The 72,089-nt window shown below is 32.7% G+C and overlaps 1 protein-coding gene and 3 long non-coding RNA genes across 4 annotated transcripts; 1 reads left to right on the top strand and 3 right to left on the bottom strand.

Moving 5' to 3' along the window:
* Positions 1-39,870: 39,870 nt before the first annotated feature.
* Positions 39,871-41,064, bottom strand: LOC148767969 (uncharacterized). Its single transcript, XR_016033573.1, has 3 exons — positions 40,945-41,064; positions 40,382-40,850; positions 39,871-40,303 (listed from the first exon to the last, which is right to left on the bottom strand). It is a non-coding gene; the product is annotated as an uncharacterized LOC148767969 (long non-coding RNA).
* A 116-nt stretch (positions 41,065-41,180) lies between these two features.
* On the bottom strand, positions 41,181-44,678 carry LOC105970191 (uncharacterized). The gene is made up of 3 exons (XM_088822819.1): positions 44,410-44,678; positions 43,424-43,510; positions 41,181-42,896 (listed from the first exon to the last, which is right to left on the bottom strand). Exon 3 carries the CDS (start codon positions 42,801-42,803, stop codon positions 41,688-41,690), a length of 1,116 nt encoding a protein of 371 aa, XP_088678945.1. The 5' UTR covers positions 42,804-42,896; positions 43,424-43,510; positions 44,410-44,678; the 3' UTR covers positions 41,181-41,687.
* Positions 44,679-53,214: 8,536 nt separating this feature from the next.
* Positions 53,215-54,298, top strand: LOC148767968 (uncharacterized). Its single transcript, XR_016033572.1, has 2 exons — positions 53,215-53,561; positions 54,166-54,298. It is a non-coding gene; the product is annotated as an uncharacterized LOC148767968 (long non-coding RNA).
* Positions 54,299-59,504: 5,206 nt separating this feature from the next.
* On the bottom strand, positions 59,505-63,679 carry LOC148767967 (uncharacterized). The gene is made up of 2 exons (XR_016033388.1): positions 63,477-63,679; positions 59,505-62,011 (listed from the first exon to the last, which is right to left on the bottom strand). It is a non-coding gene; the product is annotated as an uncharacterized LOC148767967 (long non-coding RNA).
* Between the last annotated feature and the right edge of the window lie 8,410 nt (positions 63,680-72,089).

The following is a 72,089-nucleotide window of genomic DNA, read 5'->3' as shown; positions in this document are numbered from 1 at the left end:
AAATAACTGCTGGAGACAGTAATTTAGCAACGAATACAGTAATATTAATTAAAAATATTTTTTTAAGAATAAATAAGTCAATTAACAGTTAAATTACTGTCTCCGACAGTAAAATAACTACTAGAGACAGTAATTTAGCAACAAATACAGTAACATTAATCAAAATATTTTTTAAAAAAGTCAATTAACAGTTAAATTAATCTCTCCGACAGTTAAATAACTGCGGGAGACAATAATTTAGTAGCAAAGACAGTAATATTAATTAAAATATTTTTGAAGAAAAAAAAAAGTCAATTAATTGTTAAATCCAATGTGTCTTCAACTTTTGATCGATTTAAAACAAAATAGTAATATTAATTAAAATATTATTTTTAAGAAAAAACAAAATTATAAAAAAAGAAATAAAAAATAGTCAACAACAGTTGACCGGCCGGAAAAAAATTTCAGGGAAAAAAAGGTTTTTCAAAAAAAAAAAAAAAAGAAAAAGTCAACGCCGGTCAATGGTGGTGACCGGCGGTCTCGGCTGGTGGCGGGTCAAAATTGGGGTCAAATTGAAATTAGGGTTAAAATTGGTTAATTGATGAAATTGGGCTAAATTGGGGTGTAAATCATGAAATTGGAATTGAAATGGATTTCAATGAATTGAGGGTAATTTTGGTATATATAAAGGGATTTTCCTTATTTGCAAATAAGGTTGAATGGACTGGATTTATTTGAAAGACAAAAAAGTTGGATGTCCCTCTTTTAATTAAGTGCATTTGTCATGGGCCTATTTGCCATTTGCCCTATAATTGGGTCTATTAGATATAACCCCCTTAAACATTCAAATAATAGGGGTTTACCCAAATTTAAATTTGCCATTTTGATAAAAACCCAAACTTTTCTAAATTACATAATTACCCTCAATCAAATCCCACAAATCCCGTTACTTTACCTTTTAAAATAATATCAAATATCTCCCTATTTTCCCGTTAAAACACTATCACCACAAACCCACTATCAAAAAAAACTGCAAAACCTCCCAAAACCAGAAATTTGCACGGCCGTGGATCGGCGATTTTTCTGCACTCCGACCAAGCCTCCGCAGGTACGTCGTCGCCACTCGCTGAATCGCTATCATCCATCGATTTTTTGATATGTTTTGGCTTAATCGACTATCACGTTTGTGTAATTGCAGATCTGTTATAATCGCATACCGAATTCGAGCACTAAATCAGTGATATTGCAACAATTGATGGGCAGAACATCCACCAGAAGTGATATCGTCGTTGGCCGCCGTCGCAGTCGCCGTCACTGCTCCAATCTAGGGTTACTCAAATCTATGATTACTCAAATTTAGGGTTTTGATAATTCTTCGGCCCATAGTTGATTAACGAGATGCATAGTCGAATTACATCTGTATTAATATACTATCCCATATCATTTAATAGACTATCCCACTGGTATAATTTTACTATGGATCTCGTTAATCGACTATGGGCCGAAGAATCTTCAAAACCCTAGATTTGAGAAGTGACGGCGGCGGATTTGTGTTTTAAAATTAATAGACTATCTCATATCTTTGAATAGACTATCCCATGTATCTAATTCGACTATGGGTTTAATTAATTGACTATTGGAAAAATAATAATATATATGGAAACTGATTAACATGTTTGTTTGAAATACTAATCAATTAGGGTAATTTTCCTTATTATATGAAAACGATTAGGGTAAATAATAATATATATGAAAAAATAATAATATATATGGAAACTGAATAATATATTTGTTTAACTAATCAATTAGGGTAATTTTCCTTATATCGTGTAATAGACTATCTTATTGATCTAATTCGACTATGGATCTCGTTAATCGACTATGGATCTCGTTAATCAACTATGAATAGCCTTATGCCGCCTGCTATTTCCTGTTGAAGCCCTGCCATAAACGCATCCATGAGTGCCTCTTCCGACCAATACGGTAGACAATTCATCAAACGCTCAAAATTCGCCATGTATTCTCGAAAACCTCTTATTTGCCTCAACCGACACATCGATTATTTTGGGTCTTCGTAGTCTCCGTGGCCAAAGTGCAGTAGAATACCCTTCTTGAATTGCCCCCATGAGATCCAATGACCCCGATTCGCTCGTTTGAACCATTCCCACCACTGGTTGGCGTCCCCCTCCAGATGATATGATGCAAGCATCACTTTCTTGTGACCGTGCAGATTATTGTCCAGAAAAAATTGCTTCGCATGGTTGAGTCACACTCGAGGCTCTTCACCACTGAAATTTGGAAAATCCATCTTTACATGGGTACCCCACCTCTCACGTTCGACACATCCTGATCCCGGACTCCTAATCGAAGCATTATATTAGATCCACGCCTGCCCTCACTTTCGTTGCAAGATGAATCGCCTGATGATGGAGACGGACGGTTCCTTCTCCCTCATGGGTTTTGCCGATCATGACCTTGTTCGAGAAACCGGTGCATCTGCTGCATCAAAGCCTGGATCTCTTGTACAGAGTTTTCCAGCCTATCAAATATTTTTTATGTTTGTTGCCATGATTGTAACGAAGCTTTTGATGTTAGATGTTATTTAAACCTCGCTCTTGATACCAAATCTCTTGGGTATCATAATAATTCTTTACGAAACGTAAGAAAACTACTATTCTTTGTTATTTCTCTGCATTCTCAAACTAGCACAAGGTAACTATTTAAATATAAGAAAAACCCTAGAATCTTAACGCAACTAGGAAAGGCAATTACATACACACTAATTAAATACTTAATAATCATCCTAACCACTAAACACACGTGTGTGTGTATATATATAAATTACAACCACTCCTGAGGTATGGTCAATTTACGGAAAAACCCCTCTCGTTTGGATAAGTACATCTACCCCTCACCTGTGATTTTTTCTTACACCTCCACCCTTATGGTTTCAAATTCAACATAATCATCTAGATTTCGTAGATGTGCTCTAGTACTCGTTTTGTATAAAAATACAGTTTTTAATGCACCACAATCTGATATATACAAGCCAAAAAACACATATTATGATCATCTTGCTTCAAAATGTGGAGTTCGAATGGGATAAAACCGGTAAAAAAGTGATAATATTTTATATAATCTCGAAGATTCCTCTAAATTTGTAACCGTAAGGGTGGATGTGTAAAGAATTTTATAGTTGAGGGGTGGTTGTAATTACCCAAACAAGAGGGGAATTTTCGTAATTTGACCATAACTCAGGGGTGGTTGTAATTTACCCATATATATATATACATATATATATATATATATATATATATATATATATATATATATATATATATATATATATATCCTAAATATACTGTTCCATTTAATTAGGAATTAAATACTAACTAAACCAATCATTCAATAATAAACTAATTATTATATCGTAACATATCGTTAATGATCGACAAGTGGGTTTTATCAGGGGAAGATCGATGTTGGAACAGGAAATGATAAGAGGCGTAGACATAAAAGTCTATGGAAGCAATATTATATTCAAGTTTGATATGTCGAAACCTTATGACCCTGTGGAGTGGAGATTTCTGTTAAGGACTAAGAAGGCCATGGGTTTCTCAGATCAGGTAAGAGATCTAGTAAATCAATTTTTTTCCAATGTTTAGTATACTATTAACGTGAATGGTGAGATGGTGGGTTATTTTATGTTATCCAGAGGAGTTAAGCAAGGCGATCCTTTATCTCTCTTATTTTCATCATTTCACAACATGTGCTAGCCTTTAATTTAATTAAGTTGGAGAAATAAGGCAAGCTCAGAGAGTATAAATGGGAAGGAATGTCCAATCATGTTCCCATCTATTCTACGCGGACGACATGCTCATTTTCACAAATGCAAACTCCTCTTCGCTGAATTAGCTGAAAAAACTGCTCCATCATTATGAGTTATCCTCAGATCAACAACTTAACCTTAAAAAAACCAAGTTTTATGCTTCCAAATGTTTAAGGCAGGCGAGAATCTTTCAAATAGAAAGCATAACTGGCTGCTCGGGAGAACCATTTCCATTTACATATTTGGGAGCTCCTCTACTTCGTGGTTAAAGGGAACGCCGTTTATTTTGATGCATTGGTTCAAAAACTTATTGGAGAGATTGAGGGGTGGAAGGAAATATTTTTATCTTTTAGAAGTCCATTATGCTCTTAAGTCGGTGCTTTCTAATTTGCTAATTCATACGTTCGCATGCTTAGATGTACTAAAACGTACAATCAACCACATTGAAAAGATTTTTAAGGCTTTCTAATGGGATCAAAATGGAAATCATCGCATGCATTGGGTTTCTTCGAAGAATATTTGTAAACCTATCTATGAAGGAGGCTTAGGTATTCGGTCATTAGAGTAAACTATGTTGTTGTGCTTGCTTGAAAGTGGATGGTTCATGGTCGAAGCTTGTGGTGGTGTGAAGGTTAAGTATTTCTTTAGGTTTAGTAATGTTGTGCTTGAGTCTAGTGTTGTAGGGGAAGAGTGGCCTAAATCGAGGGTTCACTCATTTGTAAAGATAATGGAACATCCTGGACAGGAGTATATCATAGTCGTTTAGGTCACCCATCTTCAAAATTCTTACAAAATATTATTAAGGGCGAATGGCAAAAAGGCCCATCACATGGGACTTAAATGTATTTTGGTCCATAAAAAAAACAGTCTCTCAATTAAACCCATCCCCATGTCTTTAGTCTAAAATACCCTCCATAATATAATTCTTATCAATTTCATCCATTATGCTCTAACTTCCTTAAAATTACACATTAACCCCGGATTTAAACAAATATATCACATTAACCCCCAAAATATTTTTTTTTTCAGAAAATAATTTTTTTTCTGAATTTTCTTTTCCTGAAACTTTTTTCCGGCCAGTCAACCATCGTTGACCGGTGGTTGACCGCCGGTCTCCGGAGTTAACTTTTTTTTTTCTTTTTCTTAGGAAAGAATATTGTAATTAATAATAATGTCTTGACTTCTAAATTACTGTCTCAGACAGTATATTACTGTTTGGGACTGTAATATTATGAATATTATTTTCCCGAACAGTAATATTATTAATATTATTGTCTAAGACAGTTAAATTAATGTTGGTGACAGTAATTTAGCAGCCAAAGCAGTAATATTAATTCAAATAATTTTTTTTAAGAAAAAATATTTCAAAAAAAAAAAAAAGTCAATTAACAGTTAAATTACTGTCTCGGACAGTTAAATAACTGCTGGAGACAGTAATTTAGCAACGAATACAGTAATATTAATTAAAAATATTTTTTTAAGAATAAATAAGTCAATTAACAGTTAAATTACTGTCTCCGACAGTAAAATAACTACTAGAGACAGTAATTTAGCAACAAATACAGTAACATTAATCAAAATATTTTTTAAAAAAGTCAATTAACAGTTAAATTAATCTCTCCGACAGTTAAATAACTGCGGGAGACAATAATTTAGTAGCAAAGACAGTAATATTAATTAAAATATTTTTGAAGAAAAAAAAAAGTCAATTAATTGTTAAATCCAATGTGTCTTCAACTTTTGATCGATTTAAAACAAAATAGTAATATTAATTAAAATATTATTTTTAAGAAAAAACAAAATTATAAAAAAAGAAATAAAAAATAGTCAACAACAGTTGACCGGCCGGAAAAAAATTTCAGGGAAAAAAAGGTTTTTCAAAAAAAAAGAAAAAGAAAAAGTCAACGCCGGTCAATGGTGGTGACCGGCGGTCTCGGCTGGTGGCGGGTCAAAATTGGGGTCAAATTGAAATTAGGGTTAAAATTGGTTAATTGATGAAATTGGGCTAAATTGGGGTGTAAATCATGAAATTGGAATTGAAATGGATTACAATGAATTGAGGGTAATTTTGGTATATATAAAGGGATTTTCCTTATTTGCAAATAAGGTTGAATGGACTGGATTTATTTGAAAGACAAAAAAGTTGGATGCCCCTCTTTTAATTAAGTGCATTTGTCATGGGCCTATTTGCCATTTGCCCTATAATTGGGTCTATTAGATATAACCCCCTTAAACATTCAAATAATAGGGGTTTACCCAAATTTAAATTTGCCATTTTGATAAAAACCCAAACTTTTCTAAATTACATAATTACCCTCAATCAAATCCCACAAATCCCATTACTTTACCTTTTAAAATAATATCAAATATCTCCCTATTTTCCCGTTAAAACACTATCACCACAAACCCACTATAAAAAAAAACTGCAAAACCTCCCAAAACCAGAAATTTGCACGGCCGTGGATCGGCGATTTTTCTGCACTCCGACCAAGCCTCCGCAGGTACGTCGTCGCCACTCGCTGAATCGCTATCATCCATCGATTTTTTGATATGTTTTGGCTTAATCGACTATCACGTTTGTGTAATTGCAGATCTGTTATAATCGCATACCGAATTCGAGCACTAAATCAGTGATATTGCAACAATTGATGGGCAGAACATCCACCAGAAGTGATATCGTCGTTGGCCGCCGTCGCAGTCGCCGTCACTGCTCCAATCTAGGGTTACTCAAATCTAGGATTACTCAAATTTAGGGTTTTGATAATTCTTCGGCCCATAGTTGATTAACGAGATGCATAGTCGAATTACATCTGTATTAATATACTATCCCATATCATTTAATAGACTATCCCACTGGTATAATTTTACTATGGATCTCGTTAATCGACTATGGGCCGAAGAATCTTCAAAACCCTAGATTTGAGAAGTGACGGCGGCGGATTTGTGTTTTAAAATTAATAGACTATCTCATATCTTTTAATAGACTATCCCATGTATCTAATTCGACTATGGGTTTAATTAATTGACTATTGGAAAAATAATAATATATATGGAAACTGAATAATATGTTTGTTTGAAATACTAATCAATTAGGGTAATTTTCCTTATTATATGAAAACGATTAGGGTAAATAATAATATATATGAAAAAATAATAATATATATGGAAACTGAATAATATATTTGTTTAACTAATCAATTAGGGTAATTTTCCTTATATCGTGTAATAGACTATCTTATTGATCTAATTCGACTATGGATCTCGTTAATCGACTATGGATCTCGTTAATCGACTATGAATAGCCGTATGCCGCCTGCTATTTCCTGTTGAAGCCCTGCCATAAACGCATCCATGAGTGCCTCTTCCGACCAATACGGTAGACAATTCATCAAACGCTCAAAATTCGCCATGTATTCTCGAAAACCTCTTATTTGCCTCAACCGACACATCGATTATTTTGGGTCTTCGTAGTCTCCGTGGCCAAAGTGCAGTAGAATACCCTTCTTGAATTGCCCCCATGAGATCCAATGACCCCGATTCGATCGTTTGAACCATTCCCACCACTGGTTGGCGTCCCCCTCCAGATGATATGATGCAAGCATCACTTTCTTGTGACCGTGCAGATTATTGTCCAGAAAAAATTGCTTCGCATGGTTGAGTCACACTCGAGGCTCTTCACCACTGAAATTTGGAAAATCCATCTTTACATGGGTACCCCACCTCTCACGTTCGACACATCCTGATCCCGGACTCCTAATTGAAGCATTATATTAGATCCACGCCTGCCCTCACTTTCGTTGCAAGATGAATCGCCTGATGATGGAGACGGACGGTTCCTTCTCCCTCATGGGTTTTGCCGATCATGACCTTGTTCGAGAAACCGGTGCATCTGCTGCATCAAAGCCTGGATCTCTTGTACAGAGTTTTCCAGCCTATCAAATATTTTTTATGTTTGTTGCCATGATTGTAACGAAGCTTTTGATGTTAGATGTTATCCAAACCTCGCTCTTGATACCAAATCTCTTGGGTATCATAATAATTCTTTACGAAACGTAAGAAAACTACTATTCTTTGTTATTTCTCTGCATTCTCAAACTAGCACAAGGTAACTATTTAAATATAAGAAAAACCCTAGAATCTTAACGCAACTAGGAAAGGCAATTACATACACACTAATTAAATACTTAATAATCATCCTAACCACTAAACACACGTGTGTGTGTGTATATATATAAATTACAACCACTCCTGAGGTATGGTCAATTTACGGAAAAACCCCTCTCGTTTGGATAAGTACATCTACCCCTCACCTGTGATTTTTTCTTACACCTCCACCCTTATGGTTTCAAATTCAACATAATCATCTAGATTTCGTAGATGTGCTCTAGTACTCGTTTTGTATAAAAATACAGTTTTTAATGCACCACAATCTGATATATACAAGCCAAAAAACACATATTATGATCATCTTGCTTCAAAATGTGGAGTTCGAATGGGATAAAACCGGTAAAAAAGTGATAATATTTTATATAATCTCGAAGATTCCTCTAAATTTGTAACCGTAAGGGTGGATGTGTAAAGAATTTTATAGTTGAGGGGTGGTTGTAATTACCCAAAGAAGAGGGGAATTTTCGTAATTTGACCATAACTCAGGGGTGGTTGTAATTTACCCATATATATATACATATATATATATATATATATATATATATATATATATATATATATATATATATATATATATCCTAAATATACTGTTCCATTTAATTAGGAATTAAATACTAACTAAACCAATCATTCAATAATAAACTAATTATTATATCGTAACATATCGTTAATGATCGACAAGTGGGTTTTATCAGGGGAAGATCGATGTTGGAACAGGAAATGATAAGAGGCGTAGACATAAAAGTCTATGGAAGCAATATTATATTCAAGTTTGATATGTCGAAACCTTATGACCCTGTGGAGTGGAGATTTCTGTTAAGGACTAAGAAGGCCATGGGTTTCTCAGATCAAGTAAGAGATCTAGTAAATCAATTTTTTTCCAATGTTTAGTATACTATTAACGTGAATGGTGAGATGGTGGGTTATTTTATGTTATCCAGAGGAGTTAAGCAAGGCGATCCTTTATCTCTCTTATTTTCATCATTTCACAACATGTGCTAGCCTTTAATTTAATTAAGTTGGAGAAATAAGGCAAGCTCAGAGAGTATAAATGGGAAGGAATGTCCAATCATGTTCCCATCTATTCTACGCGGACGACATGCTCATTTTCACAAATGCAAACTCCTCTTCGCTGAATTAGCTGAGAAAACTGCTCCATCATTATGAGTTATCCTCAGATCAACAACTTAACCTTAAAAAAACCAAGTTTTATGCTTCCAAATGTTTAAGGCAGGCGAGAATCTTTCAAATAGAAAGCATAACTGGCTGCTCGGGAGAACCATTTCCATTTACATATTTGGGAGCTCCTCTACTTCGTGGTTAAAGGGAACGCCGTTTATTTTGATGCATTGGTTCAAAAACTTATTGGAGAGATTGAGGGGTGGAAGGAAATATTTTTATCTTTTAGAAGTCCATTATGCTCTTAAGTCGGTGCTTTCTAATTTGCTAATTCATACGTTCGCATGCTTAGATGTACTAAAACGTACAATCAACCACATTGAAAAGATTTTTAAGGCTTTCTAATGGGATCAAAATGGAAATCATCGCATGCATTGGGTTTCTTCGAAGAATATTTGTAAACCTATCTATGAAGGAGGCTTAGGTATTCGGTCATTAGAGTAAACTATGTTGTTATGCTTGCTTGAAAGTGGATGGTTCATGGTCGAAGCTTGTGGTGGTGTGAAGGTTAAGTATTTCTTTAGGTTTAGTAATGTTGTGCTTGAGTCTAGTGTTGTAGGGGAAGAGTGGCCTAAATCGAGGGTTCACTCATTTGTAAAGATAATGGAACATCCTGGACAGGAGTATATCATAGTCGTTTAGGTCACCCATCTTCAAAATTCTTACAAAATATTATTAAGGGCGAATGGCAAAAAGGCCCATCACATGGGACTTAAATGTATTTTGGTCCATAAAAAAAACAGTCTCTCAATTAAACCCATCCCCATGTCTTTAGTCTAAAATACCCTCCATAATATAATTCTTATCAATTTCATCCATTATGCTCTAACTTCCTTAAAATTACACATTAACCCCGGATTTAAACAAATATATCACATTAACCCCCAAAATATTTTTTTTTACAGAAAATAATTTTTTTTCTGAATTTTCTTTTCCTGAAACTTTTTTCCGGCCAGTCAACCATCGTTGACCGGTGGTTGACCGCCGGTCTCCGGAGTTAACTTTTTTTTTTATTTTTCTTAGGAAAGAATATTGTAATTAATAATAATGTCTTGACTTCTAAATTACTGTCTCAGACAGTATATTACTGTTTGGGACTGTAATATTATGAATATTATTTTCCCGAACAGTAATATTATTAATATTATTGTCTAAGACAGTTAAATTAATGTTGGTGACAGTAATTTAGCAGCCAAAGCAGTAATATTAATTCAAATATTTTTTTTTAAGAAAAAATATTTAAAAAAAAAAAAAGTCAATTAACAGTTAAATTACTGTCTCGGACAGTTAAATAACTGCTGGAGACAGTAATTTAGCAACGAATACAGTAATATTAATTAAAAATATTTTTTTAAGAATAAATAAGTCAATTAACAGTTAAATTACTGTCTCCGACAGTAAAATAACTACTAGAGACAGTAATTTAGCAACAAATACAGTAACATTAATCAAAATATTTTTTAAAAAAGTCAATTAACAGTTAAATTAATCTCTCCGACAGTTAAATAACTGCGGGAGACAATAATTTAGTAGCAAAGACAGTAATATTAATTAAAATATTTTTGAAGAAAAAAAAAAGTCAATTAATTGTTAAATCCAATGTGTCTTCAACTTTTGATCGATTTAAAACAAAATAGTAATATTAATTAAAATATTATTTTTAAGAAAAAACAAAATTATAAAAAAAGAAATAAAAAATAGTCAACAACAGTTGACCGGCCGGAAAAAAATTTCAGGGAAAAAAAGGTTTTTCAAAAAAAAAAAAAAAAAAAAAGTCAACGCCGGTCAATGGTGGTGACCGGCGGTCTCGGCTGGTGGCGGGTCAAAATTGGGGTCAAATTGAAATTAGGGTTAAAATTGGTTAATTGATGAAATTGGGCTAAATTGGGGTGTAAATCATGAAATTGGAATTGAAATGGATTTCAATGAATTGAGGGTAATTTTGGTATATATAAAGGGATTTTCCTTATTTGCAAATAAGGTTGAATGGACTGGATTTATTTGAAAGACAAAAAAGTTGGATGTCCCTCTTTTAATTAAGTGCATTTGTCATGGGCCTATTTGCCATTTGCCCTATAATTGGGTCTATTAGATATAACCCCCTTAAACATTCAAATAATAGGGGTTTACCCAAATTTAAATTTGCCATTTTGATAAAAACCCAAACTTTTCTAAATGACATAATTACCCTCAATCAAATCCCACAAATCCCGTTACTTTACCTTTTAAAATAATATCAAATATCTCCCTATTTTCCCGTTAAAACACTATCACCACAAACCCACTATCAAAAAAAAACTGCAAAACCTCCCAAAACCAGAAATTTGCACGGCCGTGGATCGGCGATTTTTCTGCACTCCGACCAAGCCTCCGCAGGTACGTCGTCGCCACTTGCTGAATCGCTATCATCCATCGATTTTTTGATATGTTTTGGCTTAATCGACTATCACGTTTGTGTAATTGCAGATCTGTTATAATCGCATACCGAATTCGAGCACTAAATCAGTGATATTGCAACAATTGATGGGCAGAACATCCACCAGAAGTGATATCGTCGTTGGCCGCCGTCGCAGTCGCCGTCACTGCTCCAATCTAGGGTTACTCAAATCTAGGATTACTCAAATTTAGGGTTTTGATAATTCTTCGGCCCATAGTTGATTAACGAGATGCATAGTCGAATTACATCTGTATTAATATACTATCCCATATCATTTAATAGACTATCCCACTGGTATAATTTTACTATGGATCTCGTTAATCGACTATGGGCCGAAGAATCTTCAAAACCCTAGATTTGAGAAGTGACGGCGGCGGATTTGTGTTTTAAAATTAATAGACTATCTCATATCTTTTAATAGACTATCCCATGTATCTAATTCGACTATGGGTTTAATTAATTGACTATTGGAAAAATAATAATATATATGGAAACTGAATAATATGTTTGATTGAAATACTAATCAATTAGGGTAATTTTCCTTATTATATGAAAACGATTAGGGTAAATAATAATATATATGAAAAAATAATAATATATATGGAAACTGAATAATATATTTGTTTAACTAATCAATTAGGGTAATTTTCCTTATATCGTGTAATAGACTATCTTATTGATCTAATTCGACTATGGATCTCGTTAATCGACTATGGATCTCGTTAATCGACTATGAATAGCCATATGCCGCCTGCTATTTCCTGTTGAAGCCCTGCCATAAACGCATCCATGAGTGCCTCTTCCGACCAATACGGTAGACAATTCATCAAACGCTCAAAATTCGCCATGTATTCTCGAAAACCTCTTATTTGCCTCAACCGACACATCGATTATTTTGGGTCTTCGTAGTCTCCGTGGCCAAAGTGCAGTAGAATACCCTTCTTGAATTGCCCCCATGAGATCCAATGACCCCGATTCGCTCGTTTGAACCATTCCCACCACTGGTTGGCGTCCCCCTCCAGATGATATGATGCAAGCATCACTTTCTTGTGACCGTGCAGATTATTGTCCAGAAAAAATTGCTTCGCATGGTTGAGTCACACTCGAGGCTCTTCACCACTGAAATTTGGAAAATCCATCTTTACATGGGTACCCCACCTCTCACGTTCGACACATCCTGATCCCGGACTCCTAATCGAAGCATTATATTAGATCCACGCCTGCCCTCACTTTCGTTGCAAGATGAATCGCCTGATGATGGAGACGGACGGTTCCTTCTCCCTCATGGGTTTTGCCGATCATGACCTTGTTCGAGAAACCGGTGCATCTGCTGCATCAAAGCCTGGATCTCTTGTACAGAGTTTTCCAGCCTATCAAATATTTTTTATGTTTGTTGCCATGATTGTAACGAAGCTTTTGATGTTAGATGTTATCCAAACCTCGCTCTTGATACCAAATCTCTTGGGTATCATAATAATTCTTTACGAAACGTAAGAAAACTACTATTCTTTGTTATTTCTCTGCATTCTCAAACTAGCACAAGGTAACTATTTAAATATAAGAAAAACCCTAGAATCTTAACGCAACTAGGAAAGGCAATTACATACACACTAATTAAATACTTAATAATCATCCTAACCACTAAACACACGTGTGTGTGTGTATATATATAAATTACAACCACTCCTGAGGTATGGTCAATTTACGGAAAAACCCCTCTCGTTTGGATAAGTACATCTACCCCTCACCTGTGATTTTTTCTTACACCTCCACCCTTATGGTTTCAAATTCAACATAATCATCTAGATTTCGTAGATGTGCTCTAGTACTCGTTTTGTATAAAAATACAGTTTTTAATGCACCACAATCTGATATATACAAGCCAAAAAACACATATTATGATCATCTTGCTTCAAAATGTGGAGTTCGAATGGGATAAAACCGGTAAAAAAGTGATAATATTTTATATAATCTCGAAGATTCCTCTAAATTTGTAACCGTAAGGGTGGATGTGTAAAGAATTTTATAGTTGAGGGGTGGTTGTAATTTACCCATATATATATACATATATATATATATATATATATATATATATATATATATATATATATATATATATATATATATATATATCCTAAATATACTGTTCCATTTAATTAGGAATTAAATACTAACTAAACCAATCATTCAATAATAAACTAATTATTATATCGTAACATATCGTTAATGATCGACAAGTGGGTTTTATCAGGGGAAGATCGATGTTGGAACATGAAATGATAAGAGGCGTAGACATAAAAGTCTATGGAAGCAATATTATATTCAAGTTTGATATGTCGAAACCTTATGACCCTGTGGAGTGGAGATTTCTGTTAAGGACTAAGAAGGCCATGGGTTTCTCAGATCAAGTAAGAGATCTAGTAAATCAATTTTTTTCCAATGTTTAGTATACTATTAACGTGAATGGTGAGATGGTGGGTTATTTTATGTTATCCAGAGGAGTTAAGCAAGGCGATCCTTTATCTCTCTTATTTTCATCATTTCACAACATGTGCTAGCCTTTAATTTAATTAAGTTGGAGAAATAAGGCAAGCTCAGAGAGTATAAATGGGAAGGAATGTCCAATCATGTTCCCATCTATTCTACGCGGACGACATGCTCATTTTCACAAATGCAAACTCCTCTTCGCTGAATTAGCTGAAAAAACTGCTCCATCATTATGAGTTATCCTCAGATCAACAACTTAACCTTAAAAAAACCAAGTTTTATGCTTCCAAATGTTTAAGGCAGGCGAGAATCTTTCAAATAGAAAGCATAACTGGCTGCTCGGGAGAACCATTTCCATTTACATATTTGGGAGCTCCTCTACTTCGTGGTTAAAGGGAACGCCGTTTATTTTGATGCATTGGTTCAAAAACTTATTGGAGAGATTGAGGGGTGGAAGGAAATATTTTTATCTTTTAGAAGTCCATTATGCTCTTAAGTCGGTGCTTTCTAATTTGCTAATTCATACGTTCGCATGCTTAGATGTACTAAAACGTACAATCAACCACATTGAAAAGATTTTTAAGGCTTTCTAATGGGATCAAAATGGAAATCATCGCATGCATTGGGTTTCTTCGAAGAATATTTGTAAACCTATCTATGAAGGAGGCTTAGGTATTCGGTCATTAGAGTAAACTATGTTGTTGTGCTTGCTTGAAAGTGGATGGTTCATGGTCGAAGCTTGTGGTGGTGTGAAGGTTAAGTATTTCTTTAGGTTTAGTAATGTTGTGCTTGAGTCTAGTGTTGTAGGGGAAGAGTGGCCTAAATCGAGGGTTCACTCATTTGTAAAGATAATGGAACATCCTGGACAGGAGTATATCATAGTCGTTTAGGTCACCCATCTTCAAAATTCTTACAAAATATTATTAAGGGCGAATGGCAAAAAGGCCCATCACATGGGACTTAAATGTATTTTGGTCCATAAAAAAAACAGTCTCTCAATTAAACCCATCCCCATGTCTTTAGTCTAAAATACCCTCCATAATATAATTCTTATCAATTTCATCCATTATGCTCTAACTTCCTTAAAATTACACATTAACCCCGGATTTAAACAAATATATCACATTAACCCCCAAAATATTTTTTTTTTCAGAAAATAATTTTTTTTCTGAATTTTCTTTTCCTGAAACTTTTTTCCGGCCAGTCAACCATCGTTGACCGGTGGTTGACCGCCGGTCTCCGGAGTTAACTTTTTTTTTTCTTTTTCTTAGGAAAGAATATTGTAATTAATAATAATGTCTTGACTTCTAAATTACTGTCTCAGACAGTATATTACTGTTTGGGACTGTAATATTATGAATATTATTTTCCCGAACAGTAATATTATTAATATTATTGTCTAAGACAGTTAAATTAATGTTGGTGACAGTAATTTAGCAGCCAAAGCAGTAATATTAATTCAAATAATTTTTTTTAAGAAAAAATATTTAAAAAAAAAAAAAAGTCAATTAACAGTTAAATTACTGTCTCGGACAGTTAAATAACTGCTGGAGACAGTAATTTAGCAACGAATACAGTAATATTAATTAAAAATATTTTTTTAAGAATAAATAAGTCAATTAACAGTTAAATTACTGTCTCCGACAGTAAAATAACTACTAGAGACAGTAATTTAGCAACAAATACAGTAACATTAATCAAAATATTTTTTAAAAAAGTCAATTAACAGTTAAATTAATCTCTCCGACAGTTAAATAACTGCGGGAGACAATAATTTAGTAGCAAAGACAGTAATATTAATTAAAATATTTTTGAAGAAAAAAAAAAGTCAATTAATTGTTAAATCCAATGTGTCTTCAACTTTTGATCGATTTAAAACAAAATAGTAATATTAATTAAAATATTCTTTTTAAGAAAAAACAAAATTATAAAAAAAGAAATAAAAAATAGTCAACAACAGTTGACCGGCCGGAAAAAAATTTCAGGGAAAAAAAGGTTTTTCAAAAAAAAAAAAAAAAAAAAAGTCAACGCCGGTCAATGGTGGTGACCGGCGGTCTCGGCTGGTGGCGGGTCAAAATTGGGGTCAAATTGAAATTAGGGTTAAAATTGGTTAATTGATGAAATTGGGCTAAATTGGGGTGTAAATCATGAAATTGGAATTGAAATGGATTTCAATGAATTGAGGGTAATTTTGGTATATATAAAGGGATTTTCCTTATTTGCAAATAAGGTTGAATGGACTGGATTTATTTGAAAGACAAAAAAGTTGGATGTCCCTCTTTTAATTAAGTGCATTTGTCATGGGCCTATTTGCCATTTGCCCTATAATTGGGTCTATTAGATATAACCCCCTTAAACATTCAAATAATAGGGGTTTACCCAAATTTAAATTTGCCATTTTGATAAAAACCCAAACTTTTCTAAATGACATAATTACCCTCAATCAAATCCCACAAATCCCGTTACTTTACCTTTTAAAATAATATCAAATATCTCCCTATTTTCCCGTTAAAACACTATCACCACAAACCCACTATCAAAAAAAACTGCAAAACCTCCCAAAACCAGAAATTTGCACGGCCGTGGATCGGCGATTTTTCTGCACTCCGACCAAGCCTCCGCAGGTACGTCGTCGCCACTCGCTGAATCGCTATCATCCATCGATTTTTTGATATGTTTTGGCTTAATCGACTATCACGTTTGTGTAATTGCAGATCTGTTATAATCGCATACCGAATTCGAGCACTAAATCAGTGATATTGCAACAATTGATGGGCAGAACATCCACCAGAAGTGATATCGTCGTTGGCCGCCGTCGCAGTCGCCGTCACTGCTCCAATCTAGGGTTACTCAAATCTAGGATTACTCAAATTTAGGGTTTTGATAATTCTTCGGCCCATAGTTGATTAACGAGATGCATAGTCGAATTACATCTGTATTAATATACTATCCCATATCATTTAATAGACTATCCCACTGGTATAATTTTACTATGGATCTCGTTAATCGACTATGGGCCGAAGAATCTTCAAAACCCTAGATTTGAGAAGTGACGGCGGCGGATTTGTGTTTTAAAATTAATAGACTATCTCATATCTTTTAATAGACTATCCCATGTATCTAATTCGACTATGGGTTTAATTAATTGACTATTGGAAAAATAATAATATATATGGAAACTGAATAATATGTTTGTTTGAAATACTAATCAATTAGGGTAATTTTCCTTATTATATGAAAACGATTAGGGTAAATAATAATATATATGAAAAAATAATAATATATATGGAAACTGAATAATATATTTGTTTAACTAATCAATTAGGGTAATTTTCCTTATATCGTGTAATAGACTATCTTATTGATCTAATTCGACTATGGATCTCGTTAATCGACTATGGATCCCGTATTATTCAACCACATAGTATATTAATAATTTCAATATAGTACATTAATCTGCTATGATAGTATATTACGGTTATAATAGTGATATGAAATTGTGTTACAAACAATATACCACTGATATGACAAGAACATTGAGAACAACACCAACGTAAAGTATTCCAACATAACCAATAAAATAGTACATTAATAATCTCATAATTTCAATCTAGGGTTTTGATAAAATACATAAAACACATCATAACACAATCAAACCAATATGTCGAGTTAAAAAACTCTAGTACATTAATAATCTCATAATAGTATAATAAAATGATAATGGTAGTATCATACGGTATTCATAATAGTATACTACTGTATTACAACGGTTTAACACTTAACCGAAGTTACCGAGCCATTACATCGTAAACACCTCTTTACAGCAACCAACCCACCAAACCTCAACAAAATCCGTACGAAATTCGCCATCGAAAAAACCTAAAATCATGAAACAAAATAAAAAATGCATAATACTAAAAAATGATTAAGTAGACTGCAAATACATTTGAATGACAATACATTAATATCATAAAAAATAACCTTAAAATGCAAAATCCATACGCTAAATTAAAAAAGACTACGAACTATATTTTAATGTACTACCCAGCACACTTAAATCGGTTGTTATAAACAAATAAACCAACTATTGATCGGAATCAAAAACATGAACTCAACCACTGCGGACAATTTTTCCGATTATTGCATAAACCAACTACGAAGCTCATATAAAACAACTCTGGTCCGATCTGCGTGAACCATCCTCTTCTAACTCTGTCAATCCTCTTCCAAACAAACATCATCCGCCAAAAATAACGATGTATATATATGACGACGTAATTTTGTTAAAAAACGTTCTACTTAATAGAATCAAGTATCAACACAACTCTTAAAAATGTATAACCACCGTACACGACAATCCTGTACATACAGCGAAAATAAAAGCGAAAAAAGACGCATTCATACCCGCTTGACGGTGAAGAAATCTTCAAAGGCGATTAAAACGATGGAACGCTGGATAAATCTTCAAAAAAAAATTGTACACGATTTGATAGACACGATTTGATAGAACGGCCAATGATCTCACGTAAATTTATTCCGTGATTTTAGAATCACGTCTCAGCAAATCTCATAGCAGGTAGTTAAGGAAATAAATGCCGTTCAAAAATAAAACAGGGGTATTAAAGAGAAATTATATAATATATTTTGCCGAGTTGGCAAATTTGGGTGTATCTCAAAAAGGGAAAATTTAATTGGATCTACCTCATCAGAAAATATGAACAAGGGGGTTATCCCTAATAAACCCATTATTAAATCCTATGCACTTCCACTTTCTAAAAATAAATATTCCTATATGCAATAAAAGTCAGAAGCTTCCTTTTGGTATATCATCGTTACAATGTCCACGTCCTTTAGAAAGTCTCTTTCTGGATGGTTGGGAACCTTCTCCTATAAAATCATTTTATATTTTTTGATATTATGTCATCTTTGTTGACCACTTTACTAAGTATACTTGGCTTAATCCTCTAAAACATAAATCCAATGTATCTTCATCTTTTGATCGATTTAAAACATTAGTTGAAAGATATTTTTCTCTACCAATTAAAACGTATATATTGACGGTAGTGGGGAAGCTACTAGTCTCAGTCACCTTCTTTTAAAGTTTGGTATCCAACAATTAAAATATCCACCTCACACTCCTGAACATGTTGGCACCGCCGAACTAAACATCGACATATAGTCGAAACTGCTCTAACTCTTCTTCATTACGTTTCTCTTCCTCTTCAATACTGGTCTGTAGCATTTCAAGCCGCCATTTATTTAATTAATCGCATGCCCTCCACTCTCAACCATAAGCAATCTCCCTTTTATCATCTATTCCCCCCCCGAATTACCTTACGATCTTAAAGTATTTGGTTGTCTGTGTTACCCTTGGTTTCGTCCCTATAATACCCAGCTCTCAACCTTGTGTTCTTATTGGCTACTCTATACAACATCATGCATATATGTGGCTCGAACCCATATCCAACAAAAATTTTATCTCACATCATGTAATAGTCATGGAAACAATATTTCCCTTAATCACTTAACCATCTACGACTTCCGTTACACCTCCTATTTCTGATACTCAAACCCATACAAATAATGAACCCACTCGTCTACATTGTTGTTACTCCGGCCTCACACCAAGGATGCCCATGTAGTTAGATCCTTCACAAGAAAAAAAAATCTGCAAAAAATTAATAGAGGTTTTATTTTGTGAACAAAATTGAGAAACGGAGAGAAGTTTCTTCTTGATATGGGGTGCACACAAAACATTATTAGTTGAAAACTACTGTTATAAGATTGAAGAGCATTAGAGCCAACAGGAGTTATAGGAATACTATTACCATCACCTACGATTATATCGGCATTATCACCATAGTTAGAATGAATTGGCAGGTTCTGTAAATAATGTGATGAGATGCCCATGAATCAACAAGACAACACGAATTATTGTTTGTGGGTTATGAGCCGCGAGATTTGTTGTGCCCCACCAGGTGGTGGAGGTCGAGACCGACAAAACTCTGCAATGTGGCCATATTTGCCACATAATTGACATACCGGTCGGGATTTGATTTCAGTACCGAAGTTGCGCCATTGTTGAATGGAGTTCCCACGAGGTCCATTTTGCTTAAATGTGTAGCCTGGATTGGCACGATAGTCATTATTGCTGCCACCATATGAGATTTGCCTTGATTGATGGTGAGTGTTTTTACCCTTTCTGTAAGACTGCTTTTGAGAAAATTGAGCAGTGATGGAAACCTCTTCCTTAGTGGTGTTTGAGTTCTCGAGACTTGTCTCATAATCGAGTAATTTTTCCATCAATTCATCAAAGGAAATTGAGTGCTTGATTTCTTTATAGAGATTAGGAATCCCATTGAGTGTATGGACTATGATTTTACCATCAATCATTTTATGTGCAATAGCAGCGAGATCATCAATAATAGTCTTGACTGACTGCATATAATCATACATGGTTTTGCCTTCTTAATTAAGTTTAATGAGTGAATCGATTAGACTTACAACTCGAGCGTTTGACTTGTTGGCATAAGTCGTTTTGAGTGTGTTCCAGGCTTCTTCGACTATGACACATCTATTGATTACAGGTGATGTGGTTCCTTGAACAGCGGTTTGGATAACGAGAAGAAGTAAACGATCTTGAGGAACTCAAACCTTAAAGTCTTAGTGGGCTGGTGGTGGACATGGAAAAGTTCCATCAATATTGCCCATGAGATCATAACGAAGAAATACATTGGTCATTTGAGAGCTCCAAATGGAATACTTTTGGCCAGTGAGTTTTTGGGGGTATAAGTGTAGCGGTGTTGAGTGAAATTATTTGTGGAGAAGAAGAGTTGGTGGATTCAGTAGTGGTGGTAAGTGGTGCTGCCATGTGTTGGTGGTTATACCTATATGCAAGTGCACGTATCGTACAAGTAATATAGTGGACAATTAAGTCCGGATATCGAACCCACAGGAAATATTTAATTACTTAATCCTAGACGCTAAATTCTAGCAATTATTATCAAGCCCACCCTACACAGTCGACTTTATAGAGAATTAACTAAATTAAACTAAATTAAAAGGCAAAGCAAAAACAAGAAAGCAATTTAAAACAAAGATTTAATCAAGGTAAGCAACCCTAGGATTTTATTCTTCCCCCTATGTGATTATTACTCCCCAAATTCCTTCAATTGTGCAAGTAATTAACCCGGATTATTAACATGAGATGCTAAATTAATCATAACCCGCTTCCGCGTGTATTACGATTCTAATACCCTAGATTCAATTATTGTATCCCTACGCAATTAATTCTAGAACATAGCATTAAACACAAATCTCAATAGTGGCTACCTAAGAGATTAACTATATTCCTATATTAATACCACAGAGGCTCTTCTACCACAATTCTAATTATTAACCCGATCTTCCAATTCATGCGATTAACAATAACATAAGTGCATAAAGTGACCAGTTTCATGAGTTGGGAATCGGACACGTGTACGCAGCGGAAAAAAAAAATTTATGCGATTCAAACAATTTAAAACACATAAACACATGCCCGACAATAGAACAATTAATTGCGTACCTTTGCGCTTCTAGCGAAATTAAAAAACGACATACATACTCAATCATTTAACCAAATTTAAATCAATTAGCATGCTCGCATTTAAATCAAATAACATGCTCGTAACATATAAATCAATTTCATGTATTAACATAAAATTAAACAAGAACGAACATACATATTTAATTTAAACGTATACGAATCAAGAACAATGAATCGTGAGTTTACCTCTTGAAGCGTGAGGTAGGAGCGCTAAGCAAATCGAGATTGCTACGGAAACCAATCCGTACAATCCGGGGCAGCAGCGGCGAGACGGCCACGGCGGCGCGTGTAACTCACGCGCGGTCTTTGGGCGGCGCGTGGGATCGCGTGCGGCTTCGGCTCGTGTGCTGCTCCTTGATTCTTCGATCTTCAATCTTCCTCCTCTCGGATTTCACCTCGTATACTTCGATCTACTAAACACGTGGCACTAGACACGTAATAGTGAGAAAAAACGGAAGAAAAAGAGAAGGAAAGAACTACCGAAAGCAATCGGCCAACGAACGGCCGATTCCGGCGAAGTTCCGGCGACGGCGCCGGTGATGGCCGCGGGAGAGTGGCCGAGAGAGAGAGGGGGAGCGGCTAGGGTTAAGGTTAGGTCTTGTTTTTTTGTACAAGACCTATAAATCAAGTATTTATAGTGCCTTGCATAAAACCCTAACGGGCTTAAGTTGGACCGGGCCCAACAGCTTAAGTTCGTTAGTTCTTTTACTTGCTCGTCTCTCTCAATTCAATGATCGGAAAATTGCAAAGATTACATTTTCGGAATCATTATAATGTCCTCGTCATTACGAGTGCCAACTCTCAATTTCCAACTTTCCAAAAGTGGAAACCCTACTTCAGTGCACTTTCTAAATTTGGAAACTTCCCGATTTAGAAAGTCCACTAAGATGTTCGCCTATTCTTTTCCTTTTCTTATTCTCATTCATAATTCCAAATTACAAATGTTGGATCCAATCATATTGACTTCCAATCATGCAAAGATAAACTATTTTATCTCTGACCGTTTATTCAATGATCTTAGTGCACGAGCAGTGTGACCCTCGATGGTTCAAGTGTAAGCTAGTCGTGGGCCCACAACCCTTTGTGGTCAACACTCGTCCCTTAGAGTTACGATTAAGATGAAGCTCGTTTCACCTTAATCACCCAACGAATCAAGATTGGCGTCTAGCAACTACGCGTCATGATTCCCTAGATACAAATGAAGTGCCTGCAAGAACCTTCAGATATAGTTAACGTAGAGTACGGTCCCTTCGATACATATGTCCCGATTGAACTAGAGGCATTGGTTCGTCGAGACCTCCTTATATGTTCAATGACGGTGCGATCGTTCTAAGTGTTGTAATCGTTACGTGCATGACTTAGAGGATCGAATTATCTAATCATCACTTAGTCAGCTCTGGCCAGAGACTTAGAATGATTACAAACTTTCAGAACACACAGGACATCTAAGACTATTCTAGCGATCGAATCCCCGACTACAATGCACAGATCTACCACTAGATTTCGGACTGCACGAACACTGGCCCTTGGGATGGTCCTCGGTGGAACTCAGGGACAGGTCACGATACAGCTGGTCCTCTAGTGAAGTCACGGTGATGTCTAGGTCATAAGGACTAATGGTGTACAACTATACCATAGATATCTCTACTCGATTATTGGGAACCACTTAGACATTTCTAGGGTGAGGGAGTTCAGTGAACTCGTCAACTTACGAGCACCCACTTATGCATGCCGATATCACAATACCGTTTACTGATGAGATGCAGTACACATACACTAAGTGCTAGTCTCTTAATGGGAAAGGCCGATATCCTCATTGGTGGCGTAACCCTTCGACTAGGAACACGTTTAACAGTTATAATACTTAAGTAAATATCTCACGATCCTAACGATCAATTACCAGTACTTGTAATAACTGTAAGGACTATATCTATGCTTGTGACAAAGGGACAAAAATATAGAATGCCAAGTTGTTTTATCATTAATACGAATAAAGGTTCGTCTATTACAATAATAAATACGAAAGATCACAGCCACATGTTGGCTTGTTGGTCACCTACTCTAACATCATGAACTTAATAAAACAAGTAGAAGAAATAATTCGGAATTAAAACTTGCATAAAATCATAGAAAAGGGTTCATAAATCCCACATAGGGTTCCAAATAAAATCCTAGAAATAAGAAAATTAGCTACTCATGATTAAAGCAAAAATGCAAATAAAATAAATCATAAACGATAAATCTTTGCTTGGAGTCTTCGAATTCTTCGTCTTCGTTATTGCTTTGTTGCTCTTGAAATTGCGTAAAAGATGGATCCCCAATTGTGTGCTGGGCTCGGTCTTATATAGCGTGAAAAACTTGGGGAAGAAGGCAGCTTCCTTGTGCAATTAAAATCCCTTTACTGCGCTGCCTCGTGGTCTCGGACGGCCGTCCCACATTTTGAACTAAAACTCGGACGGCCTTCCGGGCTTTAAATCTTCAGAATTTTGATTTTTTCACTTTTGGCCCATATTTTCTCCAAAATTGCAGTTTTTACCCATACTTTTCCAATTCATCAATTTGTACCTAAAATACATTAAATCAACTTTTTAAGCACCAATTATCGTTAAAACACACCAAAAGCTCAGATAAAAAGGTACGATAAAGTGTAAAAATATACACTTAACACACCCCCAAACATGAACTTTTACTTGTCCTCAAGCAAAATCTACCAATAAGCAAATAACTCAACTACTACATCTCATTACATAGATCAATGATCAACTTCACGTTTTCAGAACTTGTAATTATAATGATAATTCTTAGGCATTCGTAAGCTTATAATTCGACAGCACTTAGTCACTCACCATTACTAAAAACCACAAATCATACAATTGCTTCAAGCATCCAATATTAGCAAATTAAAGATAGAAAGAATTTATACTTTCATGCATATGTTTGACTCCAAATACTCACCAAATTATCTACTCTACTAATATCAAACATTAAGCTATTGGGATCATTTATACTGGATTAATTTATAATTTGTTTATTTATATAATAAAATGAAATTAAATTAAATAAATTCATCAAATGAAATATAATAAAATTTATATGTTATTAACATATATATTTAAACTAGTAACTCACCCGTGCGATGCACGAAGATCAAATCTAAATACAATTTTTTAATGACTAAAACACGTCGATGAGGTAAATCAAACATCTTTATAAATGAAAAGAGGATGCTAATGCGATGCATGTGGGTAATATAAAAAATAAAAATATGTTTTAGATAAAATAATCGAACGAAAACTTTGAATAGTTGATATATAATACGATATAATCTAAAAAGTTTAAAAATAATATCAATTCCATTAAATTTAAGTACCGATATAAACAAAATAAATGATAAAAGAAAATATAAAATATGAAAATTGTGATATAAAAAATATGATACATAATCTGACCCAAATGGTACAACTATCTCGTCCAATACACTCGGATCCTTAATAGAAACTTAATTATCAAAGTAGTGTTTTACAGCACATCGATTGACATCGTCTATAACTCTCTTCGCGAGTAACATACACATTTTCATTGTTCAAATGCAATCAGTGATACACATTACTGAAACATAATCACTTAAAAGTGTAAAAAAATAAATACAATTTGTACTAAATCACCTTGATTTAAAAAAAGACAAATTCAGTGGAGTAAACGATAAAATTAGCATATGCAAATAAACTAACACAGTAAAATAATTATACATATAAAAAATAATAAAAACAAATGTGTATTTAAATCACAATATACAATTTTTATGAATGTAATAGTCCATGCCACCTATACTCCTAATTGTCCATATTGCGACGAATAATAGTCCATGCTACCTCTAATATTAATATTAATATTAATACTAATATTAATATTAATATAAAAATCAATATTAATACTAATATCAATATTAATATCAATATCAGTACCAATACCAATATCAATACTAATACTTATACCAATACTAATAACAATACTAATACCAATATCAATACTAATAATTATATCAATACTAATAACAATACTAATACCAATACCAATACCAATACTAATACTAATATCAATATTAATACCAATACAAATATCAATACTAATACCAACACCAATACCAACACCAATACCAATATCAATACCAATACCAATACCAATACACATACACATACTCATACTACTACCAATACTAATACTAATTCTAATATTAATTCTAATACTAAACTAATACTAATACTAATACTAATACTAATACTAATACTAATACTAATACTAATACTAATACTAATACTAATACTAATACTAATACTAATACTAATACTAATACTAATACTAATACTAATACTAATACGAATACGAATACTAATACTAATACTAATGTTAATACTAATGTTAATACTAATACTCATACTAATACTAATAATAATATTCATATACATAATAATACTTATACACATACACATGTTAATACTCATATTAATACCAATACTAATACAAATACCAATACTAATACTAATACTAATACTAATACTAATACTAATACTAATACTAATACTAATACTAATACTAATACTTATACTAATACTAATACTAATACTAATACTAATACTAATACTAATACTAATACTAATACTAATAATAATAAAATAATACTAATACTAATACTAATACTAATACTAATACTAAGGCCCCGTTTGGTTGGCAAGATAAGATTAACCAAGATAAGATTAAATAATCTAATGAAATCCAATTATTTTATTGGAGCTTGAAACGTCCAACAAAAAAAACTCATTAGAAGGCATGATAAGCCATGATGATATAATTTTGGCAGGTCGACCCGGAAATTTATTGAGGATATCAAACATCAAATTAAGTCCTACTATTGAGTTAATCTTGGCTTATCTTGACAACAAAACGGGGCCTAATACTAATACTAATACTAATACTAATACTAATACTAATACTCATACTAATACTAATACTAATACTAATACTAATACTAATACTAATACTAATACTAATACTAATATTAACACTAATACTAACACTAATATTAACATTAATACCAACACTAATACCAACAGTAATACTAACACTAATAATAATAATACTAATAATAAATACTAATACTAATACTAATACTAATACTAATACTATTTCTAATACTAATACTAATACTAATACTAATACTAATACTAATACTAATACTAATACTAATACTAATACTAATACTAATATTAATTCTAATACTAATACTAATACTAATAATAATATTAATAGTAATACTAATATTAATACTAATACTAATGCTAATATTAATACTAATACTAATGTGCGAATGCAAATACCAATACCAATACCAATACTAATAATAATAGTAATAGTAATAGTAAGGGCATATCCAAGGTTAAGAGCTAAAATAGGAGATTCTAAATCTATAATAGTTAATGAATAGCGTTGCACCACCTCAATTTTTACTATTCTACTTTAAACATATCATTTAAAATTTAGCATTTATTATATTATGTTAATTTTTAACTATTTTATGAATTGATATTTGTAAATTGTATTCGCTATATATATATTATATCTATAATATAACTATTTAAAATAAATATTTATTAATTTATTAATAATAATATATTTAAAACAATAAAAATAATAATTAAACCTAATATGCCAAAATTAGATTTATGGTACATGGATTTTATAAATAAATAAATTAAACCTAAGTGGAAAGAAATTTCTAGAACCAAAAAAAAAAAAATCCAATACACAAAAACTCATGTACAATAGGTATATATAGATGTTGGAGGATTGATTTTAGCTGCCGAGTAATAATTTACCTTTTTCCATTGGAAAAGTTTTTTTCTTCACAAATGCTATATGTATGTGTTTTAGCCGAAGGGGGAATGTGTATGTAACACATCATAATATTAATCTTTATGTTAATCCTAATTATAATTTTAATCAGAATACTAATCATAATCCAATTTCAACCATAATGCTAATGGTAATCATAATATTAATACTAATAGTAATCTTAATTCTAATAATAATACTAATTAATACTAATGTTGATACTAATATTAATCATAATCACAATCATAATCATAATTCTAATACTAATCCTAGTATTAACTCTAATCCTAGTACGAATACTAATAGTACAACGCTAATGATAATGCTAAAGAATCATTGATACTATAATCATGAAATACATGCAAATAAGCGTACAACTAATTATCGTGTGCATAAAATAAAATTAAATAATTTAGATTAAAAAAAAAATCCATAAAATGAATAGGAGAAAAAATTCGCATTTAACACATGGATTGACATTGTTCATATCAGATCACATGTGCAAATATATCTATAAATATCCACCATGTTGTGTTTATAAATTGTAATAAAAAAAATTTATATTCAGAGCACGTATTTGGCATCCATCTATAAAGAAAAATATATAATTTATATTTTAATTTTAGATATTTAATCAAATAAAATTTCCTGAATTCTTATTTTACAATATCTGCTTGTTTTTTTTTTTTTTGGCCATTTTCCTGAATATCCTTTCAAAATATTTTTTGCCGAAGATGGCACTGAACTCTTGTACTCCTAAAGTTCATCCTTTAGCATTGACGGCCCTAACAAAAAAATATTGATTTCTTCCCTAGATAATGTAAATGTAATAATTCTAATTTAGAACTTTTAGGGTAAACAATATAAGACAATTATTTGATGTCACTGAGTCTTGAGTTTTGCCTATAATCCCCATAATGTCACTGAGTCATCAGTTTGCCTTACAATTTCAAATAAGACAATTTTTTGATGTAATAATATATTGTTATGGTCTTATGGAGTTAAATCTAAAAACACAATAATCAATTAGTACGAAAAATAATCCTTTGACGACTATATCTACAATTAGGGGTGCAAGTTGGAACGGAAATTCTAATTTCCGCCGGTTCCAATCCGAAAAGTTCCGATTTTGGAACAACTTTTTTCATTCCGATTTCCGAAATTCGGATTTCCGAATTTTTCCATTTTTTTTGGATTGGAATTGGAATTATATAAAATAAATTTGGAATTTCCGATTTCCGATCCGATTTAATTTCCGAAGTTAATTCCGAAAATTCCGATTTTTTTCCGAAAAATACACCCATAAATAATATATATATATTATATAATATTTATTTTCCAAAAAATACACCTATAAGTTTTGTTTAAGGATTTTGAGATAATGAATTGTTGTTAGAAGTTTTATTGGATATTATGTGGTGTTTATTTTTATTTATTTTTTTGAACTGAAATTTAGTAATTATTATTATTACTTTTATCGACGTGGATGTTCTTATGTTTGGAAAATTATGAACATTTTCGAAAATTTCCGCTAATTTTTGAAATTTCAAAGGTTTTGTGATTTCCGATTTTTTTCCGAAATTCCGAAATTTCCGAGCCTTTTGGAATTGGAATGAATTTTTAGATTCCGAAAATTTTGGAATTGGAATTGGAATTGATTTTGTACTTCCGAATTTTTTTGGAAATTTTCCGAAAAGGCTAATTCCGATCCGATCCTTCCGACTTTCACCCCTATCTACAATAATAAACAAACAAAATAAAATGTTAGGTATACAATCTTATATGTAAATAAAAGTATAAATAATTATTGTATAAATACGACATAATTAAAAATAAAAACGCATAAATATAAAGCATGCGAAAAATTAAAAGAAAAAATGGAACATTATGGAACATTTGTAGTTTTCTGGAACAAAATAAGATTAAAAGTGATGAGTGTGGTGTGAAGGGGATTTTATACTTGTCTTTGAATTGCTAAAAAAGTAAATAATACATAATTAAGACACAAATCAATTAATTATTAAGAAATTATTAATTTTCGGAAATCAATAAGCAAATTTAAATAATTATGGTACAATATTGTGTCATTTAAATATTTTATTCTCAAAATGGGAAACAAAATCAAGATTTATGATATTATTACCCTCCCATATTAAATCCTTCACATTTATCAAATCAAACATTAAAAGCATGATATCTTGGCCAAAATTAATATATAAAGATTTATCTTTTCTTAGAAATTAGTTACACTTCAGTATTTAAAGCATAATATATATACTATCAGATTTAAAAAAAATATGATATACATAGAAATATGATATTTCGAATTAGTTTTGTGAAATTCTATATAAATATAATATAATTCAAGGAATTTATTCTAAAAAATACATAGAAACACGAAAATATAAACATAATATAAAAAAATTCGGAAATATATACATAATATAAAAAAATTGAATGTGTGTTGCCAATAATAAGATAATTCGATGTACAAAACGAATTCCAACCAATTGTGAGGAATACCATGCGTGAATTATTTTTTGTTGCACACAAACTAATTTTATTCGACGAACCACCTTCGTATTCAATATCGATATATTTCTTGGCAACCAATCCAGCATTCTCGGCGAAAGTTTTGCGCATGTACTACAACATAATTAAAATAGAAAATATGAATAAAAGTATAATCACATTAAAACGCATCTATTGAATAAAAAATATATATAATTAATAAATAACGTACCAGTTTGTGCAGATCACAACGCGTAATTATTTTTGTAAAATAACATATCGAGCCATTGTCCATCCATTCAGCATCATCAATATTTAGATTCTCTTGAATTGCAAAGGGTTGGTACATACACATATTAAATAATAAATCACATTAATCACACCTCCATGTGGATCCATTGGTCCAACATTGATTTGCAGGAATACATCGTTCATGTATAAAAGCCTCATCGCATAAACCACAACAAAAGAAAGATTTGAAATCTTCCATTTCAGTCATCCCACATACAATGCAAGATCTAGAACGTTGAACGACTTTGATTGATTCCCTACATGCGACGCACATATATGGATCGAAATTAGGGTCAAAATACGCTTTGCAAAGAACACATAGTTTGGACTGATCGCAAACAACTGTTTTGATCGTCATAAAGTACGAACGACTTTGTATAATAAAGTGCATGAAAAAAATTAAAAAAAGGTATATTAAAATTAACAACCCAAAAGAAAGAACGACAAATAATACTCATATGTATATATAAAAATAATTATGAATATAAAAGTATGCATATATAATTATAAAAATCTGTAAGAAAGTATAAAAAAAATGTAATATGAAACTGTATAATACGAACATTGTGCACTTTGTAATTGAGTGGTGGTAGATAAAAATGAAATCAATGTGAAGGGGTTTAAATAGTATTGAGCATGAACTTTATTTTATGGATCGGAAAAAAAAAATTCAAAAGATTTATATATTAGTAAATGAAATGAAATCAAACAAATAAAGGAAACAACCCAAAAAATAAGACAATAACTTTTAGAAAAAAATTTTGCAATATAATTTTTTTTTTAAATATAAAGATGATTAATTTTACAATTCAGTTAAATACGGTATTGAAAATCTTGCAATTCAGTTAATATAAATTAATTATATCTAAAAGTCTTAATTGTACTATCTTGCAATTTCTATTATACCGTATTTAAAAATTAATAAATTCAGTTAATTTTTTTACCATTAAATTTTGAATTAAAGAGTAAACTAAATCAATCAAAGATGATATGCAAGAATCTTGTAATATTGAAGAACCTTTATTATTGGTGATTGGATATTTTACATAAATGAGTCATTCCTTCTTAAATATGTAATAAATGATATGCGTGTAATTTGAAACAAAACAAAGCAGTCATTGACAATAATTTGAAACAAAACAAAGCAGTCATTGACAAAGATTATACGGAATAATAGAAATTGAGTATAATTGATACAATATTTGCCAATTATTTTATGTATCCCTTATTTATAATTATAATTTGAAATATACCGTATTCATAATATACCGTATTTATAATTTGAAATACGGTATAATAGAAATTGTTAAAATTTAAAATTTCTAAATATTTTATATTTATTAAATAGTACAATTATTTTTAATTTGAAATACGGTATAATAGAATAATTTGAATATACAAAAAATATTGTATATTTATTAAATAGTACAATTAAAAAATAAAACATTTTTTTAATAATTATTTTTAATGGAATGGATATTCGAATATTCCAAAATATTGAAAATTCAAAAAAAAAAAAAAAAAAAAAAATTGGATTCCTTTATTTTAATATTTGAATATTAAAAAAATATTATTTTTTTTTCGGAAAATTATTTGAATATTCGTAAAAAAATTGAGTATCATGATTTTTTTCAATAAATATATTTTGAAATACTGAAAATATAAATAAGATTTTTTTTATTTCGAATTTATAAAATATTATATTTGGAAATAATATGTATACATGTGGTAATTATTTAAATGAGTGTACAAATGTTAAATAGGAAATTACTTAAATACATACCTAAATAAAATTGACAACTCACCAATTGAAGAATCCACGTCATCAATTGAACTCCAACTAAGCAATTTTGATAAATGACATCATCATTTGCCACATGTCAATCATTGAGGGCATAGATCCTCTTTTTATATTATATATAGATCAATCATTTTTATTTTTTATCTTTATAGAATTAAATGCCATTTTTCTTAATTATGTTCATATATGGTAAACATATCAATTTATATTGAAAGAAGGTTGACCATATCTATATATACAACCAGAAATATATATTCTACACATTTTTTTTTTATAGTGAAATAATGATAATTATATTTATACATGGTTGATTAAATGTTTTTTGTCCCACATTTTAATTTTATTATCCAAAATATATTATTCAAATGTCTTTTTAAAAAAAATTGGAACACTCAAATTTTTATGATATATATTTTGGAATGTACTTTTTTGTTTTATATCTTATCAATAAAATCGTAAATAATATAAATAAACTTAAATCCAGTTAATGTGAACTATTATTTAGATAGTGATTTGGTAATTCAATATAGTCGCCCTACTAAATTTACTATTAATTAAAAAAAAATTCTTTTATAATTTACCAATATATTTAATGAAAGTCAAATCCATAAAGATATCAAATCATTAAATGAACAATGTGTGATTTATAGCATTATTCTTGGTCAATAACTACCTTAATTTCATGATTTTGTATCTCAACAATTATAAAAAAAAAAAAAAAAAAGTAGGGTTTCCTTAACAGTAGCTTATTAGCTTATTTAGGGTGTGATGCTGAAGTATAAATACCCTCAACCCCTACCCATTCATCTCATTCTTCATTCACACATTTTGTGATACTCACACCAACATCACGGTGTCCACCCTAATTTTCTTTTATCGTCATTCTATTTCGTAACTGTGTAATATTTTTTTTTGACATGTTTGTTCGAACCATGTCATTTGTTTTGTATAGTTTATTATTAATTACCCGTTGAAATGTATATGTATATATAACTATCCAACTTATGTTTTTTTTCCCAATATAGATCCGAATGGATAGCATCATGTCATGTAAAGAGATGATCCGCATTTATTCTATTGATGAATTTTACATGACTTAACTTATGTTTTTATGTCTTTTGATTATACTTGCAATGATTGTAATCTTGTTTTTGATGAACAACATGTCAAGGTAAATGATGTTAATTATGTCTTAGACAAAATATAATTTGTGTATTTCATTACTTATAATAGAGATTCATATACGTTTTATTGAATATATTTAAATACATTTTATTCATTGCTTATTTTATTATTCAGTTTTATGGTTCCGCACGCGCATTTCATTTTGACATCAATATAATTGTTTTTTTTCCGGATCAGAGAGCTACGTATTTGCCATTATTGTTATGTGGTCTTTATGTTCATCAATCTTCACTATATAATGTAATAATTGTAATTTCAATTTACAAATTGTATTATATAATCTGATATGAGATTTACTTTCACAGAATTAAATATTCTTAAATTTTTAAATCAATTGTGAACGTCAACTGCATTCTGGTTTTTTTCTTCATTTATTTTATGTTGGGGATTAAATTGGTCGCAATTAATATTTTTTTTTATTATCCGATTTCATTGTTCAGCCGTTACATGTTATATTTTGAAATCTTATCCATTTTTTTATTCGATTATTGTGGTTTATCTACCTACTTATATTATATTGACATTAACAATGCAAAACGTTCAGTTATTTTTTTTCATAAATATAATCATTATTTGAAGTGTTTTTGTTGCCATCTTACAATGGCATCAAAGCCGATTTTATATATTATTGTTTTTAAAAAGCAAACAATTTATAATATACTATTCTCTGATTCAAACTGAATTCTTATAGAATGTACAATATTTTAGATATATTATATCTTATGATTCGAATGGCATCAAATCCGATTTTAAATATTTTTTGTTTAAATATGTAAATAATATCTAATAAACTAATATCTGATTTTAAAGGGTTTTTTGTCGCCATATTTTTTTTGTTTAGAAAAGGTTTAGTATTACGGCTAACCAGCCAAGATCGAGGGTAAAACTAATCCCTCTGATAGAAAGTTACAATCAAAGTGAGCAATAGCGTGGGCTAACAAATTCCCCGTACACTTGACAAAATTAAAAGAACAATATTTTATATCTAGAGAAAGGCGCAAGCACTCATCCATAAATAAACCAAAGGACGACAAATCGCTTTCGCCATGTTATAAAGTTGTGATAACTTGGAGATTGTCACCCTCAACCACCACATTTGTCCACCCTTTTTCTCGCGCCAAGAGTAACGCCTTGAGCGCTGCCGTCGCTTCACATTCTACAGGATGTAAGTTGCCGGGTAACTTAATCACTCTCCACCAACTGGATTGACCCTCATCATTCCTCGCTACCATCCCGACGGAAAAGAAAAGATTCCCCAAAGAAAGCTGCGTCCGTATTGATTTTAACAACACCAACTAGCGGAGGATGCCACGTGCTCGTGTGGACAGACCGTTGTGGAGAGATCTTGTGAATTTGAGCCGAACGAAATATGGTTAGGTAGTTTTTGCACCTGTCTACCAAGTTAGGAGGAGTTAAGCTCGCTTGCCCTTTGTGTTCCTTGTTTCTTTTATCCCACGCCTTCCATGCTAAAATCATTGCAACGAGAAACTGATCTCTATATGTATTCTCTTTTAAACACGTCAACCAGTTCCATGCAGAGGTGTGATCGAAATGGTGATAATATTTAGGTAAAAGAGACCTCCAACAGCCATCCATTCCACCGCAATTAATGATTGCGTGCAAAGCCGTTTCTTCGTCCCGTTGACACCGCCCACAAAAAGGTGAGAGAATTACCTTTCTACCACAAAGACTCTTGTTCATAGGCAATATATTTCTGCATAGTCTCCACAAAAAGACCTTAGCCTTTGGTGGTACCTCAAGATTCCAAATAATTTTCCACTTACAAGAGTCAACACCACCGTTTGAACCGTTTCTCCCGCTAGTTCGTTTATCTGAGGATTGAATAGACGCAAGAATCATGTGTTAACAAGAGTGCACCGTGTTGCCATTATTCGAGGGATTCCAGGCCCACGTGTCTCTGGCCAAGTTGCTGCCCACCATAATTTCTAAAATACGACCAACATCCACCGGCCAAAAACATTCTTGTATAGTCTCTAAGTGCCAATGATTTGTCCAATTGTCTATTAGATCTGCCACTTTATTTGGAAAAGCCGAGTATACAGGTCTCTTGGTAATTACTCGAAAGTTCCCTCCATCTCGAAGCCATGGATCTGCCCAGGCAGAAGTGTCGTTCCCATTTCCGATCCGTCTCCTAAGGCCCATCTTTAGAAAAGGAAGAGTCTGCCAAATGCTCCGCCACGTCGTCGAAGGTCGGTAGCCTATACCCGCATCTCGGATATTCCCATGTGGAAAATAGCGGGCTGCCATAATCTTTGATAACAAGAGATTCGGATTTGAAAGAATTCTCCACGCTTGCTTGTTTTTGTTGCCATATTTGAATGATTCAAAAATATGCATCTATCTTATAATATGTAACACTACAAGAAAACAGGGCTTCACCGACGGAAAAATGTGGTGTTTTAGTGGTTGAAAACAATTAGCTGGTAACATGTTTCCAACATGTACGTCGCTGACTTGAATCTTACCGACGAAAAATCATCATTTTGAAGATCATTTGTGCGACGGAATATTATTTGATCACCGACCCCTTGTCCGTAGCAAATTTACCAATGGTTACAAATTTTGGTCGATAGCATTTAGTGGCGGGGTTTATGCCGACGGAACATATCGGTCGGTGAATCCGTCAGTATAGTTATTTAGCGACCGATTTTATTGATTTGGCGATGTATATTTCTGGTGGTGAAGCCTTTTTTTGTAGTGTAAACTAATTTCAAATTTAAAATGATATTTTGTAATATATACAATATATTCTAATAAATATTGAATTTAATGATTTGGCATACATTAATATATATATATATATATATATATATATATATATATATATATATATATATATATATATATATATATATATATATATATATATATATATATATATATAAGTTCTACATATATACCACAATTTATTCATAATTTTTCAGTTATTGTTTCATTTTAAAGGTTAATAGTATAACATGCAATATATTCTAATCGATTCTTATGTTTCATACGAACTACATCCTTCAATGAACAAAGTTTTTTTTTTAAATCAAATGACTAGAATTGTTTCAACTTATATAATGGTTGATTATTTCATAATTATAACTAATAGTTATATGATTTGGTATAGGTTTGTAATTTATAAAACCTTTACTTATTGACGATATCCTATTTAATTAATTATAAATATGTGGATTAACCCATTCATCCCAATGCATCACAACATACATTACATTTCATTATGGTAGATGTAACACAAAAAAAAAAAAAATGAGAGTAAAAATAACCACACGGTGTATTAATATTTGATTTGGCCTTACTTGGTCATATGAGAATCCTTATTTCCATTTTTTTGTGATGATCGAATCTTTCGTCTTATGGTTATTCGAAATTCTAACTATATAATAGTAGTAATAGATAACACAAATAGCTAAAAATGTTGCTACATGAGGTATTAATATTAGTATTACTATTATTTAGTATTAGGATTAATAGTAAGATTAATATTAAGATCAGTATTAGCATTATGATTATGCTTAAAATTATGGTCACCATTAGGATTATGATTAGAGTTTATATTAGTATTAGAATTACTATTGGCATTAGTATTGGAATTAGAATTAGGGTTAGGATTAAGATTAAAATTATGACGAGAATTATGATTATTATTAAATATTAGTATTCATTCAGTATTAGTGTTAGTATTGGTATATTAGTATTAGCATTAGTATTAGGATTAGGATAAGGATTATAATTAGTATTAACAATTAGCATGATGATTAGTATTACGATTATAATTAGGATTAAAATTAGTGTTAGTATTAGTATTAATATTAGTATTAGTATTAGTATTAGTATTAGTATAAGTATTAGTATTAGTATTAGTATTACTATTAGTATTAGTATTAGTATTAGTATTAGTATTAGTATTAGTATTAGTATTAGTATTATGTTTAGTATTACTATTCGTATTTGTATTAGTATTAGTATTAGTATTAGGATTAGGATTAAAATTGAGATTAATATTTGCATTATAATTAGGCTTATGATTAGGATTTTGATTAGAATTGGAATTATCATTAGGATTAGAATTATGATTAAGATTAGCATTAGTAGAGATTTACCATCAGCATTAACATAATAAGATTAACATTAGGATTATGATTAGAATTAGGATTACCATTAACATTAACATTGTAGCATTAGCATTAACAAATTAGGATTCGTACTAGGATTACTATTAGTATTAGTCTTATGATTAGGATTAGCTAGGATTAAGATTAAAATTAGGATTATAATTAGTATTAGTATTAAGATTCAAATTAGTATTATAATTAGTATTAGTATTAGTATTAGTATTTGTATTAGTATTAGTATTAGTATTAGTATTAGTATTAGTATTAGTATTAGTATTAGTATTAGTATTAGTATTAGTATTAGTATTAGTATTAGTATTAGTATTAGTATTAGTGTTAGTATTGGTTTTAGTATTAGTATTAGTATTAATATTAATATTAGTATTAGTATTACTATCAGTATTAGTATTAGTATTAGTATTAGTATTAGTATTAGTATTAGTATTAATATTAGTATTAGTATTAGTATTAGTATTAGTATCAGTATTAGTATTAGTATTGGCATTAGTATTGTTATTAGTATTAGGATTGTTATTAGCGTTAGGATTATGATTATAATTACCACATTGCCAGTTAAATATCAAAGACGACAATATTCCGGTGATTATCATTTGCCATGACAATCAACAAAAGTTAAGGTCAAACTTTGTGACCCGTTGGATTGTTTGTATCCTCCAAGGCCCGTTTTCAGTCAAAGTTGTACATAGCGTTGTCTCGAGTGAAGAATAGATCTGGAATAAAGATTTTCATCAAGGGCGAATTCGGTGACTATTCCAAAGAAGTATTCCAGAGAATATTAAGGTAGACATTGACAAACATCATTTATCGATACTATGTTCATATTTCTTTATCATTTCAATGTGTACACTCTATGTATGTTCAATTTTATTCGCAACATGTAATATATTTCCACTTGAATAATCGATTATTTTTTTTGATATGCACACACACACACACACACAAACACACACACACACACACATATATATATATATATATATATATATATATATATATATATATATATATATATATATATATATATCTTTATATATATATATATATCAGTATTCTTTATCTACATAATATCTTCAACTTATATATATTGAAAATGGTGAAAAATAACAGGTTATTCGTCCTTCGATCGTAAATCTGATTGTAGTTTCATGATCTTCTTTAACAACATTCAGATTCATGTGTAGGACCGGTGCATTGCTTTGATTTCAGTCTCGGAGTTATTTGTTACACTTCAACGTGGTGTTTAGAACATTGTCAGTTTATTTTTTATGGAGATTTTTTATTGATAAATTAAGATACGAATTTGTTATTTTTTGCTCAATTGTATTATTTACATTCTCGACATATGCTTTCTCGATTAGTTTTCTACATTAACTCATTTTGATTTTTGAATTAATCCCTGTGCATCGCACGGGTGAGTTACTAGTTAGAAATAAGGATGTATCCCTCTTATGAAATTAGAAGAGGGGTTATCTCAAATAGCCCATGTATATAATATTATCTTAACAGAAACAGAAAATGTGGATGATGTGACATTGAATCCAAGTGACAATGATTTTTCTTAAACGGGAGCTCCAGCGATGAAGCTGAGGCTGACGGTGAAGTGACAAACAAAAGTACAAATTACTTGTCCCGACTATTTATTTTGTTTAACATTTCCTTTTCTTTTTGTTGCACAAAAATTGCCATTCTTTTATCAATTCCATTACATTAGATCAATGGTACTTATATGTATATCACAATACTATATTTCGTCTGTCTGTACGGACTACGGAGCAAGCCTCTAGTGCCTTAGTTAAAATGCCACCTGCAATTCAGGTTAGCAATTTAGTTCTTGATTTTGCTGATCTAAGTTATATTTCTTGAATTCGTATTTAATTTATTTGCTGATTAAAATTTTGTGTTTGTTTAGAGAGACGTTACAGCTCATGCTCGAATGCCACCTCCCGTTCGATCTCGCAAGCCGTTTTCAAGTTCGTTGAAAGACAAATCAAGATTTGTAGCATCTTCAGACAAGAAGTCATCGTATAATAGAGCTGACAAATTTTCCGCATTGAGCAATATATCCATTAACAACACTCAATCTTCTTTCAAAAAGAGAGGCCCTGTGGATTTGACTATCGGAAACAGCAGTAACCAAAAGCGGGTCCCACTGGATTTGACCATTGGAAACAACAGTAACCGAAAGTGGGTCCCACTAAATTTGACTACCGAAAAGAGCAGTAACTTAAAAACATTTCCGGTGGATTTGACCACCGAAAAGAGCAGTAACCTAAAAATATTCCCGGTGGATTTTACCATCGACGGTAGTAGTAACCTAAGTTCCAGATTAGATGCCAGTAAACCTCGAAGAAAGAGGAGGCCTATCACGTGGATCTTCGACGTAGAATGCTTGCAATACTTGTGATGGCAGAACAAAAGGATTTGCTTTTGCATCTGGCCTGGATAAATTCACAAGTGTAAAGCCTAGGTTGTCCCTCTTGTTCGTACGAATATTAGCCCAATCACACTCGAACAAGACTACTTTTTTTGCACCAACATTGAATGAAAGTTCAATGATGTCTTTTATTACGCCATAGTAGCCTACATCTTCATCTCTTGGAGATTTATCCTTCGAACTCGCGAAACTGGTAGTTGTTGCTTCCACAAAAACACCACTATTTTGAGTAAAATGAGATTCTTCAGACGACTTTGTACGAAATGTAAACCCTTGAACATCAAGTCTCTTAAAAGTCTTCACTCTAAAATCAGGGGAACTAGCCAAGACTCTAAGATTTTCATCTATTCCAACCTTTCTTTGCACCTAGTTGGTCAACAAACGGTTACTTATCTTAAGTAACAAATATGAAATATTAATCACAATCTAATGGAATACACTTACATATGATTGAAACCAACGACGGAATTCTTTGTCCTGTAACTGTTGAATTCGCCATTGGTAAGCAGGATCACTCGTTGAGATTTTATTCTTAATGGTCTCTAAATGCTCCCTACGAAAAGGGTATTTATTTTAAAACAGTTCAATGAAAACTATTGAAAATTAAAATACCATATAGATAACTTACTCAATGTAAGGTTGAACTTCGTCACAGTTGAAAAGGCAATAGTTGTGTGCCTTCTCCATTAAATCATAATTGAGGACTTTGTACTTAGGATGTACATCACTATCATTTGATACTCCCGAGAATATTGAAAATGCACTTTGTGGTTCATCATCACAAAGTGTTGCTGAGGAGTTTTCGGTGTATAGTGAGCAAAAGTTTAAGCATTCCTCAGTGACGTAACATTCGGCAATAGAGCCTTCAGGACACTTTTTATTCCGGACAAAACTCTTTAAGTGGCCCAAATATCTATGTCAAAGGAAATTTTATAAAGATTATAATTTATTATAATAAGTTAATGGAAATTAAATATGACATCAGCTCTTGAAAAAATTATAAATACCTCTCTATTGGATACATCCATCGATAATGCACTGGTCCGGCAACCATTGCTTCATGAGCTATGTGAACCGGCAAATGCATCATCACGACAAAGAATGATGGGGGGAACAATTTCTCAAGATTGCATAATACTTTTACAATATCAGAGTGTAGTTTTTGAAAATCTTCAACTGTGTTGGTTTTGGAACATAAGCCTCGAAAAAAACTACACAATTGAATAATAGTACAAGTCATCTTGTTAGGTAACCCCACGTTCCGAATTGCCAATGGAAGCAATTGTTGCACCAATACATGATAGTCGTGGCTCTTCAGTCCCCCTACTTTGTCTTCATTCACACAACGGGCTATATTGGATGCATAGCCGTTAGGAACCTTAATGTTTGATATAACATCACAAAGCGATTTCTTAGACTGGATAGACATCTTGTGATACTTCCCAAGTTTTGGGACTAGAGTGGGAAACCGTGGACCAATCTTACCAGATGGTGGTTTTTTAATTTTTTCAATATCCTCCTTTGCATTTTCAAAACCATCATTTTTGCTAAGAAGATTTAATAGCCACTTTAGTAGCAATTCCTCAATATTCTTCTCAATATGCATGACATCCAGGTTATGACGTATCAAATTATCTTTCCAATAAGGCAGTTCAAAGAAAATACTTCTCTTTCTCCATTGAGAATCTCTATGAACTGCTTGGCCTACGCCAAATACAACATCGATTCCCTCCGTTTTTGATAAGACATCTTACCCGGACGGTGGAGGTGGTGCCCCTTCCTCTGGAAAGCGGCTATGTCCCATAAAACATTGTTTGTTTGACTTGTACAAACGCTCAGATACGGTATCTTCAGCACAGCTAGGACAAGCAAGATAACCGCTCGTGCTCCACCCCGATAAATTACCAAGTGCCGGGAAGTCATTAATAGTCCACAAGAGGGCCGCTAGCATATTAAAGTACTGTTTGGTGGACATATCAAAAGTTTGAATTCCCGAATTCCACAACTCCTTCAGCTCGTCTATCAATGGTTGCAAATAAACATCAATGCCATTTTTAGGTCCCTTGGGACCAGAAATAAGCAATGACATCATCATATGAGAACGTTGCATGCACAAATTTGGTGGCAAATTGTAAATCATTAGAATGACAGGCCACGTGCTATACTTGCTACTTAATGATCCAAAAGGATTGAAACCATCTGTAGCCAAACCTAGCCTTACGTTTCGGGATTCCAAAGAAAATGACTCATGTTTCTTATCGAACTCTTTCCACGCATCGGAATCAGCAGGATGCCTGAGAACTCCATCGTCACATCGAGTCTCCGCATGCCATCTCATGTTAATGGATGTTCTCTCACAGATAAATAAACGCTTAAGCCTCGGAATCAAGGGGAAGTGTCGCAAAACCTTTTTCGGTACTCTTTTGCGGCGAGTGGTTGAAGAGCTCGGCTGGTTCTCCATGGAAGTCTTCCATCGTGAAGCATTGCAGACTCTACATGAATCTAAGTCTATATCATCCTTCCAGAACAACATGCAATCATTCTCACATGCATCAATTTTCACATAACCACACCCCAATTTCCCAATCAACTTCTTAACTTCATAAAAAGAGTCGGGAATATTTAGACCAGGATTTTTTTTAATTAGTTGGAGTGTGTCTGAAAACGTCTTATCGCTCATCTTGCCTCGAGATTTAATTTTGTAGAATTCCAACACGAATGAAAGTTTAGAATTTTCTTGGCATCCCTCATATAGAGGGATACACCACTCTTCAATGAGTTTACGAAAATCATCAACTTCCGGTGTGGATTCTTCCAATGATTCGTGTTGATCAGGATGAATACATGCTTGCAACAATTCTTCCATGTTCTCACGACCGCTCGCACCACCATCAGTTTCATGATTCACCTCTTCAACTTCAGAAATTCTGAAATCAGCAGCTTCATTTGTTTCACAAACCTGATGCCCGAGACGATATTCTTCCTCAGACTCTAGGTGCATTACCCATTGGCCTAAACCATAAGATTTATCCCAACCCCTCCAAAGTAAATGTCCATGGACAAATTCCCGATCCCCAATTTTTCTACACTCACAATCTCGACATGGACATCGTATTTTATTATCAATCGCAGCCTTATTAAAAGCAAAATCCAAAAATTCTTCACAACCCTTTTGAAATGCATCTAATCGATGATCATCTATCAAAACCCAACTCCTATCCTTTGCCATTTTGTAGTAAGTAAATAGTCTTACTGATGCTGGTAAAAAATAGCATGACAAATATTTCAGTTATTCAAAATATTGTATTTAATAAGTATTTTTAATAAATGGAAATGTAGATTGTCTTCTACTATTAAGAACGCGTAAAAATCGGAAGGAAGAGATAAGTTGCATCATATAAGTTTGCGTTAACATGCGACAACAAAGTTGAATGAATACAGAAAAACTTTGTCGTGGTAAAGGTGAGGGAAAGGATAATTTCTTACTCGAGAAAGTCTAAATGTGCAAAACTTGCGCTTCCTTTTCCAGCTATACTTGATTAGTTGTGTTCCTTTCTTCAAAGCAATAAGTACCTTCAGTCAAGAAGTCAACAAAATTAAGTACCGATTCAAAGGTTCAACAGTTTTTCACCCGATTCCACAAATCGATTCTCACACACACACACACACGCACAGACACATTTGTCTACCTCTGCTCTTTTACATATTCTAAGATTCGCATCAGCCGAATGTTCGCAACTGTATGATTTGCTGGAATCAGCAAAACATGTTTATGAACAAAATCAAATTACAAAAAAAGAAAACCTTTTCACACACACACACACACACTCACTCAGAGAGAAAAACACACACATATCACACAATTTGATGCATATATCAAATTCAATTCAACAAACATTTACGCCTCTTCACACAGACACACACACAGACACACAGACACACACACACACACACACACACACACACACACACACACAATTAGAAGCTTAAAATGCTACATGATTATTAGTTGTTTGCTGTATTATGCAGGTTACACTGATTTGGCAGCGTGGTGTTGGAACGGAAGTGGCCAATAACGGTCGGAAAATAAGCCAAATTAGTTGTATAATAATGGAGGATATATCTTTTGATTTTTATGGATGATTAATTAGTAGCAAATTAATAAAAATTTATTATTATATGAAGATCACAGTTATTGAAGATGTACCGGCTGCAAAATTTCCATTATGCATTCGTTACTTTATTATCCTTCTGCAAACTAATGACATGTGTTTTTGATTAATCTGTGTACAGACTTTGCAATATAATTTGTATTTTAATAAGGGAAAATATAAAGAAAAACAAAGAGATTCTCTTTATTTTCATGAAAGGGAATAGAAAATGCATTTATATTTATTTGCATTTCAACTGATATCAATAAATATATATATCCATATAAACTTTGCAGCAATCAATTTTAAGCATAATCATACCTCGACAGTCTGCACACGGTGGGCTTTCACAGACGAGGCGGCGGCAAGGCAACGGCAGAGGCGGCGGCAACACTTCGGAACAGAGATCCCAAGAGAGTGAGAAAAAGATGGAGGGAGAGAGAGAGGGAGAGAAAGAAGGGGGGAGTTTGGTGGCCGGTGATGGTGGAATCGCGCCGGCAGAACGACGCCGCCACCGGCGACGGTAGAGTCGGAGAGACAGAGAAGAGAGAGAGAGGGGGAGAGAGAGAGAGAGAATGGAGAATTGGGCTGAAACGAATTAGGTTTAACCCAATTCTTTTATGCGACGAATTCCACAGAATCGACGCGCAAATGAAAAAAAAAAAATCTTAAAATAATTAATTGCGTCGATTCAACATAAATCGTCGCCAGGAAATAATAAAAAATCAATTCCATTGCGACGTTTATATATTCGTAGCAATTTGGGCTCCAAAATTTGGGAAAGAGAAATTACTTGCGACGTTTCATATACATATTCGTCGCAATATTTATTAAAAAATAATAAAATGAAAATAATTTATTCTAACTGCGACTGTTTCCTAAATCGACGCAACGGGAAAAGAAATAAATGCAATTTGTTTGCGTCGTTTAGTCACAATTCGTCGCAGGTAACATAATAAATAAAATAAAAATTACTCTAATTGCGACGACGTGTATTTCGTCGCAGGGATATTGAAGAAAAAAATATTTTTTTCAAACTCCTAGCGACGATTATATCACTTTCGTCGCTAACATATACTTTAAAAATAAAAAAAAATTACTTTTCGCGACGTTTGTCGCTTTTTCGTCTCAAAAATTTATGAAAAAAGATTTTTGTTTTCTCGTTGCGACGTTTATTGACAGATTCGACGCAACATAGCGACGATACTCGTGTTTCGTTGCCAAGGTTTTGAGTCAAAAGCGGGATTTAAACTGTTGCGACTAATATAATAGGAATCGTCGCAAAATTGCGACGATTTTTATTTAGTCGCAAATTTTAACATCGCCAGAACTGTGTTTTGGCCTAGTGTAAGAAGAAAAAGCACATTGGCATTTCTTTATGTGTTCTTTACCAATTTGAGTTGTTAGTTCTTTCTACATTCAAAGCTTAAACTGTTGGGATTATTTCAATAATTTTGTGGGCTCACATATGTGACGTAAATGTGTATGGCTATCTAAAAGAAAGTCCAAATTAATTGTGTTCTAATAAATATTATTGGGTTAGACTTATAGGTATTAAACTATAATTATGGGCCTAATGTGTAGAGACAATTAGCGCTTAATTGTGATTTATTGAAAGAGCTGAATCACAGTTGTAATATAACTGGATTCTACAGTTATATAAAGGGTCATGGTCCCCAAAGAAACGCAACCATTCCGTCTCTTCTAAAATCAATCGTTAGAGAGATAATTAAGGAACTGCGGATTATTTGGAAGACCTATCCGTTTTGGAAGACCTGTCCCAATTCCAGTGGAGATTCGAAGATTCGATTTTATTATGTAAGGTACGCTTCCGGGTTTATATTTCTATATAATACTCGTTGATTCAAGCATGTTGGTTCTTGGGAATTCGTATGTATGTACGATAAATTTCAAACACAAACTAGTAAAATTCTATGTTCAAGGTAACACAGTTCATGTGATTGGGTTGTATTGTATGAAATTCATGATATTATGTGAGTCGAAAGTAAAAAGGTACCACTCTTAACCTTTTTTAAGGCTTACATATGGATTCTTAAAATCTTAATAATTTGGAGGGATTATCTTTGATGAGTAAAAATTAATTCTCAAAGTTTGAGAAATTTAGGTTTCGTAGTTTTAACTTTTAAGTATATCTCATGCCCAAACATATTGTAAATTTTCATCGTATATAATATATTCTTGTTGAGAAACTAATAAATGATATACAAGAAGTAGAAAATAATGTAGGGAGAATATGTAATATGGAGTTAATAGCATAGACCCCCTGCGTAATTTTGAATTGTCATAAAACACCTTGTGTTAGAATAATTAGCAAATATCCCCCTATAATATGTTTTATGTAGCACACAACCACTTTCATCAAATTTGGATGTTGACTTCATTGAAATGACGAAACTGCCCCTAGTTATTCTTTAATAGTATTTCACCACATCCATCCCCCAACCCCACCTACCCCAACTCTTCCTCCCTCTTCAGCAAGCAGTGTGCCGACACGACTACACCAACGGTATCACGTTGTGACGGCGTCAATTTTGATTTCTCCTTGATGGAAAAGTCGGCAAAAAATAAAAACTAAAAAACCTAATTTAAATATCCCCCAAGCACTTCGCGGGAGGTATATTGAGGTGAGTTTTGCTTCGATTTGTGTCCATCTATTGGTAATTTGGATCCTCAGTTGTCGTGAAGGAAGCACCAGAGAGATGTTGGTTTTTTTGTGGTGGCATTTCCGGGCGATGATAGGGTGTTATCGAGAGTGATGATGAGGTGAACAGAGATACAGTGGAAGGGGCGGTCTTAGACGGCAGGGGAAATGGTAAGGGGGCGGCGTAGCGGAGGTGATGGGTCATGGGAGAGTTGGGGTTTGATATTATAGTGGTGGTTTTAGGTGTAGTGAAGAAGAGGGCTTTTCATAAACTATGAGGGACTTAAGTGATAATTTGGAAAACTTTATTTTGGGATTATAGAAATTTTTGGGGTGGATCTGTAATTTTTTAAATTTCTAAAAGGGTATTTAAATCTTTGCCGGTGAAAAAATACAACCCAGTCTCACAACCCGTGCGTGTGATGCACGATAAGCTGTTAAGGACTTTATTAGCTTTGACTAAATTTCATAGGGGGTTTCTTGCTAATATTTTTAACATGGGGACTTTTTTAGTAATTAGAGATTACACAGGGGTGGTTCTTGCAAAAAACCCATGTAATATGCTATTCCATATCTTCAAGTGTGTCCAACGCAATACAATGGAGCACTATATATAGTACAAGTAAGACCATGAAAGGTCATGAGTTACAAGGAGTCATAGGCCTATAATGGTGAGTAAATGGTGGAAATAATGGTGTTCATCCATAACATCCTAGAATTCTTAACACTCCCCCTTGGATGTCCAACATCTATGGAATATGCCTCGTTAAAAACCTTGTTAGGAAAACCCATTGGGACATAACCTAATCGAAGGAGAAAAGAGTACATATCAATGCAAACCTTGCGAGCATGTCACTCGTTAAAACCTTGCCAAGAAAAACCCATGGGGACATAAGAACTTGGACGAAGGAAAAGAGTACAATGTTGAAATTGTTAATCACACTCCCCCTGATTTCAGCATGATACAATGGATCAAGATCGACGATGTATGGATTTACAAACTTGTTATTTGATTGTCATCAATAACTTTCAATGTCATCTTCTTCTTTAACTCTCAAGTACTTTAGAAAACTTCAGTAATTATACGGCCACCTCCCTTGATAAAGCCAAAATCTCGTTGGTGCATTGAGATAACATTATGCTAATATTTTAGGATCAAAGTCTTCATTACCTTCTCGAGGACGGAAATATATTTCTATTGTCCAAAGGTAGGATAATTATATGTTTATACAATGAATGAGCTTTATCATATATAAAATTTTAAAATGATGAATATTCCATGAGATTAATGTTCAATCTACATCGAAACAAAATTTATTTTTCATCTAAACATCTTTTATAAAATAATCGATAGTCTTTGTGAGCTCTTCACGAGTCTCCACAAAATTAATTGGGTCATTCATGTAGACCACGATAATTATGATTATACATTTTATTAACAAGGTAATTAACTAATGTGATTATATCATATTCTTGAATATGTACATGGACCATTAGTAGAGTCTAACTCACGAGACTTCTTATTAATTATATGCTTCAAGCATTTTGAATTAATTTTATGATCCATATGTATGCCTCAATTGCATCCATATAATGCATGCCAAGTAATTTTAAATCGATTGTATCGATCATATAAAATATACTTTCCGAAAAGAGGTATCCAAATATACCGCAATAATTATTCCCACTTTTGTACAATTCATTTCATCACTATTTTCAAAAACTCATGGTCAACTGCATATGTGAATGCATATACTATGACCAATTAGATGTCGACACTATTTTCAAAAACTCATGGTCAACTGCATATGTGAATGCATATACTATGACCAATTAGATGTCGACATCTATTAAAATGTATGGGCTTCAAGCTCTTCACATTATAAAAATAATTGTACATATAGTTATTCGATAACATTTTTTGTACTCCCCATGTTTCTTTATAATCGATCAAGAGCTCACTATTTCACTTTCCGGTACCGGATTCTTCTTAGAGAATTATATTGATATAAATGGGGATTGTAGCTTTTGTGGGTACGATCCCTTGTAGAGATCCATATCTTTTCATGTACCATGTATTTTTCTCTTATAGAGAATTCTCTATATTGCTTCAATAAAGTTTTTCATAATACTTTACGTGCTTGAGCTCATTATTTATTTCAATACAAATGTCTTACATGGACAAAACGCGCGCTTTTGAGTTTCACCACGTGGAGGGAGTATTGAGGACTACTTGTCCACTTTATTTTCAAACTCAATATTAACATTTAATTTGGTACATGAATATTCATTCGAAAAGAATTTTCAATTCTTTAAGATATTGTATCGGTACAACAACAAAATTGAGAATTAATGGTCTAAAATGCCTCTCTATTGACTTAGGGAGCAGGCTAACCATGATTTATTTTCCAATCCATTCATTAACTAATTATTGACACATAATGGTTCGATATAAAATGATCTCGGTAGCTACCGTGTAATCATCAATGATTTTTTTCATCCAAATATGGATTTCATTTATGCCACCATAGCTGGCAAAAAACTTTCAAATCATAGTAATGGATATTGGTTGAGGCGTCCGCCGACATCGTCTTTAAGACGAATCCTTTCGTCGGATGAGATAAGTAATAGGATGTGAGTATGATGCTACTAGCGCTAGTAGACTTTAGTTACACGATATTCACCCACTTCTTTGGGTGTTAATCATTTGAACCAACATATATATCTCCCCCTCTTATATGTATAAAGTATAATTGGTTAGTTGTGTACCATAATTATTTTTCTCCCATTTAGGGATTCACGATGCAATCACATTGTGAAACTTGGCCTTCGAGGACATTCTTTTATAAGCCTTTCACGGAAAAATCTAATGTGCAATGTGTCCCTTCTTGGATATTTTTTCTTGCACTCATTTGCAACATACGTATTAATGTGAAGTTACCAATTTGTGGATAAATGCATCTAGCATTTTACACATTAATATTGTTGCGAATGAATTCTTTTTTCTTTTGTACTAAAATACCTTCATGCACAAATCTAGATGAGACAAAGATTATTTCATATAATTCACGCCGTTATACAAGAACCGGCTTCTTATCTCTCCCTTAACGGCGGGAAAATTGTCTCATTAAAACGGCAATTGACAATGTATGCCATAGAAATATCTCCCATTAGGCGTGCAAAATATTGCATATCATAAATAATAAAAAACCATATGGTATCATGTTATGTGGATAAAAATAACTTTATTTGAGAATCTAACAGATTCTGAACATAAATGATCAAGTTTCAATTTTTTTGAAAATTCAGGGACCAAATTGTAAATTTTGAAATTTTAGAGACCAAACAGTATATTTTGAAAACATCAGGGACAATGCTGCAATTTAAAATGGATCTTCAAGTTCAATGATCCAAAGTTCATAGTTACGTTTCTTCGTGAGCTATCAAAAATAATTTCAAATTGCGTGATATGTAACAAATCATTGAATCACAAAGGAATAGACTTTTTTTTCGAGTATATATAAAATAATCACAAAGGAATAATTTCAAGATTTGAGTTTTTTTGCTAATTATGTACTCAAATTGACCCTGAAGGCTTCATATAAATCATTATAGTACTTGTCATCAAATAATAGTACTATAATTAACTAAAATCTTCATACAAACTGAATAGTTCTTTCAAGTACAATATACTATTCAAATATCAAGGTTCGAGTTTTATACCTTGAATTTATGTACTCGATTTATGCCTCAAGCCTTTATAATTGGTACTTAATCGTAAAATAATAATACCTTGAGTAGGAAATGCCCATTACCTCATATATTTAATTTTGAGTATCATCACTTAGACCTTGAGTCTAATATATTCAATCGACTCCAGGTCTTGATGTATGATATAGGCTCGATGCCGTATTTTACGAACTTGTTAACAATGAACATCCACATTTCATGAATGCAAGTAATTTCAATCACCAGGTCCTAGGTTCAAATCCTTGCAGCCGCAGTCTGGAAATTTTAACTCCAATGAAGGTTGATTCCTTGTGGGCACTAGGTTCGGGTATGCTACCTTAACGGGCCGTTGAGTCACCATGATTTACATTCCTCCATCAAATACTTGTCGAGTCAAGGGACGGAGGCCTTAGGGGCGAGAAATTTGGCCTTTTTTGTTATAAGTAATTTCAATCACATAATACGCCGAGAAAAAAAATAATTACCAAATGATGTACTACTTCACAATTATTAACCTGCAATAGTCATTAAACTTCCAACACTATTTAAACACAACACTGTTAACTGAAGTGGATAAAAATATACTCCTTCCGTTTCAAATTAACTGTCGCTGTGGGGAATTTTTTTTTTCCAAATTATCTGTCACTTTAGAATTTCAATGAGACATTAATTATATTACTATTTTCTCAATTTTGCCCTTATTACTATTGAAAGAATTAATGGAAACACTAGTAGAAAATTTGCTTATTACTAAGAAATTTGTTGCTACGGTAAAAACCCGTACTGAAAGGTATTTTTTACTACGGAACAATTTTGAACGTAATAAATACTAGGATTTACCGTAGCAAAAAAGTATTTGGTACGGCCATTTACCGCAGCAAAGCTTTTGTCACGCCCGTATATGCTACGGGGCAAATTCGTAGCACATGCGTAGCAAAAGCCTTTTTAGTACGAATTTGATACATTTTGCTACGGTTAATGATCGTAGTAAAAAGCCATTTTCCTACTAGTGAAACAACATTAATAACATGGATATTGTAGTCATTCTATATACTTTTCTCTAAAATTGACACACATTTATTAGTTTTCTTAATATGTACACAACAACCCAAAGCGACATATATTTTGGCATGAAGGAGTATTAAATAGTGCACTATGAAATCTTAAATGCATATGTAATCTCAATTTCACATATGAATTTCAGCATATATATGCATTAATAAAGTAATATTTAATATTCAGTTTTGTTTTTTTTTTTTTTCAGACTATTCAGATGATTATTAAACATGGGATTATTAGTGAGAACCCCACAATACATTAGGATATATTATGATGGATCCACTCCCTTTTTCAATAATAGTGAAACCCCCCTTAATTGTTTAATTAAATTAATATTTATATAATTATTAGGTGTTATACCTATATTATCCCTAATTAACACATAAAACCCTAGCCACATCTTGTTTACCCAACAACCGTTCTATCGTCAAATATTATCTCCATCTCTTCTTCTCTTTTTCTCTACCTAGAAATCTGCAGCGTCGGAGGCAGGGGCAGGGAGAGGAAGAAGGCGGCACCACATCTCGACAACGATGAGGGAACCCCACAACCGCACTGCCGCCGCCACTCCTCCATTACACCTCCGCCTGACTTCCACTCCTCCAATTCAGTTATGCACCGCCGCCGTCATCTCATATCTTCCATGCCCGCGATTTTAGGGTTTCGTTTGGTTGAAGATTGGATTAACAGGTTGTGGCAATCTATATTTTATTTTTTATTGGTTCTAGGATTTCTCTCCATTCTCGAGTTGCAGGGATGATGTGAGGAGGGCCATTCTAATTGACTTTGCGGCAATGATTTGTCTTCCTCTAATACTTGGATCTTGTTAATTGAGAAGCAATTTTCTGAATTATTTATTGGACGATTTTTTATGATGGGTATGTTACACAACAATATAGTTGTTTTTCGTTATTATGCTATTTTTTTTATAGTTGTTTTTGAGAGTTTTTAGTTGTTTTCGACATTTTTAGTTGATTTTTGGTTTTTTTGGTAGTTGATTTTAATTTTTTTTCAATAATATGATCTGCTGGAATAAAAAAATCGAAAAAAATTGAATTAAAAAAATTAAAAAGAAATTGTACTTTATTTATTTTTAGTTGTTTTCGACGTTTTTTAGTTGTTTTCAATTTTTTATAGTTGTTTTCAATAATATGTAGTAATTTGTCGATTTGATAAATCAACTGGAAAAAAAACCAAAAAAATGAATTAGAAAAAATTGAAAAAATAATAGTTGATTTTGCAAATAATGTAGTTGTTTACGGAAATATTATATTTGATTAGGGAAATAAACGAACAAAAAAAGTAATTTTTTCAGTAATTTATAGTTGATTATGGAAATAGTTGATTTCAAAAATAGTAAATTTCAGAAATAGTTGATTTAAAAAAAAAAAAATTCAGAAATTTTTATAATCAATTTCAAATAAAAAACTGAAAAAAGTTCAAAATTAAAATCGAAAATAAAATTAAATATGTTTAAATAAATAAACGAATATTATAATTAAAAAATTAAATAGGCATTAAAGTAGTTGAGAGTGAATAATAAGGAATGAAGGGTAAATTTGACAATAAAAACAAGTTAGATCTATCACTAAAAGCAACTCCAATGGAGTTATTAAATGGGTTTTCAAAATCATTAACTACCATTTTAATAAGGGTTTATTAGGGAAAACCCCCTTAGTTCATATTTTCTAATGAGGTAGATCCAATTTTTTCCCCCTTTTTGAGATACACCCAATTTTGCCAACTTGGCAAAATATATTATATAATTTCCCTTTAATACCCCTGTTTTATTATTAAACGGCATTTATTTCCTTTAATACGTGATTTGAGATTTGCTGATACGTTGCCTAAAATCACGGAATAAATTTACGTGAGATCATTGGCCGTTATATCAAATCGTATACAATATTTTTTGAAGATTCTTTTCATCGTTCCAGCGGGTTTTATCGTCTTTGAAGATTTCTGCACCGTCGTGGAAATAGGATCGATTTTTGAGCGTTTGTTGTTGGACGTTGTTAAGCGGGTATGAATGCGTTATTCGTTTTTATTTTTTGCTCAATGTCCATGATTGTCGTGTACGGTGGTTAGAAATTTTTAAGAGTTGTGTTGATACTTGATTCTATTAAGTAGAACGTTTTTTAACAAAATTATTCCGTCATATATATATATATATATATATATATATATATATATATATATATATATATATATATATATATATATATATATATATATATATATATATATATATCGTTTGTTTTTTGCCGATGATGTTTGTTTGGAAGAGGATTGACAGAGTTAGAAGAGGATGGTTCACGCAGATCGGACCAGAGTTGTTTTATATGAGTTTCGTAGTTGGTTTATGCAATAATCGGAATAATTGTCCGCTGTGGTCGAGTTCATGTTTTTATCCCGATCGATAGTTGGTTTATTTGTTTATAACAGCCGATTTAAGTGTGTTGGGTAGTACATTAAAATATAGTCGTAGTCTTTTTTAATTTAGCGTATGGATTTTGCATTTTAAGTTTATTTTTGATGATATTAATGTATTATCATTCAAATGTATTTGCAGTCTATTTAATCATTTTTTAGTATTCTGCATTTTTAATTTTGTTTCATGATTTTAGGTTTTTTCGATGGCGAATTTCGTACGGATTTTGTTGAGGTTTGGTGGGTTGGTTGCTATAAAGAGGTGTTTACGATGTAATGGCTCGGTAACTTCGGTTAAGTGTTAAACCGTTGTAATACAGTAGTATACTATTATGAATACCGTATGATACTACCATTATCATTTAATTATACTATTATGAGATTATTAATGTACTAGAGTTTTTTAACTCGACATATTGGTTTGATTGTGTTATGATGTGTTTTATGTATTTTATCAAAACCCTAGATTGAAATTATGAGATTATTAATGTACTATTTTATTGGTTATGTGGAATACTTTATGTTGGTGTTGTTCTCAATGTTCTTGTCATTTCAGTGGTATATTGTTTGTAACACAATTTCATATCACTACTATAACTGTAATATACTATCATAGCAGATTAATATACTATATTGAAATTATTAATATACTATGTGGTTGAATAATACGGGATCCATAGTCGATTAACGAGATCCATAGTCGAATTAGATCAATAAGATAGTCTATTACATGATATAAGGAAAATTACCCTAATTGATTAGTATTTCAATCAAACATATTATTCAGTTTCCATATATATTATTATTTTTTCATATATATTATTATTTACCCTCATCGTTTTCATATAATAAGGAAAATTACCCTAATTGATTAGTATTTCAAACAAACATATTATTCAGTTTCCATATATATTATTATTTTTCCAATAGTCAATTAACTAAACCCATAGTCGAATTAGATACATGGGATAGTCTATTAAAAGATATGAGATAGTCTATTAATTTTAAAACACAAATCCGCCGCCGTCACTTCTCAAATCTAGGGTTTTGATGATTCTTCGGCCCATAGTCGATTAAAGAGATCCATAGTAAAATTATACTAGTGGGATAGTCTATTAAATGATATGGGATAGTATATTAATACAGATGTAATTCAACTATGCATCTCGTTAATCAACTATGGGCCGAAGAATTATCAAAACCCTAGATTTGAGTAATCCTAGATTTGAGTAACCCTAGATTGGAGTAGTGACGGCGACGGCGGCCAACGACGATATCACTTCTGGTGGATGTCCTGCCCATCAATTGTTGCAATATCAATGATTTAGTGCTCGAATTCGGTATGCGATTATAACAGATCTGCAATTATACAAACGTGATAGTCGATTTAGCCAAAACATATGAACAAATCGATGGACGATAGCGATGCAGCGACCGGCGAAGACGTACCTACGACGGCTTGCTCGGAGTCCACGAAAATCGTCGTTTCACGGCAGTGCAGATTTCTTCCCCTTTCGATCGGCCGTACCGGGAAGTGGTTCTGGGAGGTTTTTGCAGTTTATTTGATAGTGGGTTTTGGGGCGATAGTGTGTTAACGGGAAAATAGGAAGGGATTTGATATTATTTCAAAAGGTAAAGTAACGGGATTTGTGGGATTTGATTGAGGGTAATTATGTAATTACGAAAAGCTTGGGCTTTTATCAAAATGGAAAATTTAAATTTGGGTCTACCCCTATTATTTGAATGTTTAAGGGGGTTATATCTAATAGACCCTTTTAATAATTCAAATTAGAAATTTTTCACTCCAATGGAGTTATCAAATGAGTTTGTATTTTGATATTTTAATTTTGGGATGTAAAAATACAACCGGAAGATATAATGCCAATTAGAAGTTACACAACTTAACCACCTAAATAGCCAATTAGAAAATGACATGTGTTAATTAAAATATAAAATCACATTATTTATTTTTAATTATAAACTATTTGATACCTATGGTTGGAGCAAATAAATTTAATTAGGTATCAAACTAAAATATAAAATATCAAATAAATATTTGATAATTCATTTTGATATTTATGGGTTGGAGTTGCTCTAATAAAAGAAAAGGAGTCGGACCCACCTTTATCAAAAAAATGATAGAGGGGGTTCTCACTAAGAGCAACTCCAATAGAGTTATTAAATGGGTTATCAAAACCATTAACTACCATTTTGATAATTCAAGTTAGAAATTTTCCACTCCAATGGAGTTATCAAAATGGGTTTTTATTTTGATATTTTAATTTTTGGGATGTAAAAATACATCCGGAAGAAATAATGCCAATTGGAAGTTACACAACCTAACCACCTAAATAGCCAATTAGAAAATGACATGTGTTAATTAAAATATATAATCACATTATTTATTTTTAATTATCAACTATTTGATATCTATGGTTGGAGCAAATAAATTTAGTTAGGTATCAAACTAAAATATAAAATATCAAATAAATATTTGATAATTCATTTTGATATTTGTGGGTTGGAGTTGCTCTAATAGTCTCATTAAGCATATGCAAAAGTCTCAACAGAAACGTTTTAACGTGTCAAATAAATAATAAATGATAGCATAAATGTCACCTTAATGGTCCAGTTTCTTAATCACCGAATTAAGACGTTTCAATGTAACCTTATTGGCAAATAGGCAGAATATCAACCCAACATCAGCGATTTAATGCAATAACGGTGAATAAAATATAATCACATGTATGAAATTCTTTGTCTGTTCCATTGATTTTATTCACATCACAAGTCAACCTTATATAAATGAATAAACTAACTATTATTCTTTTCATGAATTTCAACTAGGCCTGGAAAAAAAATACCGATTACCATATACCATGGTATACCAACCAAGGATTACCGAAAAATTACCGAAACAACGGTTACCATTGTCTACGGTACGGTATTAGTACCGTACCATTACAATATGGTACGGTATTGGTATTGTATTTCTAATACCACGATAATACCGTACCGTACCGCAATTTACATTTTAATCCGATTAATATATTTTTTTCAATATTATTTTTTTTAATTCTATTTTGTTTACTTAGAAGCTTATAAATTGCATCAATTATTTTTTCCTTAAGTTAGTGGTAGTGTATTTGCTTTTTTTTTTTTTTTCTACAAAGTTGAATTTTGTAATTGAACATATATGTTCTACTAAATTGTCTTTTATGTTTCTTATAGCCAACTAATTTTATTATATATGATGTATGAATATTTTATTCTTTTACCTACATGTATATATAGCATTAGTAAAGTATTTATTGTATGTAATAATTATTAAGTACAATCAAGTTCCTAATAAATACCTAGTTGTTCCATTAAACAACATTTACATTATCATGGTATATGTTCTTGTTTCAATGAAGAAAATTATGTTAATTATTCTGATTATACATCGGACCTTCTTAGAAAATAAGATATAACTCATACAAGAGTAACTAGAACTATTTTCAATTAGGATATATATATATATATATATATATATATATATATATATATATATATATATATATATATATATATATATATATTATAAGTCATTTGTTCTTTAATCTTTGATGCATCACCAAGTACGGTAAATACTACGTACCGATTGTACCGTACCGAAAATAACGGTATACCGAACATCGGTATACCGAAGTTTTTGGTACGGTAACGGTATGAATTTTTTCAATACCGTAATGTACGGTAGGTACACGGTATAGAGCTAAATATTTGGCAACCGTACCGAATTCACCCCTAATTTCAACCGTATATTTCATGCATTTCAAAAAAAAAACAGATAGAAGTACTAGCGCACAATGTTATTATTATTCAATTACAAAAAAAATATCATAATTAGTATGAATAAATCAAAGAACATACTAGAAATTTGATAATTATCAATAAAAAAAAAAAAAAATTGGGTACCTCAATATTTTGTATACAGGAAGAAAAAATAACAGCAAAATTGACAACTCTGGTTGGTCTGAGTATTTTAAGCATATCTCTCTAGTGTAACATCCGATTTTAGCGATTCAATATGTTATGAATAGTCAAGAGAATGTCCTACACCTTTTATGTTTTACACTTTCTCAAATTCGAATATTATCAGGCCTAAAATGGACCTTAAATTCTGACATCGGTAATTGTGCGCAAATTCACCTACAATAACTGTTAATTTTTTTTTTCAACTCAAAATAACACTAAGATATAACAAATTATCTCTCTACTTTTCATCATCATGGGCTAAGGTTTCCTCCACATTTGGATCAGCATCAAAGTTAATCTCCATGCTTGAAATCATATTAGCTAGAAATGAAAGTAGAGCAAACTCGTGTTGACAACGTACTGAGAAACTAATAAATAATATATAAGACGTAGAACGACACAAAGTAGGGAGCATAGGTTATATGCTATTCCATATATTTAAGTGTGTCCAACTCAATACAATGGATCACTATATATATAGTTCAAGTAAGACGATGAAAGGTCATGAGTTACAGGGAGTTATAGACCTATAATGGTGAGTAAATTGAGGGAATAATGGTGTAAATGGTGGTCATCCATAACATCCTAGAATTCTTAACAATTCTTTTTTTTTTTTTGCGTGTTTTCCCTTTTTGTGAAAAACAAAGCAATAAAAGAAAACAGATGAATTTTGAGTTGAACTGAAGTCCTTAGAACATCTTTAGTTGTTTTATTTTCTAGAATTTATCTAGAACTTTTATGGAATGAACATCTTTTGTAGTTTAATTTTCTAAAGTGTATTTAGAACTTTTATGGAATGATCTAGAGGGCCACTGACGATCGTATAATTAAATCCATCACCATCATCCATTAAAGTTTTAGAAGTTGTAAACATTATTATAAACAACCTCCATGACCGTTCCGAAGAACCGCCGAAGCCCTCTCTGACGGAACCCGAAAGAGAGATAGTTCAAGAGAGAGATTGAAAATTTTAATTTTTTTGACTTCGACGGGTGAGAAATGGGCCGAATCATCTCAAGGGCAACTATGACAAAAGACCAAATGTCATATTCGGAACCATATGCCTCGTATTTGCACTCCATGATTTCTAGGGCAAGAAAGTATTTATCAACACGCCTTGAAACGTGTAGGCATTGTAACCTAGATCCGACAATTTGATACAAGTGTCCATCCCAATGAGTATATTACCTGTTTTCAGATTGTCGTGGAATCACCCTTGTTTGTGGAGAGAGTCGAGGGCCAGCAACACCATCTTTAGAACGTACCGGACCTTGAATTCCGGGAATCCCTTCTGGAAGGTCGAATATAAAACCGACCTCACAGAGCCACCTCCAATCAATGGGATGATAACCCACACTTAATCCTTCTTTTCACATAGCCATGTGATGGGCATTTTTGCCATTCGCCTTTTTTTATATCCATCAACTCCAAAATCTTTGAAAACATTGAAGTCCGCATAGGATTAGATATTCCAAATCAACATGGTCACGTTATATGGTAAGTATTACCAAAATTAAGGGAATTAGAGAGATACTCTTATCACATTAAACTATATATACACGACATAACATAACCCATATATCACAATCTCTGCTTATAAATCCAAAGTTTTTCTCTCTCAACCTGTGAATTAAAGATCGATTGAAGAAGTCATGTCTGCCTCCATAATTTTGCGTATACTCGATCGAAGAACCGGCCAGTTTATGTTTCTTACCCCGGGGTATGGGGAAACTCACCTAGGAGAAGACCGTACTAATAATAATGGTGGTGGTTTGTCCGAAGAAGATATTGATAGGTGTCTGAAGAAAAAGATTTTGTGTCCGGATATTCTCGATAATAAAGGAGACGAGGAGGAGGAAACTGAAATTTGCGCGATTTGCTTGGATGGTATGTGTCACGAGAAAGACGAGATAGGTGTTGGAATCCTCGGATGCGGACATGAGTATCATGTATGCTGCATCAAACAATGGTTGCGCGTGAAGAACTTTTGTCCACTATGTAAAGCCGTCGCAATGCGCACGTCAGTCTGTAATTGATAAATCGTGAAACATTTTATTTGATAGGGGAAGACAAATTCAGATTTGTTAGTTAATTGCCAGTGATTTTTTTCCTTCTAGCTTCGTAATTTGATAATTAGGTATTAGCATCCCATGTGTTTATGTAATTTGATGTTGATCAACAAGTAATATAAACTAAAGTATTTTTTGAATTGTTTCGTACTGTTTTCTACACCATATATAGTAATTTATTTTGACAAATTTTATTTAAAAGTAAAAAGAAACTATTTCCATTGTAAACTTATAATAGATCAATAATAGAGATGAGATATTCAAGAATTGGAAACTTTAAGAAAAATTGATAACCAAGAACATAAGGTATTGAAGCTAGAATAGAAGAATCAACTATATGATCAACAATGAAGTTTAAACTGTACATCATCTTATGGAGAATCAATGCGAGAGGGAGAATAAATGTGGAGTTACTTGCACTAGAATAAAAGATTTCCCCACATAACAAAGAAGCAAAATCATATTCAATGATAAAAGAATTGAATAGAGGAACTTGCAGAAAATTCGGCTCATCGTTGAGCAAGAATGAAAACGAGATTCAGGTTAGCCGAGTCGAGTGATAGAGTTCTCAAAGAAATGAGAAATCTAACAAAAGGTATAACTAAATTTAATGAAGATAAGGACTTTCACAAGAGTGTAATCAAAACGACTGAGAATAGAAATCTCAAAACAGTTTAATCTAAGAGAATATGGTTCTCAATAGAAGATTCCACATAGTGCTATGAAGCAAAATTGAATTCAATAAATTGATAAAATAATTGAGTAAATGAACTCTAAGGCATTTGGCTCACCCTAGATTATAAATGAAAACGAGATTAAGGTAAGCCAAATCAAGTGATATAGTGTTCAAAGGAATGAGAAGTCTGACGAAAGGTATATATCCGAATTGAAACGAGATTAGAAATCTCATAAGAGTTGAATTAATTTCGAATGAAATAAGAACCTCATAAAGTAGGTAAACAAAAGTGGATGGTAGAATAATAAAATAGAGTCCCGTAAAATGGATAAGACAAACCATAGAATATTCAAACGGGTTAAGAAAACCTCATTTGTGATCAATAATAGCAATGTGATGTGGCCAAAAGAACCAAGAACATCAAATATCTATAGGAAAATAGATAAGAGTCTCGATTAAACTAACTCAAATATTATGAATTCGGGATCAATTCGTTTGTGGAGAAGCACGTATTATGGATTTTTCTTGTCTTTGGATCTTGTCCTTAGATTTATTGAGCAAACACAACGAGAATTACTAGTCTTTCTTCTGAACTATTATGGATTTTGTCAATAGTTGCGTTGAAAATAGAGGCACGAACAACTTGCCATTCTTGAATTCTTGAATGGACCGTTCTCTTACGACTAGAATTAACTTTTCTGCTTGCAAAGTCCATCTAAACCTCAAACAAACACAATAAACCGAGTCCAAATAACGTGTCGAGACCAAGGATTGAGGGTAGGACATTAATATGGAATATTTCTCTCTATCTATTTCGATAATAGACGCCAAAATACCTTCTCAATACCTCTAATACTCAATGTAGACTTATTATTATAGGCATATATACCATCAATAACCTCAATTTCAAACGTAAATTCAGAGCTCTCTAACATCCAAGAGTCTAAACCCAGCCTTAAAGCCTAAGTTTCTACAATTTCCAAGGATCTATATCGGATGTCGCTCGGGTATCCAACCCAAGCTCTGATACCACCTCTGACGCCCCACTACCGAAATACACTGTATTTTGTTTTTAGATTAATAAATACAATGACTTCAACTTAATTTATCATTACTAAAATCAAATACATGGCAACCAAAGCTTACAGCTAATCTCGTATACATAGTTCTTGAATTACAACATTCTTAAACACAACACTAGATTAAACTCTCTAAAATCTCTAAATAACTTCTACTCCTAAGAGCCGTCAACATAATCATCCACTAATGCACCTGCCACTGAGAATAAGAAGGAAAATAAAGGAGAAGAAGTCCAAATGGACTTAGTGAGGAGTACAAGGGCAAAACAATCGAATCAAATAAAAATCACAATATAAGTGTTCGACTTGGAATTGGAGTTGGAATTGGACCATCTAGAGAATGATCGTTCGATAAGGTATAAGAGGCCAAAGTATAAGGCACATCGGTATGATCAGAATAAACAATACAATCAATATGTACTGGTAAAGAGCAATATTCAACGGGTAATTCCCGGATATCAATTATGTATTTCGTGGAGATTCCCACGATAACAATTTCGGATATCAAATATGAGACCATGGAGATTCCCATGGTAACAATTTGTTCATGTACCTGTACCTGCCTTGTGACTCCATTAGCCGTAACTACCTTATAACACCAATCAGGGAATGACCATGCTAATCGATCAATAGGCATGCCCGGGCGCATGCCGATATATCCATCAGCACAGTTAACCTCCAACTATGCCAATGGTCTAGATCCAATATGGGTACTGTCGAAGAGACCATCCACTGTCGGCCCAATACCGCCCAGCAGTCTTTTTCGAACAGCCCCGGGTCCAACTGGCCAATTATCCTTAGGGCGTCCCCAAAGGAATCAATAATATAGAGATACGGAGATGCTTCCGACTATCTCAATTTATATTTTGAATCCCAATAATGAATTCCACTTTGGAAAGAGTCAATATCATAGTAAGTTTTGGGATTTCAATAACAAGTGACAATAATATGTGGTCACGAATTCACAAGTCAAGAAAGGTACGATCAATGGTTTCAATAAGAGAGTGACCACAATTCATGATCGTATAACAATTGATGAAGATAGATCTCAATCAACAATAGTCTAGGGTTAAAATTGAATCCGTAGTTGAATAGCTTGAAAGACAAGTCGTTTCAAAGAGGATCGATGAGAAGTCAAGATATGAACGATCCATCAATTCCCAGTAGGTACGAAACGAATGATTTAACGGATAAATAGAATAATCCTAAATGGTACAAGAGTCGGGAAAAGAACGACTTACGTTCATTGAACCACTGTAGAAACAAATCAAATGATTTAATGAATCATAATAGAAGTGGTTCCAACTAGTATACAAGTCAATATGTGAAACGATTCACAATTGATTGAGAATCCGACTGAAACTCCAAATTATTCAAGAATCGATAAAAGGACTCGATTGAGTAGTCAAAGAATCAGGATGAGAAATTATAGGAATAATTTCCGAATCAAGATGAGATTACTTCTAGGAATTAATATACGAATCATCAAGAGAATTCCGAATAGATCATTATTTTCAATAACTCAAGAATCATATATGACACGTATGCAACAAGTAAAATATTAATATCACATTTAAGTGATCAAGAAGCAATAACGGATATCTTATTCTAAGTGTGTATTTAGTTTTTCAAAGAAAATATAGTGAAGAAATAGAGATCCTCACCTGAAGTCCAATGCAAGTGCTATAAAACACCTTACTCTCTAGTCATGCTCAAGTCTTGAATGAGAGCTTTAGTACGCTCGATACCTATAAAAATATTCATCACTTAACAAGATTCTAAATGCTAATATAACCGTATTATTCCACTATATCACATAGTCAATTTCTTGAAACATTTATTAAGAGTGTCTTGCTGCCACAGCTTATTCGAAATATGATATATAATGTGTGATTTTGTGAAAAAGTTAGGGAAAAAAAAAAGTGTGGGAAAGGAGAAAATAAAATTTTAGAGAGAAGTTATGTGCAAGATTTGGTAAAAATAGTGTGAGATTTAGCATTTCAATTAAAATTAACATCTTTTTTAATTCATATAAAAATTTATAGAGGTATACGATTTACATCATCGATATGTTTTAGTTCGTTGATTTAATTCATTTTGATCATAGAATTGATCCCAGTGCATCGCACGGGTGAGGTACTAGTCATCTTTAAATATTTAATCCCAAACATTTTATCAGGTTTCATTATATATATAAAGTCCTATTATAATTCCAAGACAGTATTTGATCAGTAAAAAATATATTTTGATGCATGATAAGTTGATAACAGTAGAAAGATCATATTAATCATATTATAATAATTGTTTTCTTCAGTTCTTGCATCTCGGACCTTCTTCACTCTTAGCTTAATTTCCCCAGCACTTTATGCCACTGAAAATAGAAAAAAAAAAAAAAAAAAAAAAATTTAAAAAAAAAAGAAGTAAAATATACATCAAGTTGTTAAAAAATTAATGCTAATTAATTAACAAAAGAAATCCACTAATTAAGTAATTAATTAATTATCTTACAAATAATATTAATTAGCCAGGCCAGCCGGATTAATATAATGAGCCGGATGTGGTGGCTCACCGCCATGGCCGATACCAGGGCTATGTCCAGGTGTTGTGGGCTGACCAGCCTTCCTCTCAAAATTCTCATAACGTACTCCGTTCAACTGAATCCTGCATGATTTCAACCAAGTTAGAGAGAGAAAGTTCTAGAGAGGGGGAGAGTTATATATATATAATACATATATATATATATATATATACGCATCACAGTTGACGTCAGGCTGGATGGGAACGGGAACGGAGATCTTGCAGAGCAGGGGAAGCTGTTTGGCCCTGTCTTGATTGACATCAACCGATGAAGCAACTTGCTTGAGGCACTGACAAACGGTCTTCGTGTCGGCGGGAGAAGCTGACGTGGCATGAGACAACGCCTGAGCACCCAGACAGCATGCATGCTGTCGTGATATCTCCGACACCCATTAGAAATGGCTGACATGGCATCAGATACTCCAATGCTTGCGTGCACAATAATACGGTGCCGTTTGCTGGAGCCACCCCGCTGCAGGATATCAACGCCAGAACCAACACCCCTGCCAAACAACTCGAACTCATCACGTAACCCATTTTTAATTATTATTATATATTATTATTATTATTATTATTATTATTATTATTATTATTATTATTATTATTATTATTATTATTATTATTATTATTATTATTATTTCTTGTGGTGAAGTTAGAGCAGCAAAAGGGGTCTATTTATAGTGAAATGAAGAACCAAAACGAAGTGCTTTTTCTCGTGAGAGTGTGGGACCATTGCCTAATCAATATCAATTTTATATATATGGGAAGTGCAATGAGTATACAACTAATGATAGATATATGTCTACTAAATTTTCTGCCCTGGTGATTTTGTTGTATTAGTTTTTGGATACGATAATGTTGCGATTGGTGTTCGATTTTGGCCCAATACGCTTGATCGTCTTTCAGCCCAAACTGTTTCAAGTCCGGTCCGTTTATCTTCAAATATAAAAGGAGTTAGCGTTAGAGCAACAATAATGGCATCTTGGTAATGATTTTTTTCTCTACTAGTAATTCACCCGTGCGATGCACGGGATCAATTTTTTCAAAAAAAATATTTTGGATAAAATAAAACGAACGAAAATTTTGAACAGTCGACATACATGTAAATGATACCCAAAAAAAATGTTTTATTGAATCAAAATATTCATTTGTTTGTGATTTACCTTCATATTCGCTGAAAATCTTTTGTGCACATAACATTGCTCGTAATTTTAGTTATATCGCCCGATTCTGAGTTGATAAATATCTTTATCTCAACTCTACTTTTAACACTGGACATTGCGGCGTACAATTGCATATCCACCCTAATATTAACACTAGTATTACACTAACAACAACTACTACTACTAATACTAAAACCAACATTGATAATACTAATACCTATACTAGTATTAATACTAAAACCAACACTAATAATACTAATATTATTACTAATTCAAATATTAATACGATGATTAATACTAATAGTCTAATACTAATATTTATATCAACACTAATAGTAATAATAATAATACGCCACTTCTAATACGAATACTTAATGTTTAAACTAATACGCCAATACTAATAAGAAAACTAATACTAATACTAATAGTCTAATACTAATACAAATACTAATACTAATACTAATATTAATACTAATACTAATACTAATACTAATGCTAATGCTAATGTTAATGTTAATGTTAATACGCCAAGACTAATATGAATTTGAATACTAATAATGATAATAATAATAATGATAATAATACTGATATTGGTATTGATACTGATACTGATATTAATATTGATACGAATATTAATACACATACTGATACACATACACATATTGATGCCGATACTGATACTAATACTATTATTAATATTAATACCAATACTAATACCAATATATACTAATACTAATACTAATATTCATACAAATAGTCATACCAATACTCATACCAATACTCATATAGATATAGATATTGATACATATATTGATACTCATACTCATACTGATACTGATACTGATACTACTGATACTCATATTAATACTAATACTAATACTAATATTAATACTCATACTAATATTGATGCTGATGGTGATACTAACATTGATGCTCATACTAATACTAATATTGATATTAATATTGATACTAATACTAATACTAATACTGATACTAATACTAATACTAATACTAACATTAATACTAATACTAATACTAATACTAATACTAATACTAATACTAATACTAATACTAATACTAATACTAATACTAATACTAATACTAATACTAATACTAATACTAATACTAATACTAATACTAATACTAATACTAATACTGATACTAATACTAATACTAATACTAATACTAATACTAATACTGATACTGATATTGATATTGATATCGATACTGATATTTATACTGATACTTATACTGATACTGATACTGATACGAATATTGATACTGATATTTATACCCATACTTATACTTGTACTCATATTCATACCCATACTCATATTCATACTCATACTCATACTCATACTCATACGTACTCATACTCATACTCATACTCATACTCATACTCATAATGATATTGATACTGTAATTAATATTGATACTAATATTGATACTAATATTGATATTGATATTGATACTAATACTAATACTAATACTAATACTAATACTAATACTGATACTAATACTGATACTGATACTAATACTAATACTAATACTAATACTAATACTAATACTAATACTAATACTAATACTAATACTAATACTAATACTCATACTCATAGAGATCTTCCTCAAATTTCAGTTTGCAATCTCAACAAATCCGTAATCGAGACCTACTTGATAAAAATCAATCTCGTAATATTGTACGTCGATTTCTTTTCATTGGAATATCAAACCATTTTGTTTTAGGGAAAGAGATAATTTCTCTAAAATGTTTTTTAATGATCCAAAGAATACACACGCATAATGTCCTCGTTGGATTGACAACATTTATTTTCACATATGTATATTTTACTATCTATTTCGCACATTATTTTTAATGTTTTTTTTCCTTCCCTGATCAATGTAGAATTTTTTCTATATAATTTATGTTAGAATCCGGGAGGATTCTAATTTCGGTTTTTCAACACGAGTGTGAAAAACGTGTTTACAGCTAGGGAAGTTTCCTTAGTTCTTTTAACTCTTATTTTGTCATTAATTTATTTAATTGCCTAAGTGTTTTTGTTTAACAAGGAATTTTATTTGGAAAAGGATTTCCTTTGTTACACAACTCTCTTTTTCTTACGTGAGATAAAATAACCTAATGGGCTCCACTTTTGTGTAGGGCTCTACTAATTCACCTAAGGAAGTATAAGAGGGGGAGCATCAATGTTGTTTTAGGTTGTCCCTTTTATTTTGAGAGAAATATCCTTTCTGCTCCTACATTGCTGCCCCAGATCTTTGACCTTAATCAGAGAAGAAAATACAGAGAAAGGGTTTGCTTCTTTCACCGAAAAGAAGATCGGTTCTTCGGGAGGAGAATTCAGAAGATCTCGGGAGGAGGTCGATCCGCCGACTGAGGGACTCAGCGTTGAAGGAATTTCAACCGTGCGGAAAGGGACGTGCTGCAAAGTGAAGATTGACAATTCAGCGTAGGATACAAGAACGGCGTCGACAAAGAGGGAGTCTTTGCATTTTCGATTAAGTCCTATTACTGTATCCGTAAAACTAAAAATTAGTGAATTTCATTTGCAGGTCCCCGTGGATGTAGGGTACAATTGTATCCGAACCACTTTAAAATTTGTGTCTTTTTATTACTGTTCCATTAACTGTTGCAACTCTTCGTAAAACAGTAGAACAGTAGCTAAAACTGAATCTGGAATTTATCGGACACAATTTTATAATTAATTTGCACGAAATAATTCTAACAATTGGCATCAAGAGCCTGTCACTAAATATAACTAGTGAGATTTTGGGAACTGATTACTCTTATTTTGTGCAGATATGAATACTCAACGAGAAGGATCTTCAACTACTCGCCCACCTCTTCTAATCGGCTCCAACTACTCATACTGGAAATCAAAAATGAAGATGTTTATCAAATCCATAGATGAAAGAGCATGGCGCGCCATCATAACTGGTTGGACACCTCCCATGGTCAAAGGAGAAGACAAAGATGAAGTATTCAAACCAGAAGCAGATTGGAGTGATGGAGAGATACTACTCGCAAACTACAACTCAAGGGCCCTAAACGCAATATTTAGTGGTGTTGACGATAATCAATTTAAACTAATAGCGTCATGTGAATCTGCAAAGAGAGCTTGGGAAATTCTTCAAGTCACATACGAAGGAACGTCAACTGTAAGGACATCCAAGTTACAGATGCTGGCCACCAAATTCGAAAATTTGAAGATGGAGGAGAATGAGACGATCACTGATTTCCATGCTAAATTATGTGATATCTCCATTGAATCGTACGCACTCGGTGAACCTTACTCAGAAAGCAAATTAGTGAGAAAAGCGATGCGCTCATTACCTGAAAGATTCGCTTACCGAATTGCTGCCATTGAAGAAGTCAGAGATGTTGACACGCTCAAACTAGACGAACTCATGGGGAAACTTCTAGCACAAGAGCTCAATCATGGTGAAAATCATCGTGAAAAGCCTAGAGAAAAGAAGATAGCCTTTCAAGCAGAAACATCATATGCAACACCCCAAAATTCGTCAACTCAAGAAGATGAGTAAACAGTTGAAGAATCCTTGGCACTACTATCGAAAAACTTTGGGAAATTTCTCAAAAAAATCGGTAAAAGGGGAAACCTTCCAAGCACAGGGAAACCCGTGAACTTTCAAAATTCTAGGAGAAATTCAAATCAAGATAACTCAGAGGAGTCAAAACCAAGAAGAATACAATGCCGAGAATGCGAAGGCTTTGGTCACATTCAATCAGAATGCGCAAACACCCTGAAGAAAAAGAAGAAAATGTCACTTACTACTGTTTGGAGCGATGAAGAAGAATCTGATGATGACCAAGGAAACAACGATCAAGTCACTAACTTTGTAGCATTCAGCAGCAAAGTTCCTCTGGACAGCTCAGAATCAACTGTTACTTCAATTGTTGCAACAAACTGTGAAACAGAATCCAGGTATGAAAATATGTGTTCTGATTATGACAAAAATCTAAACGAAAATTCTTCTTTTGTAGAGGATCCGAACAGCAGCAGTGATGAGGAAGAACCAACCTTGGACGAAGTAAAGGAGGTATATGAAAAAATGTACCAAAAATGGCTCGACGTCGTTAAGGTAAATAACTTCCTGGAAAAGGAGAAGTTTGTGCTTGTAGAGGAAAACAAGACACTAAAGGTAAGAATCTCTACTCTTGAGGAAAGGGTCATATCTAGTGATCAAGAGAAAAATAGTTTGCAGGCTAAACTTACTCAAACTCAAGAAGCAATTGCAAAATTGAACTTGGGTAGAGGTAATCTAGATGAAATCTTAAGCAACAACAAGCCAAACTATAATCGTCTAGGCATAGGAGGGAGTCAGCTACCCAAATTTGATCTAAACCGAAAGAAAGATCAAAACAGAAAAATCAACTTTGTTAAACAAGCTTCTGTCTCACAAACAGTTGCAACTGTTGAAGCAACAAAACACAATTCAAAGAAAAGGTTTATTCCCACTTGTTTTTTCTGTCAAAATCCAGGTCACATACGTCCTAGATGTTTCAAATATTTAAAACTTGTGAAAAATCTTGTGACTCGTTCTCTTTACTCTGCTAGGGCTGGTTATTTTCCTTCACCCTCTCAAAAACCCAAAAACAAAATTGATATTTCAAATAGACCTCAGCAAAAAATTTGGGTTGAAAAGTCCACGTTTAAATGTTTATCTGCGATTACTTCTTTAAAAGCAAGTACTGCTAATGATTGGTATTTTGACAGTGGCTGTTCACGACATATGACCGGTGTTAAAGAGTTTCTGAAAAACTATCAACAAATCACCGGTGGAGCTGTTACCTTTGGAAACGGAAAAAAGGGTGAAGTGCTAGGGAAAGGATCGCTAAATCATGAGAATCTGCCAAAGCTAAAGAATGTACTACTTGTAGAAGGACTCACGTCAAATCTGATAAGCATCAGCCAGTTATGTGATCAAGATCTTGAAGTCAGATTCAACAAATTCGCATGTCGAGTCTTAGACAAAGACGAGAATTGTGTTATTCAAGGAACTCGATCATCTGACAACTGTTATATTCTTGTCTCTGCTGGTATGAACTGTTTCAACAGTCTGTCAGACTCTACAGTGCTTTGGCACAAAAGGTTAGGACATCTGAACTTTGATAATCTCATAAAAATTTCCAGCAGTGAGTATGTTAGAGGGCTGCCCAAACTCACACAGGGCTGATTGCAAAATGGGTAAACAAATCAAAAGTTCACACAGGGCTTTAGCTAATGTGAGAACCAGTGGAAACCTAGAACTTCTACACATGGACCTTATGGGACCAATGCAAGTAGAAAGTATAGGTGGAAAACGGTACATATTTGTGTGTGTAGATGATTTTTCTATATTTACTTGGGTAGAATTTATTAGGGAAAAATCCGATTCTTTTGATGTGTTTAAAAAATTGTGCAAAAAGGTGAGTGTTGAGAAACAGCGTGACATCGTGAGAATTAGGAGCGATCATGGGAGAGAATTTGAAAATTCCTTATTTACTAACTTTTGTGAAAAATATGGAATATCTCATGAATTCTCCGCACCTAAAACACCTCAACAAAATGGAGTGGTTGAACGCAAAAATCGCACTCTGCAAGAGATGGCCAGGGTCATGATGAACGCAAAGGAGATCGCTCCTCGTTTTTGGGCAGAAGCAATTAACACTGCATGTCATATTATAAATCGAGTCTATCTTCGACCAGGTACCACTAAAACTCCCTACGAAATTTGGAAAGGTAAAAAACCCCAACTCAACTATCTTCGTACTTTTGGTTGTACTTGTTATATTTTGAATGACAGAGAACAGCTTGGAAAATTCGATGCTAGAAGTGATCAAGGAATATTCTTAGGCTATTCTCGAAATAGCCATGCGTATAGAATATTTAATCTTAGAACAAAATCTGTGATGGAATCTGCATATGTTCAATTTGATGATTTTAGCAATGATGCAGGACCACTGGAAGAGGAACCAACAAAGGAATCGGAAAACAGTTCATGCAGCCTCTACCATTTCATGCAGCCTCTACCATTTCAGAAGAAAGTGACGTCAATTCTGAAACAGGAGACGAAGCTGAAGTCAGGCCTCTCGAATTGGATGATCAAACTCACAAGGAACCCTCAAGAAGAGTCAAGAAGAATCATCCAGTGGATCAAGTCATTGGTCCGGTAGAAGAAGGAATTCAAACCCGAGGTAAACCCAAGGTGAATTACAAGGAAATGGCAAGGTATGTTTGTTTCACTTCGACTATAGAACCCAAAAACGTCAAAGAAGCCTTACTAGATGAATATTGGGTTCAAGCCATGCATGAGGAACTGGAACAATTCGTTCGAAATGACGTTTGGGTTTTGGTTCCTAGGCCTGATAATGTCAATATAATAGGTACAAAATGGGTCTTTAAAAATAAGTCTGATGAACATGGAAATATCGTTCGCAACAAAGCTAGATTAGTTGCACAAGGCTATAGTCAAATCGAAGGCATTGACTTCGATGAAACTTTCGCTCCTGTTGCTAGACTA

Source organism: Erythranthe guttata, chromosome 9 (genome assembly GCF_056151865.1).
Source record: "Erythranthe guttata isolate IM_541 chromosome 9, IM_541, whole genome shotgun sequence".
Lineage (NCBI taxonomy): Eukaryota > Viridiplantae > Streptophyta > Magnoliopsida > Lamiales > Phrymaceae > Erythranthe > Erythranthe guttata.
The sequence above is the reverse complement of the archived record's forward strand: the minus strand, read 5'-3'. Positions and strand labels throughout refer to the sequence as shown.

Excerpts from the sequence above, each read along its gene's own strand:
- LOC105970191 (XM_088822819.1), bottom strand. The coding sequence starts at position 42,803 with ATGGAAGAATTGTTGCAAGCATGTATTCATCCTGATCAACACGAATCA.